A 63,925-nucleotide genomic window follows, 5' to 3' on the forward strand; every position below is an offset into this window, starting at 1 on the left:
TTCTCCAGGTAAGGGCTCATTGAAAGAACAGTAAAATTTTGTGTAGATGTGTTTTTCTTGGAAAGAAAATCCACAGTTTAACAGATTATCATGGGGGCCAGCGATGTTCCTGAAAAAGAATTGTAGATTCTTCTGCCTGTAACCGCCAAAGGGTAAATCTCTTTCTCAGGGGATCAGATTTTTTGTGAATATTTTTGTTCTCTGGGTACTCTTTCTTGTAGCCTGATAACAGAAAAGGATAAGCAGGTGACGGCTTTCTTTCTCAGGGCAGGGTCCCTTTGAACTCCCTGAGGGATCTGTGACTCCCGTTTGTGTTCCCTCCCATATGAGGGGGAGTGCGCCATCCGCAACTGGGAAGCAGGTTTAAGGTCGCTCAGCCTTCGAGGGTCGCTTCTTCCTCGAAAAACCAACTTTTGTAGGTTTCCTCAAGCTAAACGGCCTCTCTTCAGCTCCAGCTGTTAGTCAAAACCTCGTGGTGCAACCCTGGCCGCCAATCCCACCCTCCTAGGCCCCAATCCCGAGGCGGTGGGGGCGGGGAGGCCGCGCGCGCCGCTTCCGCTCCTCCACACGACCAGAGGGCGCTGCGGTCCCGCCTCTGCCTTCCCGGGGTGCTTCGCGCCGGGCCCCTTCCGCGTGGGTGAGTGACTGTGAGAGTCAGCGTCGCGCCGCGCGCGCCGACCGCCTCCGCCGCCCGGCGCTCTTATTTCGGCTGCGAGGGGCGAGCGCGCGCGTAAAGGCATAGAGACGGGCGTTGAGCTCTCGGGCTAGAGCGTCGCCGAGTCGGAGCCGGAGCCCGAGCCGCGCGCTGTGTCTCCGCTGCGTCCGCCGAGGCCCCCGAGTGTCAGGGACAAAGCCGCCACCGCGCCGCCTGCTCTCGTCGCCGGGGCTCATCCGCTGCCGCCGCCGCCCTGAGGAGAGTCTGCCGCCGTCTTCACCCGTGAGGATCCGAGAGTCATGTCGGCCAGCAGCCTCTTGGAGCAGGTACAGGCCCGGCCCGCATGCCTCGGCCATTGTGTGAGGCGAGAGGGAGCCTGACTAGGCCCGGACCCGCCGCCCCCAGTCGGGCCAAGGCGAGGCGGCGCTTCTCGCGGGCCAGGTTTCGAGCCTCTCAGGCCGGCCGCGCCCAGCGCCTCGCCCTCGGCCCGTTCTCCCCGCTCTTCCCCGGGCCTCGGACCCGCCGGCCGCGCCGCGTCCCTTCCTCTCAGCGGGCCTCGTTTTTTCTCCTGTTTCCTTCCCCTTCCTTGAAGCCCTGGCCCCCTCGCGTTGTTTGTGGCGCTGCCCCGGCTCCTCTCCGCGGCCCCCTCCGGCTTCGCACTTCCCCCGCCTCCCATCTTCAGCCTCCTCCTCCACCCCCGTTCCTGACGCCGCTCCTCAGGCCTGCGCCTTTATTCCCTTCTCGGGCCCGGCTTTAATTTGTTTTTCCTTTTCCGTTTCTTCCTCGGACGACTTGCCGCTCGGCGACGTTTCCTTCGCCTGCAGAGACCAAAAGGTCAAGGAAACAAAGGTGAGCACCGCTCCGCCGGTGGCCCCGGGCGGGCGAGGGGACCCGGAGTGGGGGGGCGGGGTCTCCGGGAAGCGCCCCGGGGAGAGGACCGTTCGGAAGCCGCTTAGTTTGCAGGTGCCTCACACACTTAAGTGTTTGACCCCTTCGGTGTGTTCCTGCAGCTGACGAACAGCTTTTTCGTGAACAAGGAGTAATTCATTAGAAGTGGGGGGTGGAATCGGTCTTGAAATGTTCCAGGTCCTTAGTTTCCTGTAGGTCTTAGAAGGCCTTTGTTTTTCATCCTCGTGGATCACACTCTGGAAGTACTCACATGTGGTGGGGGAGGGGAAGCGGGAGGGAATTGAAATCTAGAGGAGCCAATAAAATGACCTTTTTAGATCAACTTTCTCTGGGTGGAGGGAGACATTTTCACTGACAAATTGTTGCTCAGCATTCACTCTCATCTTCACCGTTTTGAAATTCAAACTTAACTTGCTCTGTTTAGTAAGGTTTTTCTCTTGTTAGGAGGTAATTTGATTAATTTGGGAGGTAGATTGTACGATTGAGACACTCCTAATTGGAATTTTTTTCCTCTAGTACAAAATGGATCTGTACATCAAAAGGATGGATTAAACGATGATGATTTTGAACCTTACTTGAGTCCACAGGCAAGGCCCGTGAGTAGTTAACCATTTACATGCTTGATCTTAGGATGTAGTATACGTTTATTCTTTGCTCTATCAATAAATCTAAGTTTCCCTGGAGGACTTTCTTAATACCAGTCAGCATGTTATAAAAAAAAAATGTTGCTACAGATGTTGTAGGCTGTTAAGATTCTCATCTTTATTGTGAGCAAACAATTCTCTGAGGCTAGTACTGATAACATTTTATAGTGTACTAACAGCAACACTTGTTTGAGTAGTTCTTCTCCTTACCAAGAATATAACAGTGCGAAACTTAAGAGTACTTTTCTGTGTTAAATATTTTCACCCCCAAAACATTTTTCACATTGGCTTCTTTGGGGATCTATAGAATTTACAAAATGGATTTAAAGTAATATAAGATAGTGTTTAGCACAAAGATAGATCAAGAAAAATGGAATTCAGTTTTTGCAATGTAATTATCTTCTAATATGAAGATGAGTTGCATGTAGGTTCATGTATGAACATGACCTGTGCACACAAAAACTTTTGACTTGGCAGTTCTTTGTATTAGTATTTTGAATCCCAAAGACACAGCCTCAAAGTTGTAGCTAATAAATATAACTCCCCAGACTAATTAGCCAAAAGGAAAATTGACAGTAACTCATTTGGAATATCCTAGAAGATAGAGAAGCTTATGGAACATTTATATAAATTCTGAACAGATGCTCTGTGATATATATAATAGTCTTGAATAACTTGACATATTAGTGAGAGTGCATGTTCGGGCCTAATTGTTACGTAAAACTCTTTGATTCCTTATGTAAAAGTTTCTGCATTGAAAGTGTAGAAACCACTTAAGCAAGTGATTGGGGAAAAGTTTTTACAGAAGACAACCAGTTAATCAGGAAAAGTAGGGAAGAAGGTAGAGGAATGAACTATCACTGGGTTCCTGCTATTGAAGTAGTTTGCTTACATAATCATAACAGGGAGAGTGAGAGCATTTGGAAACATAATTCTAGGTAGTTCTTGTGAAACATTGTGTAATTCAGAGTTTTGAGCTCAGGGGCATGTGGGAACCTGCCAGATGAGGTGTAGGTATTCAGCTGTTATAATAGCAAAACCTGTGATAATGAGTGCATTTGTTTTATTAAAAAGAAAGCTAAAACTTAAATGTCTTGAAAAACTTGGAGGGGTATATAAATTTTGGTTGAGAAGACATAATTTGAGAATCTTTGTAGTTTGTCAAGAGAGTTTGATCTATTTTTTAACCAGTTTTTATCACATTATTTGGAATACTTCAGGCTTAATCTATTAAGTGTAGACTGAATTTCTTATTTATAATGAATTTGGGGCTGTTAAAATTATAACACTATCTTTGAGACGTAGGTTTTTCATAAACTTGAGGGTATATGTCACTTAGTTTTTTAAAAGGAAGTTTTAAATTGGTAGAGAAAAGCACCACTATTTAATTAAACTGCAGTAGTTGAAAAATTTAATCTTCAAGAGATGTGTTTTAGTGGCCAGGGAGAAGTACTCTTGGCTTTGATAATACGAACTAATACAGACGTAGCATATTAATAGTTATGATAATCCAAGTCTCTCAAGAACAACATTCCCTATTGACTAGTTAGTGGGTTCTTAGATACCAGAGCTCTTTGGAAGTTAGGGTAAAGCACTCTTATTTTTGAGTTGAGCTGACTCTGCATGTATAGAAACCAATTGTATGTGTCTGTTACTTTGATTTAAGGGACTGCTTTGTGAGTTACAGGGTTTATTTTAAAAAAAGTTAAAATACTGTCAGCACTGATGAAAGAATGTTTTTACAATGTAATGTTTTCTAATGTGAAGACTAGTTGAGTGAAACTTTTTCTGGTTGTTATTCTCAAGGATGACTCCTTTTTTTTAATTTTTTTTTTAAATTTTAAAATCTTTAATTCTTGCATGCGTTCCCAAACATGAACCCCCCTCCCACCTCCCTCCCCATAACATCTCTCTGGGTCATCCCCATGCACCAGCCCCAAGCATGCTGTATCCTGCGTCAGGCAAAATATGGACTGTACCATGCCTTTAGAAATTAATTCCTATTTTTAATGGAAAAGTTAAGTGTACATTTTAGCTACACCCTTTACTTTTATAGATGAAACAGAACAAATAGCAATACTTGTTTAGTTTTGAATCCTCTGGAAGCCACTGTGCACTTTCTTTCCAGGTTATAATTTTTTTTTTCATTTTTAAAAATTTTAGGTTATAATTAAATAGTGGCATCTACTGATGTTCTCAGATGGTCTGCCAGAAAGCTATATTATAAACTAGATGTATTGAACTTTTCTTTTTGGTTTATGGTTGGGCAATGGCTGCACAGATTTTGGGGATAGAAATTGAAATTTCTAGTTCTTTTTGTTTTACTTATTATACAATGCAGTTTTAATAGGAAACTCTTTTGAATATTCTTCTGTTCTGCCAGTATTCCCATTCCTTCAGTCCAGAGATAGTGGTTTTAATAAAGGCATCCTCAGAGAGTGGGCTTCCTGGGTAACTCAGATGGTAAAGAATTCGCCTGCAATGCAGGAGACCCTGGTTCTATTCCTGGGTTGGGAAGATCCCCTGGAGAAGGGATAGGCTACCCACTCCAGTATTCTTGGGCTTCCCTGGTGGCTCAGCTGGTAAAGAAAGAATCCACCTGCAATGTGGGAGACCTGGGTTCTCCCTGGGTTGGGAAGATACCCTGGAGGAGGGTATGGCAACCTACTCCAGTATTCTTGCTTGGAGAATCACCATGGACAGACAAGCCTGGTGGGCTACAGTCCCTGGGGTCTCAAAGAGTCAGACATGACTGAGTGGCTAAGTACACATTCTTTCTCACAGAACAGGACTTATACTTGGTGAGATGCTGCGTTTTCCTTTTTCTGAATTGAAGCACTAAAAGCTAAGGCCTGTGTTCAGTGTATGTCAGTTTAGTTTTAAATGTTTAAACACTTCAATGATTAAACCAAAATATCTCAGTCTATAAAAATACCAGCAAGTTTATGGGAAGAGACCATCTGAAAAAAAACACTCATTTTTTATGGTAATGGCTGAAATGTTCGTACTATATGAATAATTCGGAGAGGAAATGTCCTGGTTGTTTTATTTATTTTTGTGTTTAGTTCTAATTTGCCTTTTTTTTTCTTCCACAGAATAATGCATATACTGCCATGTCAGATTCCTACTTACCCAGTTACTACAGTCCCTCCATTGGCTTCTCCTATTCTTTGGGTGAAGCTGCTTGGTCTACTGGGGGTGACACAGCCATGCCCTATCTAACTTCTTATGGACAGCTGAGCAACGGAGAGCCTCACTTTCTACCAGATGCAATGTTTGGACAACCAGGAGCCCTGGGTAGCACTCCATTTCTTGGTCAGCATGGTTTTAATTTCTTTCCCAGTGGGATTGACTTCTCAGCTTGGGGAAATAACAGTTCTCAGGGACAGTCTACTCAGAGCTCTGGATATAGTAGCAATTATGCTTATGCACCTAGCTCCTTAGGTGGAGCCATGATTGATGGACAGTCAGCTTTTGCCAGTGAGACCCTCAATAAGGCTCCTGGCATGAATACTATAGACCAAGGGATGGCAGCACTGAAGTTGGGTAGCACAGAAGTTGCAAGCAATGTTCCAAAAGTTGTAGGCTCTGCTGTTGGTAGTGGGTCCATTACTAGTAACATCGTGGCTTCCAATAGTTTGCCTCCAGCTACCATTGCTCCTCCAAAACCAGCATCTTGGGCTGATATTGCTAGCAAGCCTGCAAAACAGCAACCCAAGTTGAAGACCAAGAATGGCATTGCAGGGTCAAGTCTTCCACCACCCCCAATAAAGCATAACATGGATATTGGAACTTGGGATAACAAAGGTCCTGTGGCAAAAGCCCCCTCACAGGCTTTGGTTCAGAATATAGGTCAGCAGCCAACCCAAGGGTCTCCGCAGCCTGTAGGTCAGCAGGCTAACAATAGCCCACCAGTGGCACAGGCATCAGTAGGGCAACAGACGCAGCCATTGCCTCCACCTCCACCACAGCCTGCTCAACTGTCAGTGCAGCAGCAGGCAGCTCAGCCAACCCGCTGGGTAGCACCTCGGAACCGTGGCAGTGGGTTCGGTCATAATGGGGTGGATGGTAATGGAGTAGGACAGACTCAGGCTGGATCTGGATCTACTCCTTCAGAACCTCATCCGGTCTTGGAGAAGTTGCGGTCCATTAATAACTATAACCCCAAGGATTTTGACTGGAATCTGAAACATGGCCGGGTTTTCATCATTAAGAGCTACTCCGAGGACGATATCCACCGTTCCATTAAGTATAATATCTGGTGCAGCACAGAGCATGGTAACAAGAGACTGGATGCTGCTTACCGCTCCATGAACGGGAAAGGCCCCGTTTACTTACTTTTCAGTGTCAACGGCAGTGGACACTTCTGTGGCGTTGCAGAAATGAAATCTGCTGTGGACTACAACACATGTGCAGGTGTGTGGTCCCAGGACAAATGGAAGGGCCGTTTTGATGTCAGGTGGATTTTTGTGAAGGACGTTCCCAATAGCCAGCTGCGACACATTCGCCTAGAGAACAACGAGAATAAACCAGTGACCAACTCCAGGGACACTCAAGAAGTGCCTCTGGAAAAAGCTAAGCAGGTGTTGAAAATCATAGCCAGCTACAAGCACACCACTTCCATTTTTGATGACTTCTCACACTATGAGAAACGCCAAGAGGAAGAAGAAAGTGTTAAAAAGGTAACCAGCTTACCCTTCTTAAAACTTTAAGGGAAGGAGAGGGAACCCTTTTTTAAGACTTTAAGGGAAGGAGAAGGAACTAGAGAGAACGGAAGTATAATACTCAACCGTTAATAAAGCTTTGTAAATAACACAAGTATCATTTAACAGTTCAAGTCTTTATGGGAGGATAATTGGTCTTACTATTTGAACCTTAGTGTGAAAGAGTGTGGGAATATTAATAGGGGGCAGAGATGTGGGTTTAAGTTAAAGGAAAGCAGAAACCATAGAGAAACTGACTTTATGTGATGCAGGAACAGGTGAAGAGTGAGTCTGGAAAGTACACAAAGGGAGTATTAAAGTAAAAGAAACAGAACTGAAAGTAGGAAAAGATTGAGGCCGTATGTGGCAGAGAAAAAGATAAAAATTCTGTTGCAGGTTTTGGCCTAGCTGGGTATTTGGTTATTTTCAAGAGTCACCAAGCCCTAACATTTCTGCCTGCCTGGTGACAACTGACTGTTAAGGAGGATGTTTTTCAGAACTTTCTTCCTTGTTCCTATCTTTTTTAGTGTTCTGCTTAATCATTTTTTTTTTTCCAAGATCTTTTTCCCATTAGAAAGGTTTATTTTATAAAACTTGAAAAACAGATGGTCAGATAAAGCTGGCCTCTTGCTCTTAACATTTTGCTGTATTCCTAAAGATCCACTTTCTTGTTTCCTCTGTAACAGGTGGGTTATCTTGGACAGAGTGATGGGGAATAGATCTATACCAAAAGGTTGAATTTATTTGAAAGAGTTGGTCCTGTGCATTGACTGTGTAAGGACCATAAGCAAATGATAAAATACTGGTCAGAGCAGTCATGTATTATCCAGAACTTAAACATATTTAAATGTAGAAAGTAGGTGAGAAGATAATGGCGAGGAGGTAATACTTAAAAATTTTTTTCATTAATGATAGAATCCTGAGTGGTTAGTTTCAAACGTAAAATAAACAAAACCTAACAGAGTTATGTGGAGAAGGCAATGGCACCCCACTCCAGTACTCTTGCCTGGAAAATCCCATGGATGGAGGAGCCTGGTGGGCTGCCGTCTGCGGGGTCACACAGAGTCGGACACGACTGAAGCGACTTAGCAGCAGCACCAGTTATGTAAATATATTCTCCTTGAATTGGTCATTAATTCATAGGGATCTTCTGTACTTGATCTAGGACCTGAGGCACTTGTTTTCCCTCTGTGAATGACTGCTCAAAGAAATAACTTTGCTCAGGTAGATTCTCCACCTCCATAACACAGAATCAGAGGTCTGTAGTTGCCTAAAACAGGATGGTTGACTTTTATCTTCCAGTATGTACGGACAAATAAGAAATAAAGATAATACTTGTCAGTAATGCTGAAAGTATTGGGGAGATAGAGCCAGATTACTGGAAAGTTGGCTGTCAAAAAAACTTGCTCCTTTCCTAGAGTTTTAATAATTTAACTTAAAATTCTCCATAATCTTGTAGAAAAAAGATAGTTGATTATTTTTGCCAAACTTGTGAAAGGGTCTAAGTATGTCATAGCACAGGCTTCTCTTTCTGGAGGAACAAGAGAGGAGACTGGCTTTTTGGGCATCATGTAATGGCAGAGCAGATTATTAATGTGTGTGAGGGGCATCCAGGTGCTTGGTGTAATCACTTGCAACATGCATAGTGTCATATATTAAGAACCTGCTTGCTTTCATCTGCAAAGTTCTGTTCTACATCTTGTGGTTTTAAAAGTAAGAAGGCAAAGACAGGACTATTTTTTGGAATGTACAGCATAACTGTTAAGATCATTCTGTATATATTAGAACTGGTGGGGAAGCTGTTTAAAAATGAAGTAGCAAGTTTGAGGATTGTTAACTTATGTTCAGTCTTTATCAGGTATTAAATTCACTTGAGTGGTTCAGTGAATGATAAAACTTCATAAGAAGGTGTAAGATACATTGACCAGCATTGTATTTTCAAAGAGTGAGTGTATTAATCAAGCTAGGGTCTTTGTTAAGGTAACTGATGGATCTTCCATAAAGACTTTTGATGAGTGAGTACCCCAGTTGTTCTCAGGTGAACTAATCACTAAAAATAAAAATAAAAGCTATTATACTTGTGTCAGATTACTTTTTAGTTTACTTTCTGTAAGAAAAACTTGCTGAGGTTTCAGGAAGGTCCCTACGATTGCTTCTAAATCCAGTTACCCTTTCAGTCAGTATTGCCTTACTCCTGTGTTGCCCATTGTTATTCTTTAACATGCTTACATAACTGACTATAAACTACTTTTTAGTCTTTATTAGGCTTCCAAGATAAAACAAGTTTCATGAGAATGGAACTGATAGCTCATTGAAGCAGTTAACTCCCTCAAGTGGGGTGTTTGTGTGTCTGCCTTGGTATTATTTACAAGATTGCAAAAGATCTTTTGACCAAATGGTAACTCAGTCAGTAGGGAAATACTTAATACTTCATCCTGAAAATGATGTCACAGCTGTTCTAAAGTTCCGTGATTGGGCATGTTTCTTGGCAGAACACAGTGAAGCAGAACTGCGGCCATTTTTGCCTTGTTCTGTCACATGATCTAATTCAATATCAAAACCTTATCAAGATCTGTCTGGCTTGAATATCTTAGCTGTCTGGCTTGACACTTCCAGCAAATTTCAGTGACTTGGATATGTGGTTTACTTTGTTGTATACCTCGGATACTGTTTTGTAAACTCTTTGTGCATTTGTTTAGAACTTGCCCCTAATTGTTAAATATTTCTTCTGTGACATCACTTTTGAAGGCTTCATAGTGTTCTATCAAAGATTTACTGTAATTCGCCAGTCCCTGTTGAGTATGTCAGCTTCTTTATACATTTTTCCCGGCTAAAGTAACACTGTTGTAAACATTCTAAGGGGCTTCCCTGATAGCTCAGTTGGTAAAGAATCCGCCTGCAATGCCGGAGACCCTGGTTCAATTCCTGGGTCTGGAAGATCCTCTGGAGAAGGGATAGGCTACCCACTCCAGTATTCTTGGGCTTCCCTTGTGGCTCAGCTGGTGAAGAATCCGCCTGCAGTATGGGAGACCTGGGTTTGAGCCCTGGGTTGGGAAGATCCCCTGGAGAAGGGAAAGGCTACCTACCACTTCAATATTCTGAGCTGGAGAGTTCCATGGACTGTATAGTCCATGGAGTCTCAGAGTCGGACATGACTGAGTGGCTTTCACTCACTCACTCTTAACATTCTAAGATATAAATATTGATTCACACCTATCCTTAAGTGCTGGGTCAAAGGATATGCTTTTTGAAGATCTTGGCTGTGCTATACATTGCCATGAGCCTTTTTCTTAAAATTTTTTTTGAGAGAGCTCTGTCAGATATTCAAAAGGCAGTGACAAAAAAAAAAAAAGGCAGCAACAGTCAATTTTTCCTTCTATCTCAACTTGGGAGTAGTCTGGGATAGAGGGAGAGTTGCTCCTTGCATTCAGTTCAGATCAGTTGCTCAGTCGTGTCCGACTCTGCCATCCCATTAATCGCAGCACGCCAGGCCTCCCTGTTCATCACCATCTCCCAGAGTTCACTCAGACTCACGACCATCAAGTCAGTGATGCCATCCAGCCATCTCATCCTCTGTTGTTCCCTTCTCCTCCTGCCCCCAATCCCTCCCAGCATCAGAGTCTTTTCCAATGAGTCAACTCTTCGCATGAGGTGGCCAGAGTACTGGAGCTTCAGCTTTAGCATCATTCCTTCCAAAGAAATCCCAGGGCTGATCTCCTTCAGAATGGACTGGTTGGATCTCCTTGCAGTCCAAAGGACTCTCAAGAGTCTTCTCCAACACTACAGTTCAAAACCATCAATTCTTTGGTGCTCAGCCTTCTTCACAGTCCAACTCTCACATCCATACATGACTACTGGAAAAACCATAGCCTTGACTAGATGGACCTTAGTCGGCAAAGTAATGTCTCTGATTTTGAATATGCTACCTAGGTTGGTCATAACTTTTCTTCCAAGGAGTAAGCGTCTTTTAATTTCATGGCTGTAGTCACCATCTGCAGTGATTTTGGAGCCCCCAAAAATAGTCTGACACTGTTTCTACTGTTTCCCCATCTAATTCCCATGAAGTGATGGGACCGGATGCCATGATCTTCGTTTTCTGAATGTTGAGCTTTAAGCCAACTTTTTCGCTCTCCTCGTTCACTTTCATCAAGAGGCTTTTTAGTTCCTCTTCACTTTCTGCCATAAGGGTGGTATCATCTGCATATCTGAGGTTATTGATATTTCTCCCGCAATCTTGATTCCAGCTTGTGTTTCTTCCAGTCCAGTGTGTCTTATGATGTACTCTGCATATAAGTTAAATAAGCAGGTGACAATATACAGCCTTGATGTACTCCTTTTCCTATTTGGAACCAGTCTGTTGTTCCATGTCCAGTTCTAACTGTTGCTTCCTGACCTGCATACAGATTTCTCAAGAGGCAGGTCAGGTGGTCTGGTATTCCCATCTCTTTCAGAATTTTCTACAGTTTATTGTGATCCACACAGTCAAAGGCTTTGGCATAGTCAATAAAGCAGAAATAGATGTTTTTTCTGGAACTCTCTTGCTTTTTCCATCATCCAGCAGATGTTGGCAATTTGATCTCTGGTTCCTCTGCCTTTTCTAAAACCAGCTTGAACGTCAGGGAGTTCACAGTTCACGTATTGCTGAAGCCTGGCTTGGAGAATTTTGAGCATTACTTTACTAGCGTGTGAGATAAGTGCAATTGTGCGGTAGTTTGAGCATTCTTTGGCATTGCCTTTCTTTGGAATTAGAATGAAAACTGACCTTTTTCAGTCCTGTGGCCACTGCTGAGTTTTCCAAATTTGCTGGCATATTGAGGGCAGCACTTTCACAGCATCATCTTTGAGGATTTGAAACAGCTCAACTGAATTCCATCACCTCCACTAGCTTTGTTCGTAGTGATGCTTTCTAAGGCCCACTTGACTTCACATTCCAAGATGTCTGTCTCTAGATTAGTGATCACATCATCATGATTATCTGGGTTGTGAAGATCTTTTTTGTAATTTTGTTTATAAACCTCATAAAATAGTTGGCTTGGTTTTATCTTTCTAGCCTTTTAACTCTAGGCAAAAATAAGATAGGCTTTTTTGGTGGCTCAGTGGTAAAGAATCCGCCTGTCAGTGCAGGCGACATGGGTTTGAACCCTGGGTTGAGAAGATTCCCTTGTAGAAGGGAATGGCAGCTCACTCCAGCATTCTTGCCTAGGAAATCCCATGGACAGAAAATCCTGGTGGGCTACAGTCCATGGGGTCACAAAGAGTCAGATATGATTTAGCGACTAAACAATAACAACAAATAGGATAGTCTAGTAGAGGGGACTAAGGGCTGTGTAATTCTAGCCCAACATTAGACTGAGTCAGATATCTGGGTAAGATTTATCCAGTTGTTTAACTGGAAAGCTCAGGGGATTTTAGGAGAGACAGATCTAGAGAAAATGTGATTATAATGACAACAGCTTAAGGTTTAAAAAAAATTTTTTTTAATATTTAAAAAAATTCCATTACTAGTGAGTGAGAATAGTAGGATTTCTTTATTTCTAGGATTCTAATTTTCAAGCAGAGGACTTAAAAATGGAGACTTAATTGTGTTTGGATGTAATGAAAATTTATTATGGTGTGTAAGAATTGAGATGGAAGTTATTTATCTTTTCTTTGAACAATTTTACAATGTGCTAGACTTTATAGAAAAATCAGAGGAGTCTTGTCAGGGAGCCTTACATTAGTGATACATAACAGTACAAAATGGAAAGTGTTTTCTCAAGGTATGCACAGGGCGCCAGTTTGAAAGCGTGCAGATTGCCTAACCCAGTTCGGGGTGTGGGTTGATGATCATGGAAGAATCGTTGAAGAAGTGATCTCTGAGCTGCGCCTCGGAAGATAAGTAGAGGATAGCCAGAGATGTTTTGAAAAGAGTGAACATAGTTTCAGAACAGCTCAAATCTGTCTAGATAATAACATTATATAGATAATTTGGAATAGGAATTCTTGTATAGTTCAAGAAGAAGTCTAAATGGAGATTGTCAGATGTGTTTCTCTTAAGGAAGTTTGGAGATCAGATGAGGAAAAGGGAGTTGATTTGCATTTAGTTGGATGTAGAAAGAATCTACTGAGATAGATACAAAGTTGGCTTGAAAAAACAGGTGTGTAGGGTAGGGTCTAATTTGAATCAGGTTGGAGGAGGTCCCTGATGTAACCTTCACATGAAAGGCAGTGGGAAACTTGTAGAAGTAAAGGTGGGCCTATACTATTACCTTGTATACAGCTCACTTCTCAGCTCACTTCTTCCCGCAGTGTGTTTTAGACATGTTATCTTATATCCTATTTCTCATCATAGTGTTTAGCTTAGTAGAGATGATTTAGAAGGGGAATATAACTTTTTAAAAACTCTGGTAGGTTTATTCTTCATGTCAGTGACAGCACTAGAATCAATGGGTAGAGGATATAGGGAGGAAAATTTTTGTAAATAAAAGGGAGAACTTTTCTAAAAATGGAGTCTTAGTCACAGGAAGATTTGAAGAAGAGACCCAAAGGACTTTTATTAGATAAATTTTAAAGAAGATTCACATACAGGGTAGTTTCGATCAGAGAAATTGAGGGTTAAGAGAGGGTTTTTTCTCTCTCCCCAGTGGCTTACTCCTGTCAGACTCTTGTGATCCCATGGACTGTAGCTTGCCAGGCTCCTCCCCTCCAGGCAAGAATACTGGAGTGGGTTGCCATTTCCTTCTCCAGGAAGAGAGGGTTAGGTGGCTTGATAACATTTGAGGTTCATGGAGAGGAACTGATGATACAAAAGAGATCTTTTTTGGAAAACCTTATTTTTGTTTGTGTTCTATAATTTCTGACTTAAATACTTACTACATATAAAATATAAAAAAGGGCTTGAGGCTAGAAGAAGATAGATGACAGAAAGGATTTGTGAATTCTCAGTGGATCTTGGTATAGATTAGGTGTCTGGGTAGTTATTAATATATTTATTGTGTGTTAATGAAAAGCTTATCTAAAATGTAATAAAGACTGAGCAAAGAAACACAAAGTGATTACCACATAATTGTTTCCTTTTTAAAGAAAAAAAAAATCTAAGTTTACTGTAGTGTTAGCACAAGTAATATTTTTCTTTATAAGGAAGTTGTTCTTGTGTTTTTTTCTTGCAGCTCTCTTTTTCCCCCCTCACCCTTTAACTTGGACATTCAGTTCCTTGTTTACAAATATTTGCTCCATTTTCAACTTCAGAAAAATATTTAAAATATCAAAGTTTTGGTGATAGCAAAAATCAGAAAGGAAAAAGCCATAACTTTAGCTACATGTATTGCTTTATTAATTCTTTAAGAATTAAATGACCAGGGAGTATTGTTCTTTCCATTTAACAATATCCCACTCCTGTTTTTTTAAATTACTTCTTCAGAACTAGTGAGTGGGCATCCTGTTTTAATCAGGATGGCAAACTTGAATGTTTTGTAAAATTCTAAGGCATTCTTTGTTTTCTGTCTTGCAGATAAATTTACTTGTCTTTTTGCTAATAGGATTGAGGGAATTCTATTTGTATTACTCATCTTCCTTGCTTTGTGAATAGATGAAATGCCTCTCTGTAGCTTTCTTAAAGGAGGACCAAAAAAGGATAGGTGACCCTGAATTTGGAACTTTTTGAAGCATGCCCTTTGTTTGTATCCATCTTTCAACAAGTGTGTTTGTGTTAATTGCTGGGATAGAGCAGATAAACAAGGCACCATCTTTGTCTAAGGACCAAACAGTGTTGTTAAGCGTACAACAAAATGGATAAAATATGAGATAAGAGCTGTAATAGAGAGATGAAGAAATAGTTTGGCTTTCTGGAGAAGTGATAAGTTTGGTGAAATTAAGAAAAGCTTCATGGAGGAAACAGCATTTGGTTTGTATCAAATAGAATGAGTAAGGGGGTAATAAGCATTACATGCTTATTACATTACAAGCACGTAATGCTTGGCACTTGTTGCATATAAAAGTTAACTACCCATCTAGTATAATAACTTTCCCGTCTAGTATATCATTCTCATATTTTAGATGAGGAAGCGGGCTTAAAGAGGTTCTGTATAAAGGTCTCATAGGTACAAGTGGTGGAGTTAGTATTTCAGTGTCCAGGTCCAATAATGTGCTTGCGCTTGGTCATTGTGAGCCAGCTGTTCAGGTTTCAAGAATTTTAGCAAGCTAGTTAAACACAATCATTAAAAAAATTATATGAATTAAAAAATTAAATACATTGTATTAATAGGTGTTTTAGATTTCTATTTACATTTAATTACATTATAAACTACAGTTTGAAATGTAAATTAAAGTTAAGCTACATAAATTTAGAATACTGTTGTTATTACCATTAAACCATAATATTTAATCTTGAAGTTATGTCTGTATCAATATAATACACTGCAATTGCATATCTCTTAGCCCTGCAGATAGCCCGTTTTTAGTTTGAGCTCAGCTATGTTATTGACACTACAGAAATTGGCAAATGCTGTATACAAATCAGGACTTGATTTTTGTTGATTGTCTAGACTTAAAAGTGATAGAGAAAATATTAATGCAGATTTGCCGTGAGGCATTCGGGATCGAACCCATGTTCCCTGCAGTGAAAGTGTGGAGTCCTGACCACTGGACCGCTGGGGAGCTCCCTTAATGCAGATTAAACACACTTATGTCTTTATCCTAACGTATTTTGAATAACACAAAATTTGAGGAATTAGTCTTCCACAGTTGGAAAATCATTATCCAGTTTAGCAAGGGTTGTTCAGATTGATGAGCCAGTGAAGTCTTGACATACGTCTTCATTTCAGTTGTCTTAAGTCAGTAATGGGCACTAACTTTGTTAGGCACTTTCATAGTTTTGCTTTAATAGGAAAATGGAAACTCAGGTTAGCAATGCAACTAAAATCATCTGTTAAATGGAGAGAGAGAGGTATAGGTGACTCAGGCCAAATGAGAGTTTTTTTACAATAATTGGGAGAAAGACATTGAGAGCCTGGATCAAGATAGTGGGAATGGGGAAATGTGATAGAAACATTTGCTGATAGTTATTTAAAAAAAAACCAAAAACTTAGAAAATACTGTGAGCAGCAGGTTAGGGTTTGGAGATATGTTGGCTTTTGGAAATAGTATTAGGGGTACCCGTGGTACAATCAGTTGATGGTAGGATCTTGGGCTCACGAGAGAGGTCTGTTGATAGAAATTTGGAGTTTCAGCCCTCAGTGTAAGGTAAAGGCATGGATGAGTTTAAGATTCTTTAAGAATATTGGTAATAAAAATAATGGCTGAAATTATATGTTCTGTAGTGTCTGTAGTATGCAGGTGTCCTGAATACATATTTTTATGTATGTTTTCATTTAATTCTATCATTGTGGTATAGGTACAAGTTACCTCAGTTTTACAGATGAAGACTTCAGAGAACTCTAAAGAGTAAATACTTCTGCACAGTTACCCAAACTAAGAAAGCAGAGCTGATGTTCTACTTACTGTGGTTCCAGAGCCAACGTGCAGTGAGAGAAGAGGGCCAAAGAAAGAACCCCCAGCAGTAACACAGTTTAAAGGATGAATTAAAGAGGGAGCAAGTGAGAGAGATTGACAGGGAGTAGTTTGAATTTTAAAGAGAACCAGGAAAGGGCTATATCTTGAGTCGAATTTCAAACAGTGGGGTATAATCAACTTATTCAGAGACTGCAGAGAGGTAGCAGATGACTGCAAATGCCAACAACTATCTGAATAAAAGTAACATGAGAGTGCTTTGTTAAGGGTTTGAAGGTTTTGTCCTCCACACATTATTCAACAGACTCTGCATTTGTTTTTTCTGTAGTTTTCTAACCCTTCCCAACCTGCGAAGTTTTCCAAGCTGTCTATTCCAACCAAGTCTTAAAGAGTAATTTAAGGAAGTAAGACCAGCTTCTGTTTAGTCAGTATTGGCTGTTTTGGTGAATTAGACCATATAACAGTTTCTGAAATACAGTTGAGTATTGAAAATGTCAGTATTCTGGTTCTTTTTTCTTTTTTAAATTTATTTATGCACTGGGTCTTGGTTGGTTGCGTGGTGGTCTTTTTCTAGTTGCAGTGAGCGGGGGCTGCTCCCTAGTTGCGGTGCGATGGCCTCTCATTGCAGTGGCTTCTCCTGTTGCAGAGCGCAGGCTCTAGGTGCGCGGGCTTCAGTAGCTGCTGCCCTAGGCCCTATGGTTGTGGCACACAAGGCTTAGTTGCTCTGAGGCACGTGGAATCTTCCTGGACCACGGATGGAACCTGTGTCCCCTGCATTGGCAGGTGGATTCCTCTCAACTGTACCACTAGGGAAGTCCAGTATTCTGCTTTTGATAGGGGTAAAGATTGATCTAGAGGGCGCCATTTTTCCAGACCTGAATAGTTTGGGACAAGGAGTGGTTAACAGTTTTAGAATCATTTACTATTTGTATTTACTCTGTGTAGTATAAACCAAGAATTACTGAGATGTGAACTATTTTGCTTATCTACCAGAAGTAAAGATTAGTCCTATAAGTTTTCAGACTTTTTAACATCACAGTGTTTTTTTTTTCCTGCTCCAAACACTTGCTCAGAACCCCATGAATGGCTGATTTCACATGTGTGCTGTGCTAAGTTGCTTCAGTTGTGTTCGACTCTTTGCAATCCTATGGACTGTAGCCTACCAGGCTCATCTGTCCATGGGCATTCTCCAGGCAAGAATCTTGGAGGGGGTTGTCATGCCCCCCTCCAGGGGTCTTCCCAACCCAGGGATTGAACCCAGGTCGCCTGTTTTACAGGAGGATTCTTACATGCTCAATGTTTTTTTTCCCCTCTGGGTGATCTTCAGAGTACCTCCTCTGTGAAGCAGAATTGGGAACCCACTGTGTGACAGGAATTTTTTTTAATGGAACGAATGGTGCAAGGAGGTGGAATTAGGAGTTGGGGTGATCTGTTCTGAAACTGAAGAACTGAAAGGAATCTGCTGCTTCAACATCTCATCTAGATGTATTGGTTATTTAGCCTTGGAGGAAGGGAGGGATTAAGAAAACATCTCACAGAAGCTGGGGATGCTACAGCACTGGCTTTGACTGCCTTAAAGAACTGTATGATAAGGACTGACACCTGCACTGGTTAGGAATTTCATGTAGAGGAGAAAAAGCTCTGTTAGAATTAGGGAAAGCAAATGTGATCTCTTCACCATTGAATTCTGCAAGCCTGCAGGAGCTGACAGCTAGCTCAGTAAATAGTGCCCTAATACTTTTCATCCCTTGCTGAATAAACAATCCCTAATTGAACTAACTTACTCCATTTAACCCTAGGGAGGAGATATAGATAAAATAGTATAAGATAGTGTGTATTGGAGGAGGTGTCTTAGATGAAACAGTATAGGATAGTGTGATTAAAGTGCTAATTTTACAGTATGAAACTAAGTACAGAAGAAAAGAATAGGAAGACCAGGGTCGTCATTTTTATGGAAGACTGGAGTTGAGTTGGGTCTAGAAGGACATGTATATAGAAAAAGAGTGTGGAAAGAAAGATGAGGGAAGAAAATGGCTAAGTCTTCAAGATTCAGCTGTTGAATGTTGGTGGGGGGCGGGGAGGGAAGAAGCAGGCAGTTGCTCTTTCCAACTCTTGGGTTTACTGCTGTTGTAATACCTGTTGGTTCTTATGAAACAAGATATTTAATACTCTGCTACATGTGTCAAAGCTGAAAATTTTGGACAGATAACTTGTGTAATATATGAAGTCATTTATAAAGGGTAGACATATATAAGCTTTTGTCTTCATGTGGACCTTTTTGGCAGTTGGTGTGGATAGCATACTGAGTTTTTAATTTATGTTAACTTTGCTGTGTGCCAATTTTATATTAACATTTGCACATTTCCCATTGCATTTGTTTTTTCACTGGAAAATATAACCTAATTATAAAAAACTGTAGCAAATGAAAGCTGACCCATAGTTCCTCTGCTCTGACAAAACCACTCATCATTTTGACTGATTTTCCTACACAGTTCAGTGGTTTATGTAGTTATCATATTCTATATAGTATTTAATCCTGCTTTTTCCCCCTTGACACTTCAGGTATTTACTCATATTTAGCCATTTTTTTGCACGTTTATATAAGGCACTTTGTATATGTTTTTGCAGACGCCTTATAACAATCCTATAGAATAGTTAAGATTATGTTTGGCTTTTTTTTTAATCCCCACTGTGAAGCTCAAGGAGGGGAGGGGATCCTGACTGGGGATCCAACCACCAGGGATGGAACCTGGGTGCCGAGCAGTGGAAGCAGAGTCCTCCTAACCATTGGATGCTGGGGAATCCCCAAGATTGTTTTCATTTTACAATTAGGGAATTGAGATTCAAAAAGGAATAACTTTCTTAAGAGACTGGCTGGGTCGTAAAAGAGCTGGAATTTGTTTTGCCCCAAAGCTTTTTGTTCTTTGGTCTTGTGAATCTTCACATTTGTCATTTAAAGTAAAGTAGCTAACAGCAATGATCTATTATCTATTGATGCCTATAGCCAGTCACCTCTTTGTTGCCTATATGAGGAGAGCATAATTAATTGAAACTTAAACCTTTATTTAAGCACTTAGGTTTAAAACTTCCCTCATCACAAGCATCAAAAGGGAGCAAATTTTATCTACCTAACCTTGTGAGAGTTGCTGCTAATGACAGCAGGAGTAAGGGAGAACATAAATGGTTCTTTGGGTTTTTGTTTTAGCTTTTAGAAATTTTATTTACTGTTTATCGTTGGCTGTGCTGGGTCTTTGTTGCTGTGTGTAGCCTTTCTCTAGTTGTACACAGGTTTCCTGCAGAGCATTGGCTCTAGAGCGCCAGTTCAATAGTTGTGGCACACAGGCTTAGTTGCTCTGGGATCAAACCCACCTCCGCTGCATTGGCAGGCAGACTCTTAACCACTGGACCACCAACTAGGAAGTCCTACAAGTTACCATTTACATGACAGATTCTTGTCCTTCCTCTCCTACTGTGTGAGCACCTTTGAAGCTGAGGCTTTGGAATCTGCATTTTCTCAGCTCCATAGTTGATTCCTTGTATTTAAATTATGAATGTCATTAGGTAGTTTTGTGTGTGTCCCCCACCTCAGATTCCTCATGCTTATTTTTCCTGAAAGTTTCTTCCTTTGGCCTAAAGTTTTCCCAGTCTCTGCCTGCTAGTCTCAAGACTTGATGTTTGGAAACAGTGTTAGAAGTCATATTTGTCTGGTAAGCCTGGCTGTATACCTTTTTATACTGTGGCCTACCTTGAGGCTGAAAGGGTCTTTTGAGTAGTATTTTTCATCAGCTATCAATATTACAAGCCTCCAGTGAATTGCCTGTAATTGTTCATTAAAAGGTGGCAGTGTAACTGAATATCCTGCATGTAACTTTATGCTATAATCTACTCCTCAGAGACATTATGGCTACTTCTAAGAGGCTTTAATGTTTTTAAGTTTTAGCTTACTTTATTGTATCTTCCTTTTTATGAGCACCTTAATTGTTCAGAGTTGTTAGATAATTTAAAGGAATAAGATTTAGTGACCACTATCCATCCTGAAGTTGTCCAAAGATGTTAACTGATTTTTAAAGGTAATTAGTTTTGGGGGATTGTGGGAAGGGATTCTGTGAAGTATATTATGTATGACGGGCCTTTTAAAAAACTTAGGTATTTATATATTGTTCATTAGGTTGGTATTATTGATGACCATGAATCATAGAGTCTGTGGTTTTGTTAACATAGTAGTGAAAAGCCTAGGACCCTTCTCTGACTCTTAGTGATTTGAGCAAGTAAACCTTTTGAGCCTTAGTATTTTATGAAAATAGGGGGAAAATCTTACTGAGTTGTTAGGATTCAGTTCAGTTCAGTTCAGTCGCTCAGTCATGTCCAACTCTTTGCAACCCCATGAATTGCAGCACGCCAGGCCTCCCTGTCCATCACCAACTCCCGGAGTTCACTCAGACTCAGCGTCCATCAAGTCAGTGATGCCATCCAGCCATCTCATCCTCGGTCTTCCCCTTCTCCTCCTGCCCCCAATCACTCCCAGCATCAGAGTCTTTTCCAGTGAGTCAACTCTTCGCATGAGGTGGCCAAAGTACTGGAGTTTCAGCTTTAGCATCATTCCCTCCAAAGAAATCCCAGGGCTGATCTCCTTCAGAATGGACTGGTTGGATCTCCTTGCAGTCCAAGGGACTCTCAAGAGTCTTCTCCAACACCACAGTTCAAAAGCATCAATTCTTCGGCGCTCAGCCTTCTTCACAGTCCAATTCTCACATCCATACATGACTATAGGAAAAACCATAGCCTTGACTAGATGGACCTTAGTCGGCAAAGTAATGTCTCTGCTTTTGAATATGCTATCTAGGTTGGTCATAACTTTTCTTCCAAGGAATAAGCGTTTAATTTCATGGTTGCAATCACCATCTGCAGTGATTTTGGAACTCCCAAAAATAAAGTCTGACACTGTTTCCACTGTTTCCCCATCTATTTCCCATGAAGTGATGGGACCGGATGCCATGATCTTAGTTTTCTGCATGTTGAGCTTTAGGCCAACTTTTTCACTCTCTTCTTTCACTTTCATCAAGAGGCGTTTTAGTTCCTCTTCACTTTCTGCCATAAGGGTGGTGTCATCTGCGTATCTGAGGTTATTGATATTTCTCCTGGCAGTCTTGATTCCAGCTTGTGTTTCTTCCAGTCCAACGTTTCTCTTGTTAGGATTAAATATATATATATGACTGAAGTATTTGCATACAGGTCTTTTATTAATATTATCCATAATCTCAGGCATATATACATAAATATACCTATATTTGTGTTTATTTTGGGTCAAACATCAAATTCTTCAGTAACTTTTGATACAGTACTTAATAATGCCGCTGGGTCCCCATTTTTGGAACAGACTGAGGAGGACGCAATACTGAAAGACATCAGTTAAAAGGAGTCTGTAGCAAAGTTCTTTTGAGAGATCACAGTGGCTTGGGCTAGAGAGGTATTCATGGAGGTGTCTAGGATGGTTCCACTGGAAATTTTTGAAGGTCGAACTGGAGGCTATATCATTTATCAAATAGCTGGGAAGCATATTCAGTGATTGCTTCATTTTCTGAACTTACTGTCAAATGCTGGGAGCTGGGGGGGTTTGACTGACAAGCTATTAAAAAACCTTATTTGTTAAATTGTATTCTGAAGTGTTTTCAGAAATTGGTTTTATTGTAAAATTAGTTTTTGTTCAAATATATTTCTTATTGGAGAATCAGTTATTTTTGAAGAATAACTGAAAAAATGTAATCTGTCTTACCCTTTGTTCTGTTACCAGTTAGACTTACTATTCAGTGCTTGAAAACAGTAGATTATACAGGCTTTTACTTCTAACCCTTTTGGTGAAATGTATATAGGAGTTCAGCTACTAACTCGTTATAAATGTGATGGTAGGAAAAGTTAATAGTTAAATGCATTTACTTCATCCTGGTGCTCCTATGTCACTTCCTAGAAGTTTATTTCAACTAAATGTCCATTTCTGCACCTAGAAAATCTTCAAAAGGGAGAAGATAGAAGATACTTTAAATAAAATACTATAGCTCTGCTTTAAATTAAAGAATTGATGGAAGATATTTTTGTTCCTTCTTTATGGGGAAGGCAGAATATTAATTTATATACAGCTTGTGATCTTTCTGCCCTTAGACTCAGGTAATGCATATATTAACAGCATCAGGGATTATTAAGATTGTTTTCAGGGAGTTCCTTGGCAGTCTGGTGATTAGGACTCCACACTTTCACTGCCGAGGGCAGGAGTTCAATCCCTGGTCATCAGGGAAATAAAATCCCACAAACCTCAAAGTGGGACCAAAAAAAAGATTTATTCCGTAAACCATATAAAACAGTGGAAGTTATTTTAGTATAATCCTACTTTTTCATGTTAAGCTGTCTACCATTTTCTTATTTTCAGCCAGAGGTTGTGAAGTGTGTGTTCTTATCTACCAAGGACCATGGGGTCATAAGAAGATTTAGTTGAGGGCTGTTAAGTAAATTTTATTTCAGAGGATAGACATCAAATTTTAAAGTTAATAAAATTATATCTGATGAATAGATGTATGTGTGCCTGTTGTGTTTGTGGCCCACTTAAAAGTGGGGAGAGGAGTGGTAGTAGAGATGAGAAAGGATATTGAGCTAAATAGAGGGAAAATTAAGCAGATTTAAAGAATCTCAGAGATTTAAAATGTGCAGACCTTAAGTAACATTGCCACTTTGTGGCCTTTAGGATATTTCCTCTAGAGATGGATTTTTGCATTTTATAGTCATAGATGTAAGGTGAGAAGAGACTAAAATGTGATGGATAGATGGTGTATTAACCTCTAGTTGTTTAAGTGACAGACCAGATATTGAGGCCTAGAAACTTCTTCCCCTGGCTTATATATTCTTAGTTAATATCTTTACATTTATCTTATTTAATTTCATAAGATTTTTTCCTTTATTGAACAATGAACAATGGAATTGTGAACTGATTTAAAGATTAGGTGAATGTTCTAGTGGGAATTTTGTAATGCAGTGTGAATTCAGTAAAATCTTGCTCTGCTATTTTCCTTTATTCCTTATTATATCACAGTATATTGTAAAGCTCTGGGAGTGTATCTTCCTTCCTTTTAGCATTTGGTCTGTTTTCTGTTTAACTAGGACTTCATGATTAATTTTGTGTTTGTACTTGGGGATCTTATACAGGGGTTTAACCTAGACTGGCCACTCCAGCCTGTTCCTACCACTGATCACACTATAGCTGCCTTGCACATGGCACTAGGTTTAAAAAATGTGGTAGATATAGGCTGCAAGAGGACACCACGGTGGGGAAAGCCAATATGCCTTACCACTTCCCCTGCTTCGGTGGATCAGTAGCATCTCCATGGATAAAAGCTGGAGTGTCCAGCAAGACTCAAGTACATTTTGTGCTTCTGGCAATTCCAGCTGGGACCTGCACCCATTGGAGGTCTCAGCTTGCTTTTATGTGTTCTGCTCTTCCCTTTTATTGTCTGTCTATCATCATTCTTCTGTCTCACCCCCAGGTTTTTCTTTATTAAATATTACCACGGTAGCACTGGTTGATTAGAAATGTTATAAATGCATCTGACAAATGAAGTCTTGACCATAGATTGTCAAAGCAATCAATTTATTGGGATTCCTGCAGTAATAGGAAATAGTCAAACAAGTAAAACAAAAGGCCTGTTGTAAGAGAAGTATTTTACAGAAACCTAAAAGGTTTCAATGTCTCAAAATGGTTAAAATAATGGTCCTTGTGTTAGAATCTTTTCTGTCATTTTTTCTCATTTTAAAAGACTTGTAAAAAGCTGATAGGCATATGTTTCTTTTTCTTCTGCTAAAATACTCTCATGTTTGATTATTTTAGTATAGATATGAGGAAATAAACACATTTCAAAGTTTTATGAGTTGTTAAACATAAACTTCTTTTTTCTTGGCTACAGCTGCAAGTGGGGTCTTAGTTCCCTGCCCAGAGATCGAACTAACACCCTCTGCATTGGAAGTGCAGAGTCTTAACCACTGGACTGCCAGGGAAGTCCCCAAACATAGCTTTTTAATGCAGCCAATTTTTGCAGAATTAAATGAATTGTCCCACATTTTATTAGCTTTTTATCTTGAAATAATTTCAAATTTGGAGAAATTTAAAGAACAGTGCAAAAAAAAAAAAAGAACAGTGCAAAGAACTCCCAAATAGTCTTCACCCAGATTACCAGTGTAATATTCTGCTACATTTGTTTTGTCATTTTCTTTGGAGATGTGTGTGAAATTTTTTTGTGGACCATTTGAAAGTAAATTCCAAGGCATCGTGCCCTTTTCTCTTCAATACTTTGCTGTGTAGTTCCTAAAAAGAAGAGCATGCATTTATGACCACAGTGCAGTTTTTCAGAATCAAGAAATTTAACATTGATGCAGTACTGTTGTCTAATCTACAGATGGTATTCATATTATTACCAGTTGTCTTAATGTCCTTCGTAGCAGTTTTTTTGTGGTCCAAGGCCCAGTACAGGACCTTTCAGTTTTATGTCTTTTTAGTCTCTTAATCTGCAGTTATACGCACATAATCACACACCAGCATCCCACCCATTTGCCCTTTTTGTTTATTACATGATATTTCTGAAGAGTATATGAATTCTGCTTTTGTAGATGTTGCTCTCGGTTTGTCTAAAGTTTCTTTTCCTCATAGTGTACAATCAGATTATGCTTTTCTGACAGGAATACTGCGTAAGTGACTGTCCTCAGCGCATCACATTAGGAGGCATAAAATGTCTGTTTGTTATTATTGGTAGTGTTTACTTTGATCACTTAAGGTATTCATGTGGTTCTTCATTGCAGAGGTACTGTTTTCCTTTCAATAAGTGGGAAAATAGTTTGAGACTATAAATAAATCTTGCTCCTCATCAAATATTCACCTTTTAGATTTAGCATCCATTCTTGCCCAGTTAAGATATTACTAAGATAGTTGTTCACTTATCATTAAGGCTATGTAATGCTCACATCATCATAGATTTGGGCAGTCATGGGCCCTTCAAGCAGGGTCATCTGATTCATTTCTGTTTCTAGCCAAGTTGTGGATCTTTGTTGTTGTGTTGTGTTTTGATTTTCTTTTTTGGCTGTGCTATATGGTTTGCCGGATCTTAGTTCCCTGACCAGGGATCAAACTTGATCAGGGATCAAACTCATGTCCCCTGCAGTGGAAGTGTGAAGTCCTAACCATTGGACTGCTGGGGAATTCCCCTTAGTTTTTTTTTCTTTTTCTTTTTTTAATGTTTAAAATATCTAGCAATATTAAAAATCTTGTCAATCATTTACAGTTTATTATTTATATTTACAGTTTTATTATTGGTGCCAAATTCATTTTACTTTTCAAGTTTGAATGCTTAAGTATCTTTACAATTTCCGAGAAGATGGATATTTATTTGTTAATATGTAAACTTATTTGTGTACACATCAAAATTAGTATTTGGAAGTAGAAGAGCAGTTTAATCAGCTTGCAGAATTGGATCAATGTGATATTTTCTTGATGTTGATTAGGAGATTAAGGCAGCTAATGCCATTTGTTGTTTGCATGAAATTTCCATAATTTAAAGCAGTGGTCCCCAACCTTTTTGGCACCAGAGATCAGTTTTGTGGAAAACAATTTTTCCATAGTGTGGGAGTGGGAGTGGTTTCGGTTTTGCCCCCACCCTGGCCCCTGCCCTACCACAGCTGCTCACCTCCTGCTGTATAGTATGGTTCCTGACAGACTGTGGGGTGGGGTGGTGTTTTAGGACCCTTGATTTAAAGTAAACCTTCTGTCACACAGGTTTACATTAGGACACAGGTGGTATTTGCCCTCTTGGTATAATTGTGTGGTTAAATTCAGGAATAGTTTTGTTGGAGGCAAAGTTGAACACAGGTGTTTGTGGATTTAGTATCATATTATATAAGGAGAAACAAACTTTGTTTATAATAAGTGCAGTTTTACAGTGCTGTTTTGAATTTCTTTTCACTAAATATTTTAAACGTTGTAATTGCCAAGGCGCTGGGCACATGGAGATTTTAGTTCCTCAACCAGGGATTGAACCCGTGCCCATTGCAGTGGAAGCATGGAGCGCTAACCTTTGGACCACCAGGGAATTTCCTATAAATGTATTTCTTAGGGGAAAACAGATTTGGCAGAGTCTAGGTTTTCTAATTTAGCAGTACAATTTGGAGCATATAGGTTTATTTGTATTCTTGGGGCCACATTATATTAAAATAAGAAATAGTAGGCAGAATTTTTCCCCCAGTATTTTTTTTTTGTCTTTCTACCAGTCCATTTTATTTTTTGATGCATTACAAAGAAGTTGTCATTATCAGTACAGTTCACCCCTAAACATTTCAGCATACATGTCATTATTAGAGCTCAGTATTTGTTTTATGTACTTTTTGAGTTTAACTTACATGAAATGCGCAAGTGTATATTTATGGAATGCTGACAAAGGTACCTACCTGTGTAACTCAAACTCCTATGAAGGTATAGAATGAGGACTTCCTGGTGATCTAGAGGTTAAGACTTTGTCTCCCAACGTAAGAGCTGCAGGTTCAATCCCTGGTGGGGAGCCAAGATCCCACCTACCTCTCACTAAAAATCCAAAACGTAACACAGAAGCAACAAATTCAATAAGGACTTTAAAAATGATCTACATCAAAAATAATAATTAAAAAAAGATACAAAAAACATTCTAGAAGTTTCCCTCATGCCCCTTCTTAGTCAGTCCCACCCCTGCTTCACCAAAGACAACTACTTTTCTAATTTTGTCCCCATTGATTTGTTTTCCCTGTTATAAAACTTCTCATAATTGGAGTCATGCATTATGTGTTCATTCTTTTTGTTTAAGGCTTCTTTGATTCAGCATGTCTTTGAGAACTACTTTTCTTTTGAAATGCTTTTCTTTTAGATCTTCAGTACTTACATTCAGAGCTAGGAGGGTGCTCCCAGATCCATAAAAAAGCAGATCTATATGTGCTGAAATTGAACAGTCTGCAGGACGTATTAAGTCAGGGGGGAGAAAGCAAAGTGAAGGGAGTGTTATATGCTACTTGTGAAAAGCAAAAAACAATATCAGCTTTTATGTGCGTAACATAACTCAGGAAGGACAGGAGGAACTGGTAATAGAAATTGCCTCTAGCGATTTTTCCCAGTTTTTTGAGATATAATTGATACAGCATTGTTAAATGTGTACTACAGCATAGTTATTTGATAAAAGTGTATGTTGAGAAATGCTTACCACAATAAGTTAATTAACATCCATTACCATTTTTTTTCTTGTGATAAGAACCAGAATTTTATTTAAAAGTCAATTGTAGCCTGTTATCCTCTGCCAAACTTGTAAGTAAGTGTGTGAGTGTAATTGAAGACCTTTTCTTTGCTTTCTAGGAGGTTTTGGTTGAGTTGGGACTAATTTTCTATGAAACAAAACAATTAAATTTTCAATTGTGGTTGCAGATTTAGAAGGACCTTTAAAACTGCAGTGGTTAAGGAGGTCTCAAGGAAGGAGTTTTGAACTGTACCCTAAAGGTCAGAAAGCTAGGTATTCTAAGCATTCTTGGCTTAAAACTATAAGAATGAGATTTAATCAAGAAACATGAAAAAAAGTCCATATTTCCTGAAAGGAAAGATAGATTTTGATTAGCAACAGAAGAGAGGTTAGATAAATAGTATTCATCCAAATTAAGAAAGACTGAACTAGGTAGATAAGTTTAAGATTGATAGGAGAAAAATTCTGTAAAGCAATTATACTTCAGTAAAAAAAAAAAGGAAAAAGAAACAATTGATAGAACCTACTGTTATAGCATAGGATGCATTCAGTATTTCGTAATAACCCATGATGAAAAAGAATATATGTAACTGAATCACTTTACTGTATGCTTGAAACTAGCACAACATTGTAAATCAGCTATGTTTCAATTTAAAAAAAAGACTGATATGAGAATTGATGTGCTGTTGAAAGTTTCATTTTGGTCAGTGCCAGAGGTTTTTTTAGTTGGAATTTTCCTATTATAAATATTATATCCATCATCAAAACTTTGGGACAGTTATATAGAAAGTGTGTGTAGGGGTCAATATTGCAGCTCAGGAACATCAGAATTTTTGAGGTCCCTTATTTATGTTGGATTTAATTTCTTTTTTCTTTTTCCTTTTTCAAATTGTTGAGTTTGAATTCCAGAAATAGCATGTGGGTGAATTTTGTTAATTTTATTGTTTGAAATTTCCAAATGACTTATTTTGAAAATAATATTCCACTTCTTTGTATGTTGGTGAGTTTATCTCTGAATTCCAGACACGTCCAATAGGACATCACAAAAAGATAACTGCTCCTTCTGAATAGTTTACTGTTTTTCATATCCATGGAGTAATTTAGTGGTAGGGTAGTCAGTTCACCACAAAGCCTCACTTCACTTTGTTGACTTTTGGATAAATATTCCTGCATGTTGTAGACAAAGAACCACATAGCCATGGGTTTGGAATCTTGGTTCTTGGGAAACCTTGGTCAAGTAACTATTTTGAGTTTTAGTTTTTTATCACTAAAGCGGGAGTAGTTCAGTCGTTGCAGGTTGGTTATGAAGATCATTATGTACAGCGCCTGGAATGTGGTAGCCCATAAGTGGTAGTTGGCTTTTTTGGTTGTTTAAATAGGAATATTTAACTTCAGAACCATAGTTACCATAAGGTGAATAGGAGCAAATGACTACTTACGTAGCTTGATGAATTGAGTCTTAAGTTCAGGTATGTGCGCTTGCTTCTAATCACTTAATGCTTTTGCTTTTGTTTTTTGCTTTTAAAAGGCATGTGGATTTAGTTGTATGTTTCAAAATTCCTTTGTGAGGTAGTGTGTGAAATGGAATGATGTTTAGGGTAAATTTATGAAAAGCTCATAAAAGGATGATTCTTAGTAAGAAAGGAGCATTTAGATTTATTTCAGGAAAAACATAAGTATTGCATTCAGTTTTCAAAATCCATTTCTGAGTGGATTTTAAATTCTCCCTTGGGGAAAAGGATGATTTTCTTGCCTGCTGTGGAGTAAGAGCTTTCTGTATGTCAGCTCATTAATTCTCCCACGGCCTGGATACATATCCTCACTTTACCAAAAACAAGAAGGAAATTGACGCCTGTGAATATGTTTAATGCCTTGGGACTAATATAGGAGGACTCCAGTATTGTTTAGGGCTTACATAAGAAAAATAATTTCATATTAATTAGGGTTCGTGAGTGTTAGTACTTCAATTTAAAATATTAGAAGTAGAGCTTCCCTGGTGGCTCAGTGGTAAAGAACTCACCTGTCAATGCAGGAGACACAGGGTTGATCCTCTGATCTGGGAAGATCCCATATGCTGTGGAGCAGCTAAGCCCGTGGGCCACAACTACTGAGCCTGTGCTCTAGAGCCCGGGAGGTGCACCTACTGAAGCCCACACCCCGAGCCCATGCTCTGCAACAAGAGAAGCTGCTGAAGTGAGAAGCCCTCACACCGCAACTAGACAGTAGCCATGGCAGCAGCAAAGACCCAGTACAGCCAAAAATAAATAAAATTTTAAAATAAAATAAAATATTAGAAGTAAAAAGTCTTTACCTGTGGGGAGTCTTCTGTTTAGCTCAAATAATTAATTTTCTGTAGTGTTATTCTATGAAGCTTTAATTCTTGCTCAGTTAAGTTTTAACTAACCATTTCAATTTTTTTTTTAACTTCTATAGGAACGTCAAGGTCGTGGGAAATAAGAGGCAGTTCTGCACAGACTGCAGCAACGGTTGCATCTGCATATCCTAAGAGGAAAAAAATGACCTTCAAGAGAATTAGGACTTTTTTCTTAATTTCATTGACTTCAGAGACGATTGCAGACTTGCAGTTTAAGTATTGGAATTTCACAAAAGACATAGGACTTAACTGGAAAATGAAAAAAAAAAGAAAAAGGAAAAACTAAACAAAAAATCCCTCTAGGTAGTTTAGGTGAAAAATGTCCCTTTTATTTTGGCTTTGGTTGTGATTTCAGAGCATAATGCTTTGTTTTTTTGTCTTTTTACTATGTTTTTCGGATTTTAAAGTCCGTAAGTACATACAGTTTTCTCTAATTTTTAAACCCTTTCCTCCCCCCGTTTTGACATTTGCACTTGGAGAACACTTGAGTTTTGAAGGTTTTGGGCATCCACCCCAGAAAGTGGGAATTTGGTTTTTTCCTTCCGAACTGGAAGAACATTTTTATGAAGAATTTCTGTCTTGGAGAATTTAACAGTGTTACCCAAGGTTGTGTCTTTAAGGGTGGTTCATTTTCTCTGACCCTTTGTTACTCAAAGTAAAGTACTAGGAGTCCTAAGAAATGTTCTGTTCTTGTACATTATACTGATTAAGTCAGGATTAATTTGATTTCAAAGCTAAGAACAGTGGTAAAAACTTGTTTACAGAAATGCATTTTGGAAGAGAAAAATATTGTAAAAACGTGTAGTGAATGTTTCTTCAGTTTCTTGTTCAGCCAATGAGGAAAGGGCATTGCCTTTCTTTTTACCATTAATCACTTCTCAATAAACGTGAGATCCTGTTGAGCATCACTTCTAGTACCATTTATTAGTATTATTTGATTTGCTATGTTTTGTGAGAGCTTTGGTGTACAAGGAGTTTCATGAGGTGAGACAGCAACCATTTTTAGAAAGTTCACTGAGATGGAATAGTTCAGGAATTGTTTTGTACCCAGAGTTGGATAACCATGACCACTGCAAAGCAGGGTAGGCCAATATTCATAATGCTTTATTTCTGGATACTTCTGAGAAGGTAGTGCCCCTGCTATGCTAAATTGTTCAACAAATATTTGATTGTGTACCTTTACTAGTTGCCAGGCAGGCACTGTGCTAATAACCCTATAGTAACCTGGCCACATATCTTCTGTGCAAAATAGGTAGAGCCCAGTATCAAGGATATACAGTTTAATCTGAAATATGACTGACTGAGGCAGGATTCCATGTGTCCCAAGAATAAGAAATTCTAATAGGCTTGGATCTTTGTGAACCATGTAACCATAAGGGTAATTGATTCATCATTATTTATTTTCTAAGGTTTGGAGATTCTCTTTTTCTTACTTATTTTTAGCCCTTAAGGTGTCTCAGTTAAATGTAAAAACTTCCGTAATAAGAAAGGATTCAGGAAATAGATTATAATACTGTTGGATCGTGTTTTGCCCTCAAATGACTTATTCATCCCATTCTACACAACCCAGGCTACTAACTCATAAATTGCTGATAATAATAATTAGCATTATTGTTAACACTTAGAGTTGAGAACTTTGCTCTGCCTGAGACACGGTCCAGTATATCTAGATATTCCTATTTGCTAAGCTTTCTGAAATACATTCCCCCCAAATCAGGGAGTCCTTTGTGCTTTTATCAGTTTGAGGATGCCCAGTTTCGAATTGGAAATGTAACATTTATTGCATTCAAGTTAAGCTGAGACTTCTGTGACTTCTAGAGGACTCCCATGGGCTTAATGGAGGTTTAGTATTTCACTTTTGAAAGGGAAAAAACATCCTGAGAAAAGCAAATTCAAAATCAGTTTCAGCTAGATTTTCCTACATTGTATTCAAGTTGGATATGAGATCATTTAAGATGCCTTTCTGCAATTCGAAATGTTACTGCCTCAGTATTTAAGCCAGTCTTTATTTTTACATCACATAAAAAATACTGGTATGGCTTTGAGGACAAGCTGAAAGGAATTTGGAGCCTTTAAAAAGGCTGCTCACTTGAGTATTGAGGGAGTCAGGATGTTAGATTTGTGTTATTTTTTTTTAAAAAAAACATATTGGACTTTTAATATATAAGTAGTATAAAAATTAGATTATATTCGCTCTTAAAAAGTTTGTCCAAAAGTTGGTTTGGTGAAGATCCCCAAATGCAGCTAAACTAGTTCTCTCATTTGCTAATGACAACTTTGCCAGTGGAAATTGTTGACTTTTGACTATTTGCTCTTGTTGACTTTTGACGGTTTGCCCTTAATGCTTTGTTTGTCATTTGTGAATGTAAGACTCCAGCAGCCATGCTTGTTTACCTTTCTCCTTTGTTGAATATGAAGGGAAACTGAACAGTCTCACAGCGTGCCATCAGTGTTAACTCAGAGCATTTTAAATCTTTAATGTGAACAAACTGTGTGTCTCACATTCACTTGATTTAATACTTAATTGGCTACCTTTCTCCAACCATGTTCCATTTTTTAAAAACTTTGCAAAAATGATGTGAAGAGTTCTCATATACCCTTCACTCAGCTTCCCCTAAATGCTAACATTTTATATAAGCCACTGAACCATTTTCAAAAGCAGTGAATATCAATACAGTACTATTAACTAATCTGTAGACCTTATTTGACTTGTGCCATCTGTTCAAGGAATGTCTTTTTTTTCCAGCTCAGCATTCAGTCCAGGATCCCATGGTGTGTTTAGTTGTCTTTAGTTTGTAGGCTGCAAGTTCTTCCGCCTTTATCTTTTATGATTTTGACACTTGGAAAGAGTACCGGCCAGTTGTTTATATTGTGCCCCTTGAATTGACTTTGTCTAATACTGTCTCACTACTAGATTGAAGTTATATTTTGGTAAGAATACTGCAAAAATCATATGCCCTTCTTGGTGCATTATATCTGGACACATGATGTCCATATGTATTATGGTGGTGTTAACTTTGATCACATTAAGGTAGTATTTGCCGTGTTTCTCCATTCTAAAGTTATTGTTTCCCTTTGTAGTGAATAAGTAACTTGTGGAGGGATATAATTTTAAACAATCTTTGTTCACCAATTTTGACACCTTAGATTGTTATTCACTGGCTATCAAGTATGTGACATTTACCAAGTGTTAATTCATTGTGTCTATTCTTTCTTCTACATTTGTACTATTAGAATTCTATAAGGAGACACTGTCCCTTCTCCCCATTTTATTTATTTAGTGACATCAGTATGGACTCAGAAGTATTTTATTCTATGGGTCAGTGCTATCATTTGTTGCTCAAATTGTCCCAGCTTTGGCTGTTGGGAGCTCCTTCAAGTTGGCTCCTGTGTCCTTTTGCCATGCCCCTAGTGTTCTTTCCTTAACATTCTGGTATGTACTATAAGATGTTCTTGGCTAGTCTTGTATTTTTAGTCTCTCAGCCCCATTTTTCCAAAGAACAGAAGTTCTTTTTATTGGAGAATATTTAGAAACCAACCCTTGATTTTTTTCTAAAGCAGCACTTTGAATTGCAATAGATTATTAAAGTGGAGGCTTTATTTTTTGTATAAGTGAAGAATTATTTAGCCTAATCAAAACAGTAACCACTCCTCTCTTCCACTTTTGTAGAGCTGTGTACCAGTCTTCTGGAGTTGTGGAGAGGGCTTTTCACTCGGCTTAATACTTCATCTAGAGTGGGGGCCGATGAGCATGGGTTGGTGTGCACCCTACATTCATTTCTGTCTTTTTAGTGTTGTAAATTAGAGACCCAAAATGTTGAAAATCCTGGCTTCCACCCCACCTAAACTAGTTTAGGGGTTCAGAGCTTTTTCTGCCTGTGGAAAAGTAAGTGGTCATATGCTGACATTTTTCATTAGGGAGCAGATGGCACTTGAGTATTCCCACTCTTATTTGAAAAATGATTTTTTTTCCTCCTGGAAATGTAGTCTTGTGTCATGAATGTAGGAGCCTTCCCTCTGAAAATGAAAATGCGTTCAAGTGTCCTGAGGATTCAGGTTTCATAAAGCCAGTTTACAATCATCCTGTTTTTTGCCTGTGATAGTACCCCCACTTTCTCACGACTGTATCACTCACTGCTAGCCCTGTTTCTGGCAGCAGGTGAAACTCCTTACCCCTGAGACAAGCCTTTCTTTGAAACTAATACTTGTTGAAACTGCTGGGTTTGCACGTGGAAAGCTGACATGGCTGTAGGATAATCAGCCACAGGGAGATTAAGTGGGTTGGAAGATGTCCCACAAACCTGCAGGGCTCTGCTTGCAGGTTCCCTGGACTGGCTCTAGCCTCGCCTGCAGGGGAGTGGGCGTAGGGCACCCGCCCGCCCTCGTTCCGGTCGCTGGGCTCCGTGACTGGACAGCGCAGCGCGCGCAGGTTGGTGCTGCGCCTGGTGGCCACGGCATCGTGACCCGCAGGGAGGCAGAAACTTGTGCCCTGCTAACCTGATTCTCCGTACTCCCACGACCCCGCTAACTAGCCCGCTGCAGCCTGGGGGGCCGCTGTGCATACCCTACCATTTGGTCTGATTTTCCCCTGACTTTGACCGTGAGAAATGTGGGTTCAAGATGGTGTAGATACTGCTTTTGCACTGGTGCAAAAGCCTCTCTTGGTGCCAAGCCTCACAGGTGAGCTAGGTCTCTGCTGCCTAAAGGACAGGGAACTGGGGTTTCACACTATCCTGCTCGCTGGACAGAGATGACATTAGGGCCATGCATGGCTTGCTGCTTGCTTCTTTTAAAATAATGCTCAACCGCGTGCCTGGCTGAAGGTTGTGAAACTGTTACTGTGGCCCCACCTGCTGGCGATGGGCAGTGTTCACGTGCTCGAAAAATAAAGTTACCGTGGAGTTTCCCTTTAAGGGGAAGCTCCCGAAAGAAACTCCCAATTTTGCTGCGTTATCCAGTTTTTCCTGAGAGTGTGTTCATCTGCTTTTCCCATCTATTCAGTCATTCAGTCTGTATTTTGTGAGCCTCTGTTGGTGCTACTGGGCACTGGGGGAGAGGGAATGATTAAGATTCTCGTCCTCAATTTAGTTACAAGGATTGCAATGTAGAGTAGGTTTACAGTTGTGGGAGGTACACAGAGTAGGAAGAACAGAGGGGCTATACCTAGCGGATTTCCCTTTCAGTATTGGATCTTCCTAGATTTTTCTTACTCGGTGGGAACCACCTGAGCTCCTTGCCTCTTCATCTTCCTGTTGGCAGTTTGAGCTCACCCCGAGGTACTCTGCTCCATCAATGAGATGTCTGATTGGGAAAGTCAGGGAATTACTCTGCACGTATTTCCTCACTGGAAAGAGGAATTGACTTCTGAAACCACTTGATGTATGGTTTTGCCGGAATTTAGATTCATTTTAACTACTAGAGCTTTTCTGATCAAAACAACCTGTCCAGACAGTTACATATATAGACTAAAGTATATCTTGGTATAACACTTTGCTATCTATCCTTCTAAACCATTAAACAAATTGCTTTATATGTAAATTCAGTATATAGTATATAGCATGTGTGTATTCCTGAATATAATGCATATAATTTTAAGTTATTTTACAAAGATGGAATAATACTAAACTATCTACAGTGTGTGCCTCCCTGCCCCTCCCCCATCACAATTTCAGCGATTTTTCTATTTTGGTCTGCCTGAGAAGGACCCAGGTCTTCTAGAATAATATGGTTGACCTTCTAGGATCCTGGAGTGAGTAGTGCCCCAAGGACCTAGGTTTCTGTCATCAAAAGCTACCTGGCAGAACCTTGAACTTGTCATCTTGTTCTTAAGCACTGGGACCCAAGTTTTCCAGACTAACATTTCCCCAAAGTGCACTGTGTTTTTAGATGAACGTCATTCCAAATCAGGGTACTTGGATGCAGAAGTCTAGGACATGCCCTGGATGTGGTTGAAGAGTAAGCTGGCCAGGATTGGGATAAGGAGGATAATGTTGGGGGGGCACTACTAAATGCCAAGCAGAATTCTAGGCACTGGGGCCACAGCGGAAAACTGAAAGCCCTTCCTTCGGTGGGACTTCAATTCTGGGATGAGTGCTATAGAGAAAAGAACACAAATGTTTGAGGCTGGAAGAGTCATGCTAACAAATTCAGAGAGGTGAGTGATGAAGACAAGCTGGGTAAGGCTTTGAGAAGAAAGCACTCACTTTTGAGAAAAGTGTATCATTTCACCTCACTGCACCTCCTCTCTATTTCCTAGACTAAACTTCATGGTCCTCATAATCTCCCTCCCACCTTGTATTCACTGTCAGCTCTCATGCCCCTTTCTCTTCATCTGTTTTAGCTGACAAACCGCAGTCTTGGTTACATAAAATTCTTCACCTACCCACACCTGTGCAGTTGACAGTGGTTGTATAAAATCATTCAGCCAGCATCTTGTCTGAGATTCATGATTATCAACCTCAGGAAGGGGATCATTTCAACATTTCCCCCATCTATTATCTTTTCCTACTCACAAGACAACCATTTCCTACTATTTCCTCCCAACACCTCATATCCCATCTTCACTCTCAATGACTTCACGTGACTGAGAAAAAGGAAGCAATCAGAATGAAAATCACCGACTTCTGCCGCTTCATCTACTTACCTCATAACTGTGGATTGATGTTTATTAAAGCCTGGTCTCCAGGCCAGCAGTATCAGCACCACTAAGGAACTTGTCGGAAATGAAAATGATTGGATTCCACTTTAAACCTATTGAATCAAATTCAGAGGGTGGGGCCCAGCAATCTGTGCTTTAGTAAGTGCTCAGGTGATTCTGATGAAGTTTAAGAGTTTGTGAACCAATGTGTCTGGGACTAAGTATGTTTCTATGAAGAGTCCCTTTGCACACCAGACTTTAGTCTCAGCATCTCAGGAACACCACTCCATCAAATCTTCCACATCCCAATTTTACCTTTGTTGGATCATTCCCATCAGCATAAAAATGTGCTGCCTTTTTTCCCATTTCTTTGGTCAGTTACAACTCATTTCTCTCTTTCTCTTTGCATCAAGACCCCAAAGAGGAAGCTGTTACTCCCTGGCTCCATTTCCCCCTCATTTTCTCTAACCCACTCCAATCAGGCTTTCATCCTCTTCATTTCAGTGGCACTGAACCTGTCAAGGTCACCAGTGACCTTGCATTGTTAATTCTCAGCCCCTATTTGACCTATAAATGGCAAGTGATTTCCTTGATACACTTTGTTCACTTGGATTCCAGCATGGCACACACACTTCCTGGTTTTCCTCCTGTTTTACTGGTTGTTCCTATTTAGTCTCCTTGGTTGGTTCTTCCTCTGCTTTTTGCCCTCTTGATGCCAGAGTGATCTAGGGGCTTAGTCCTTGACCTACACTCACTAGATTTCATCCAGTCCAAGGGCTTTAAACACCATCCATGTGCCAACTACTTCCAAATGTCGAGTCAGTTCAGGTCTGTCCCTGGCAATCTGGTATATTCAGTTGCCAGTGCAGTCTCTCCACTAAAGTCTCACCAATATCTCAAACCTAACACTTATATAAACCTACACACCCCCTGCCTCCTAATCTGCCCCATCTCATATAGTAAGTTCATCTCTCTCATTTCTCAGGCCAAATCCTGAGAGTAATGTTAGACTCTCTTCCTTATATCCTACGTCATAATTGTCCATAAGTCTGACTGGTTGTCCACTTACCATATCTATGGTCAAGTTATCATCCTCTCTCACCTAGATGACTGCACCAGTCTTTTAGCTGATTTCCCTAATGGCTCAGTGGGTAAAGAATCCGCCTGCAATGCAGGAGACACCAGTTTGATTCCTGGGTCAGGAAGATCCGCTGGAGAAGGGATAGGTTACCCACTCCAGTATGCTTGGGCTTCCCTGGTGGTTCAGGTGGTAAAGAACCTGCCTGCAATGCAGGAGACCTGGCTTCGATCGGGGTTGCAAAGTCGGACATGACTGAGCGACTTTCACTTTCTGTCCTCCACACAGCAATAAAGGGATCCTGTGGAAAAGTTCATCAGATCATGCCACTTCGGAGCTCAGACTTTGTCTCGGCTCCCATCTCACTCTAGAGTAGAGGCCAAAGCCTTCAGCAGCTCACAGATTCTTACGCCATCTTGAGCATCACAATTCCATTTTCATCTCACTGTTCTTGTCTTTTTCCTCACGTTGTCCTCCCCGCTTCTCTTCAGACCCGCCGGGTTCCTATCACAGGGCCTGCACCCTGGTCGGGTCTTCCGCCTGGAATACCTTCCCGCGTTTATCTGCAAGTCCCGCTCACCCCTTTTCCAGCAAGGATTCCCTCGCCAGCGAGATCTCTCCAGACGATCCTATTTACATTCGCTCTTCCATCTCCCATGCTGCCTGCTTCCCTTGCTCTGGGCTTATAGGCAGCAGTAAACCCGAGATTGCATTCACCGCAGATCTGCTTCTCTAAGGTGGAGAGTCAGGAAAGCTAATAAAAAGGTGACACAAATTAAAATAATTGATTATCAATTACTGGTTACCAGAATTTTAAAAATATAGTTTCTATCCTCCAATTCCAGATTTCTTGGGGAGATAGAACACTGACCTGGAAGTCAGAAGCCTTGAATTCTAGCCCTGGATCTATCATAAAGGCACTTTGTGACCTGTGGAAGCAAGTCATCAGGCTTGGTCAGCCCAGGAAGTGAGGGAACTAGGCTAAATGATCTATGAGGTTGACCTTCCAATCATGTCAACCCTGCTACCAAAATAAATTTGCACACTGTCGGTGTTTCTCATCTGCACTGCACCACCTCTCCATGCTGTTTCTATTTCCTGCCTGGGGTACTGCATCTGCCTCCTTTCTTATCTCCTGTCACTCTTGTCCTTTCATCCTCCTTCCACACAGCTGCCTGAATGAATGTACATGTATAAATCGGAGCATGCCCACTTCTCTCTTGAGCCCTCTAACAGCTGCCCGCTGCACTTAGAATTGCCCCTGTGCTCCTTCTGGCCTGCAGGGCCCATCACCGTCTGGCCCTGGTTTCAGCCACAGTGGTCTCCAGCCTCTCCAGTATGCCAAGCTCATTTCCACCATGGCAGTCCTTTGTCTTGCTTGCACGTTCTTCCTCGTGTGTTCTCCTGGTGATTTCCTCTCTCTTTTTATTTTTTTTCCTCAAACTCAGCTTCAACATCATTTCCTGAGTGTGAGCATTCTTTCCTGATCACTGTAGGTAAAGCCAGTTCTCCTTTTTTTAAATTCACCTCCCTACTTATTTTCTGTTTGCATGCTAACATTTATTTTAAACCGTGCAACATTCGCACAATGGAATACCATACAATTATACACAAGATAGCTATGTATTGATATAGAGTGACTTCTTAAGATATATTGTTAAGTGAAAAAATTCCCAAGGTGCAGGCTAGAGTGTGTAGAATACCACCGTTTGTATAAAAGGTTGGGGTCGGGGGGAGAATATATTTGCTTGTATATTCATATGTTTTCTCTGGACGGGTACAGAAGAAACTGATAACATTGCTGGCCTCTATGGAGGGGGCTAGGTGGCTAGGGGCAGGAATGGGAGGCTTCACTGTGTACCTTTTTGTATTTTGAATCATACAGTGTACCACCTGTTACAAATAAATACATAAATATTACAAGTTGTGTGCTTGCTTTGTTTCCTGTCTCCCCAAAGAGAACACAAACATCATGAAAGTGTATGCCATGTCCTTATTCCCTACTATGCCCTCAGCACTCAACACAGCGCCTGGCACCTAACAGTGCTCAATAAGGAACTACAGGATGAATGAATGAGGGGATGAAGGTCATTCCTGCTCCATAACTGATTTCAAGACTGGAAGACATGGACTCAAGGACCAGCCGTCTAGAGGCACCGAATGTGAACTCTTGTTGTGTGTACAGTTTTTATTGTTATCAATAAACTTTGAAAAACAAAAGGGTTGGGGGGGTGGTGTATGGTGGGTGAAACGTGGAGGACCTCCTTCCCAATTGAGAGCCCAAGTGCCACAAAAGGACAGTGTCCTGCTTAGACCATGTCGCAGTCATGGCCTCGGCACATGGCAGCCTGAGGGACAGGCAAAGCAGCCCCCTTTCCTGAGGTCTCAGAACGTTCAGGATCACACCGCACTCCAGTTCTGAGACTGTCTTCTTCCCTAGATGGTAAACTTTGTTGAGGTCAGGAACTACATTTGTCTTGTTCACCAGTATACTTAGAGCCTGGCATAGACGTCATGAATCATTCAAAGAATAATTTGTGTGGAAAGCCCACCATCAGGAGCTGTCATTCCCCATCTAGCCAGGAGGTGGCATCAGAGGAGCATTTTCTGAGTTGTCGGTTCCCTCCAAGCCTACAGTCTGGGGTGTAGAGCTGTATTTTGACCAGGGACGCGGCGGAGGGGACAGGTACCTGGCTTTTTGACAAACTTACTAAGCAGCTCTACTAGGCATTGAGGGTTGTAAGAAGAGATATAGATGGAAGACAGAAGCCTCACACAGAAATCAACACTATGCAGGAAGAGAAGAGCTATTTCTGGCCCTTAGGAATTCTGAGAGGGGAGGATTAAGTTTGAGGCATTTGGGGAAAGTTCAGAGGAAGTGACCTCTGAACTGGGCCTTGAAAAGGAAGATTTAGGCAGTTGGAGGACATTATGGGTAGAAGGAATGGTTTCATGAGAAACTGTGAGACTGGTGAATTGCCAAGAATAGCTGTTATCCCAATTTGGTGGGAGACATTCTGCTCTGAGAATTTACCCTTTTGTTGAAAGGACAAAAGACTCGTGGAATTAGTGCGATGCATGCACTAGTAACTCAAGAAATAGCCAGTGCACTGAGGTCTTTGTGTCAGGCAAGTAGTGGAGACTCCATACATGTGTTGTTGAATGAGTGAATCATGGGGCTCTGGTTTTTTTTCGCACTACGTCACATGCCCTTGCTGATGCCTTATGAGCATGTTTTCCAAGGCTCTTTCCTCCTGTGTCTGAAGCTCCTCACGGACAGCTTTTCTTTCTCTCAAAGACAGAAAGCCTGGCCCCAAAGGGGAAAGGATTACAATTAACCTGTGAGGCTCCCAGTGTCCAGAGCCTCCTTTATTAGAGGGTTCCCAAGGCCTGTTTCTGAAACATAGTCTCCTTCCGCGCGCGCGCGTGTTAGTCGCTTAGTCGTATCCAACTCTTTGGACTGTAGCCATGTAGATCCCACGGACTGTAGCCCACCAGACTTCTCTGTCCATGGAATTCTCCAGGCTAGAAACTGGAGTGGGTTGCCATTTCCTTCTGTGGGTCTCCTTCATTAGGACTGAGATAAAAGTAATCATCACTTATATTTTTATAGAAACTGATGTCTTCCATAGCTTTCCTATTGATAAACCCACTGGAAACATTTCAATCCTCATTCTTAATTCAGAAGACTGCTCCTTTCTTAAAACATTCTCCTTCCGACTTGTATGACCCCTTGCTCTCTAGTTTACCGCCTGCCTCTCTCCCCTTTTCATCTGCTGACTTCTCTTCCTCTCTGGAGCCACTTTAGGCTGAGTTCTAGGTCCTAGCCTCCTCTTGCTTTATTCTCTGCCTGGGTGATATTCTTCCCTGTGGTTTCAGCTATCATCTAGATGTCAGCCATCCTCTGGGCACCAGCCCACACATCCCACAGCCTACTTGGCTTTTTTGTTTGGATGTTTCTTGGGCATCTTAATTTCAATATGTATAAAAACTCCTCATCTTCTCTACCTATTCCCCTACCAGGGTGAATGGCCGCATCACCCAGCCTGTTGAGCCAGCCAGAAGCATGTGTGTGTGTGTGTGTGAGTCATCCTTGTCTCAAGTCCCGATCATTCCACCCCCTCACTCTCCTGAATCTTCCACTTTCTTCCCTTCCCATCATCACTACTGTCACCTCCAGCTACCTGCTCTGCTAGGCCATTCTCTCCTCAGTAGCCAATGTGACTTTTTAAAAATGCCATTAAGATCATGCCACAACTCAGCATCATTCCTATCCCTTCCCATTTTTTTGAGGTCATTATTGTTGTTCTTCCATTTCCCTTCTATAAAGTCCTAGCCCTTTAACCATGACCTTCAAGACCCTGCGTGATCTGGCTGATGCCCACCTCTCAGACTCCTTCTCCTTCTCAGACTCCTCCTCCACTCTACTTCAGCTAGGAGAAATTTCATATAAGCATTCATTCAATCATTCATTCAGGCAACCAGGTATTTATAGAGCGCCTCATTGGTGCCAGGTGTGGTACTAGGTGTTTGGATGTGAACAAGGGGAATATCTCTGCCCTCGTGACCCCTCCCGAGGTTCCTCTTCCTGCTTCAGGCTGTTTTCATACACTGCTCCCTCCACCTCAACTGCCTCCTCCAACATACGCACTCTACTTCCCTCAACTACTAACGCCGGCTTATCACTCAGGTCAAAATTGAACATCACTTCCTCTCTGAAGCTCTCCTGGGGCTGCCAGGCTCCTTTAGAACTCGTGTCACAGATCCCAGGGGTCCTGACCTTGCCTTCGTTGCGCATTCTGTTTCCCCTGCTGGACCAGAGGCTCCATGAGAATGAAAACCAGACCTCCGGTGATCACCGGTGCCTGGCACGATGCCTGGCTCGCGTCATGATTTCAGTACAGATGAATGAAAGGACACAGGCATTTCCTTTGGGTCTGCTCTTTTATAATATTTGAGGATGACACCTTAAAGGCTCATAGACAGGGCCACCCTCGTGGCAGCCTTGCACAGTCCAGTCTACCAGGTGCCAATGCTGTGCTTTAAACGAGGCCTCGGACTGCGATATCACCTTGGTTCAAGGAAGCAAACACCCAGGCTGCACATAGATTAGCTGCTAAAGCCTTTCATGCAGTCAGCCTGTCCTGCAGAAAGGCAGTCAGAGGTGTCAGACAAAGGACCGGGGCTTTCCAGGGGAGGGATTCTAGCTTCCAGTCTTGGCCACTTGTTAGTTGTGTGAACACGTCATTCAGCGTTTCTGCCCCACAGCCTTCCTGCCTGTGGGAAAGACAGGTATAATCATATGTGTGTTGCTGGGCTGGTGGGAGGAGTTCATGAGCTGTCACAGAGGACTTGGGAGCCATTAGAGTCAGTCTCCTTCATGACTTCAAGGCAGTGCAGGTTATTTGTTAGCAGTCTTGGTTCTGGGTCAGACAGACCAGAGTCTGAGACCTGGCTTTGTCACTTCCTAGTGATCTGACCTTGGGGAAGTCATGTGACATCTCTGAATCTTAGTCTGCATGAGTGGAAAATGCAGACAAAGTTGTACCTGCATCCAGTGAGTGCTTATGTGAAGAGCATGTATATAAAGAGCTCAGCCCAGAGCCTGGTAGTGCTCCATAGATGCATGTAGCATCAAGATGGTGACAGTCAAGGAGACAGAAAATGCGCCTGAAGTTCTGATCCTCACTGGTGAGTTCATTTCAGACCTGTTTATCAAGCGTCTAACTTGTGGAGCATCTTATGGAAGGGTATCATTCAATATGGACCCCCTCTCTCCCAAGTCTAGGATGGGAGAGAGGACATAAATAAGAAAGTGTGTGCCAAGTGATAAATGTTATTTTATCAAAGGTTATTAAGGGAGTTCCCTGGTGGTCCAGTGGTCAGGACTCTGATTGGATACCTGGTCAGGGAACTGAGTGAGATGCCACAAGCTGTATAGTGTGGCAAAAAAAAAAAAAAAAAAAACCAAACCAAGAGACTCAAAAACTTGTTGAATGAAAGAAGCTAGAAGCAAAGGAGTCCGTACATGATTCCACTTTTATGAAGTTCTAGATCTGGTGATGGAGAGAAGTGTGATTCCCACTGGGGCACTGGCTGGGAGAAGCATGAGGGAGCTTTCTGGAAATGTTCTGTCTTGATCTGGGTAGTGGACCCCTGGTTGTATGCAAAATATGCAAAATTCCACAATTCAGATTTGTGGAAATCTTACAGTAAACTGTATGTAAATTATATTTTTAAAAATTGCACCAGAGGAGTTTAGAGAAGGGAGCGTCTTCCAGCCATATGGACAAGGAAGGCTGTATGGACTGGAGAGGGAATAGAGAGGAAATGACCCCTTTGTCTCTCTTGGTGGCTCAGTAACAAAGCATCTAAACAAAGCACTTAAATGGAGTCAGAAATCATCAGTAAGTGGTTTTGGAGATTATTTGCTCTCTGTTTACATTGAAAAAAAAGTTTGAGATTATGTAATTGCCAAAGTTAAAGTCAGGGAGGTAATTATCAAGTGTAACATGAGTGCTCTATTTTTGGCCTCGCGGCTAGCTCTTCTGGCCCTTCATTCCCTTCAGCTAATGTGATTGCAAGTTGTTTTGCTGGTTCTCTTCTGTCGGAGGCGGCTGATGATGGGAGGCAGTGGACGGGGAAACACAGAGTGGAATGATAAATCACATCTCTGCTGGGCTTCACTGTTCACAGAGCACCTGTGTGCACAGCGTCTCACCTGATGATAGCAATCTAGGAGTGGGGCGGGGGTATCAGTCAGGGTTATCGATTGCAAGCAACAGAAACCAATTCTGGGTAGCTTAAGCAGAGAACGAGTGTATTGGGAGGTCATCAAATAGCTCACAGAATCACAGGAAAACTGGAGAACTAGGGTCAGAAAATAGGCAGGAGTCAAAGGAAGCTTACTTAAGTCTGGGTATTTGAGGCTGTCTTTGCTTCAGCAGCTTCGCTATCATGGTTACATTTGGAAATCATCGAGACAGATTTTCATGTAAGTGGTAGCATGGACATCGCTGATGGAAAGTAATTTGACCAGCAAAGAAGGGAGTTTCCAGGATGGACTCATTGGATGAGCAGAGGCAGGGAGGTAGGAAGAACTTTGAAGGTGTGCTTGGGGAACTGAGTTTGTTGCAAGGTAGCAGAGAGCTAAAGCTGGGAAGGGAAGTGGAGGCTGTACCGTGAAGAGCCTTGTGTGTCTGGGTGATGAGTTGGTACTTGAGCCAGAGGGCAGTAAGGATGCTTGGAGGTTTTTATTTACTTATTTATTGGACTGCATCAGGATTTATTTGGGGCTTCCCCAGTAGCTTGACTTCCCTGGTGGCTTAGACGGTAAAGCATTTGCCTACAATGCAGGAGACCTGGGTTCAATCCCTGGGTCAGGAAGATCCCCTGGAGAAGGCAATGGCAACCCACTCCAGTGCTCTTGCCTGGAAAATCCCATGACAGAGGAGCCTGGTAGGCTACAGTCCATGGGGTCACAAAGAGTCAGACACCACTGAGTGACTTCCCTTTCCCTTTCCCCATTGGCTCAGCTGGTAAAGAACCCACCTGGCAGTGCAGGACGGAGAAGGCAATGGCACCCCGCTCCAGTACTCTTGCCTGGAAAATCCCATGGATGGAGGAGCCTGGCAGGCTGCAGTCCAAGGGGTTGCTGAGGGTTGGACACGACTGAGCAACTTTACTTTCACTTTTCACTTTCACGCATTGGAGAAGGAAATGGCAACCCACTCCAGTGTTCTTGCCTGGAGAATCCCAGGGACAGCAGAGCCTGGTGGGCTGCCGTCTATGGGGTTGCACAGGGTCGGACACGACTGAAGTGACTTAGCAGCAGCAGCAGCCAATGTAGGAGGTGTGGGTTTGATCTCTAGGAAGATCCCCTGGAGGAGGAAATGGCACCCCACTCCAGCATTCTTGCCTGGAAAATCCCATGGACAGAGGACTCTGGTGGGCTATACTTCCTGGGGTCATGAAAAGTCAGACACGACTGAGCATGCATGCACGCACACAGGGGTCTTATCTGCAGTGTGTGGGCTTGGTTGCCCCGTGGCATGTGGGATCTGAGTTCCCCAATCAGGGATCGAACCCACATCCCCTGCATTAGAAGGTGGATTCGTAACCACTGGACCACCCGGGAAGTTCTCCCTTGGAGGTTTTTGAACAAGGGAATAAGATTTTGTATTCCACTTTAGGCGGAATAACCTGGTACCCACAAGAGGACTGTGTGAAGCAGGAAGAGTCTGGACCTGGGCCTGCTGACATAGGAAGTGACACTCTCACCTCCTCCTGAGATGCTGAGGCTGAGGACCCTAGAGGGCTTTGGTGCCTGGGTCACTGGAACCACGAGAAAGCAGTTTCAGGAGTGCGCTGAGGCCAGTGTGCAATGTTAGAGGCTGAGTTGGGGTGAGGATTCGGGGTTTCAGGCAGATGAGAACACAGGCCCTAAGTCCAAGCTTTCCACCAACTACCCCCCCAGCCCACCACTGTCTTCAGCTCCTTCTGGGCTCCCTGTATCTCCCCCGACCCCACACTCTTCCCCTGCCTCAGGGCTGAGTCCTTCTGGATTTTGCTCTTTCATCCTGTTTCCCCAGCTTTATGGAGAATCTTAGCATCTGGGCCATCTAAAGACCTTAGATGAACCAGCGGAGGCTTGGGGAAGGGACAGGACTAGCCAAGGACACAGCCAGGGAAAGGCAGAGCCAAGAGTGAAGCTTCATCTCTTCTGCCCCGTTCAGGGCCCTGACTAGACACGTTTCTTCTGAGACACTGTCCCCAACTGAGCCCTGTCACTGGGTTGTATTATAGTGTCGTGGTGGCATCCATTCAGTTTGATTGCATATTCCGTGGGCGACTTAAAATTCCTGATTTGATGTGTCTTCCAGTGAGACGTGGCAGAGGCCTATTTCTTCGTCCTTGATGTTCCCTCTAGAACTAGAGTCCAGGGCTCTTCACGGGGAGCTCTTGGGCCTGGTGTTGAGGCCGGCTTTCCATCTCAACCTGGGGAGATTTCTTAGCACAGACCCTGCAGCCTTCAGACTGATTCCCAAAGGCAGTGCCCCATGAGAGAACACGAAGCTAGGAGGTACCCTGGTAGAAGGCTTGAGCCAGCCTTCTGCTCCTTGGAAATCCCTCTAGAGACCGCTTCACCTTCCAGGGAATAGTCTAGCACCACCCCCAGGCTGTACAGGCCTGGTATGCTATGTCTTGCTAGAGTATCCTTAGGGGCCCAGGACACATTTTATGTTCATCCCTCAGCTTGTGCTTCCAAGATCATGTGAGGAGTGTCAAGTCAAGCTACACACCTGACCCTGAGGAGTTTCCTGGTGGTCCAGTGGTTAGGACTTGTCACTTTCACTGCCAAGGGCCTGGGTTCAATTCCTAGCTGGGGAACGAAGATCCCACAAGCCACAGTTCAGTTCAGTTCAGTTCAGTCGCTCAGTCGTGTCCGACTCTTTGCGACCCCATGAATCGCAGCACGCCAGGCCTCCCTGTCCATCACCATCTCCTGGAGTTCACTCAGACTCATGACCATCGAGTCCGTGATGCCATCCAGCCATCTCATCCTCGGTCGTCCCCTTCTCCTCCTGCCCCCAATCCCTCCCAGCATCAGAGTCTTTTCCAATGAGTCAACTCTTCTCATAAGGTGTCCAAAGTACTGGAGTTTCAGCTTTAGCATCATTCCTTCCAAAGAAATCCCAGGGTTGATCTCCTTCAGAATGGACTGGTTGGATCTCCTTGCAGTCCAAGGGACCCTCAAGAGTCTTCTCCAACACCACAGTTCAAACGCATCAATTCTTTGGCGCTCAGCCTTCTTCACAGTCCAACTCTCACATCCATACATGACCACAGGAAAAACCATAGCCTTGACTAGACAGACCTTAGTCGGCAAAGTAATGTCTCTGCTTTTGAATATGCTATCTAGGTTGGTCCTAACTTTTCTTCCAAGGAGTAAGCGTCTTTTAATTTCATGGCTGCAGTCACCATCTGCAGTGATTTTGGAGCCCAAAAAGATAAAGTCTGACACTGTTTCTACTGTTTCCCCATCTATTTCCCCTGAAGTGATGGGACCAGATGCCATGATCTTCGTTTTCTGAATGTTGAGCTTTAAGCCAACTTTTTCACTCTCCTCTTTCACTTTCATCAAGAGGCTTTTGAGTTCCTCTTCACTTTCTGCCATAAGGGTGGTGTCATCTGCATATCTGAGGTTATTGATATTTCTCCCAGCAATCTTGATTCCAGCTTGTGTTTCTTCCAGTCCAGCCACAGGTGTGTCCAAAAAACAAACAAACAAACAAAAGACCAAAAAACAAGCCTGAGCTTGGATTAGAGATTCCCAGGGAAATACCCACCCTCCACTCTAACTCAGGCCAACACATACACATTTCCTTGTTTTTCCCTGTGCCAGACGAGAGATTTTTTTCTTAATCTCCTCTTCTGCCAAGAATGTAGTCCTGGGAGGGTCCTGTCTCAGTTCTAACTCCTCGTCCTGTATCATTAGAACCTGGGCTCAGCTACCCCTTGTTATCTCTCCACTCAATTCCCTACCCTGAGAATCTTCCCCTGCGTCTCCTCAACTTCACCCTGGAGGAATCTCAGCATGGCTGTGATCATGCTCAAGAACCTTCAGCGGCTCCCCATGGATTAGAAACGTAGCACATCGTTAGCTAAGTAGCGTTTCAGACCTCTCATCACCAGCGACTCCCAGCAGAGAGGCCACCGGGCAGGCAGAGCAGTAGCCCAGCAGGTATCAGGGAGAAGTGCCTGCCACCTGCTGGCCCTTGCCTGGCACAACGATGCCCCCTTCTCTGTCACTCACATTCTCCTCGGACTTCTTGTGCCTGTTTTATTCATAACAGAGAAGGGATGAGAAAAAAAATGCTATTTTAAAAAAGCTGCCCCAAATGGTAAATTTTATGTTATGTATATTCAACAAGGGAAATAGTGGGGGAAATAGAAAGGGGAAAAGTGGAAGCAGTGACAGATTTTCTTTTCTTCGGCTCCAAAATCATTGTGGATGGCAACTGCAGCCATGAAATTAGAAGATGCTTGCTTCTTCGAAGAAAAGCTTATGACAAACCTAGACAGCATGTTAAAAAGCAAAGACAGCACTTTGCCAACAAAGGTCCATCTAGTCAAAAGCTATGGTCTTTCCAGTAGTCATGTATGGATATGAGAGTTGGACCATAAAGAAGGCTGGGCACCAAAGAATGGATGCTTTCGAACTGTGGTGCCGGAGAAGACTCTTGAGAGTCCCTTGGACTGCAAGGAGATCAAACCAGTCAATCCTAAAGGAAATCAATCCTGAGTATTCATTGGAAGGACTGGTGCTGAAGCTGAAACTCCAATACTTTGGCCACATGATGCAAGAGCCAACTCATTGGAAAAGACCTTGATGCTGGGAAAGACTGTGGGCAGGAGGAGAAGGGGTCAACAGAGGATAAGATGGTTGGATGGTATCACCGACTCAATGGACATGAACATTGGCAAACTCTGGGAGATAGTGAGGGCCAGGGAGGCCTGGCCTTCTGCAGTCCATGGGGTTGCAAAGAGTTGGACACAACTTAGCGACTGAACAACTATAACAGTATTCAACAAGAAAAAAATCTGCCAGGTTTCATTTCATCTTGGTGTAAGACTACCTTAAAAAAATTTTTTTTAATGTTTTATTCACATTTGCTTTTTCACTTTTAGTGTACTCACAGAAAATTGGGACACCTTAAGCAGTTTAACAGCAATTTTTGTAAGCAAAGTTACATTCCATCTTTATGTCAAATTAGTCAAAGCTTCTCCAGTATTTACAAAACATGATAGACAAGATGCTATACAAAACCACTGCATCTGAAGATCTTTTCCTTTGTTCTGAAAGATCACTGGAAAAGAAAGCATTGTCTGCCGAAGACTGCCTTTTGGGGGACAATATTCCTACTCCGCCTCCCTTGATGCCAAGGATGAAAGTGCAGAAAGAAGCTGAGACCAAAATAGCAAAACACATCCCACCAGGAGATAAACGGTCAGCCTCTGGCTGATTGTTTCGTTGTTACTGTTGTTTGTTTTTGTTTGATTATAGATGCTGTTCTGGTTCTTTCTCTGGAGGACCCAAGAAATGGGTGTGCGGCGCAGATTGGACACCGTAATGTAGGGGCAGGAAGCGAAGAAGGTCTTGAGTCAAGCAGGGAAGTCCCCTCTCCTGTGGCAGAGGCTGGAGGGGGTGGGCTGAAGGACCAGAGGGGCATGGCCCAGGGGCCTGGTGATGGCCATTTATCTAGTAGGGCATCGGTTTCCAGCTTTCATTAACTGAATTGCAGTTTCCTCACGAGGTACCCAAGCTGTCAGCAGGGCTTGTGAGCGCCACAACTAGCCTGGGGCTGGCGCTGTCTTGGGGAATGAAAGGAAGAACTGAGGCTCTCTCTGGGTGAAGGTGATTGGGAGGGCGGCAGCAGCCTGAAAAAGTGATTACAAGGCAGCCTGGAGTGATCGGGAAGCAGCGAGAGCAGCTTTGCAGGTTACACGGCAACAAGACATAACTATAATCTATGAGTGTTTTTCTGCCATACCGCATGTCTTGTGGGATCTTAGTTCCCCAACGAGGGCTCGAACCTGGGGTCCCCCTCTCACAGTGAGAGCACCGAGTCCTAACCACTGGGCCGCCAGGGAATTCCCAACCTATGACTTTTGGATTCAGGCAGCTGGTTTTGATTCATGGTTGTACCTTACAAGCTGTGTGACCTTGAGCAAGTTAACTAACCTCCCCGAGCCTCCACTGTACCCTCTGTTAAATGGGAATAACAATCCCGACCTCACAGGGCTGTCATGAGGCTGATATGAGATACAGCAGTCCCCACCTCATCCCTGGTTTTGCTTTCTGAAATTTCAGTTACCCATGGTCAGTCACAGTCTGAAAATATTAAATGGAAAGTTCCAGAAATAAACAGTACAGACGTTGTAAATTGTGCCATGTTTTGAGATTGAGATGAGATCTCATGCGGTCTAGCTCAGCCTATCCAGTTGTGAATCATCCCTTTGTCCAGCATATCCTCCCTGTTTCTCGCTCAGTAACTGCCTCCATTATCAGACTGACTGTCGAGGCATCTCAGTGCTTGTGTTAAGTAACCTTTGGCCCCAAAGCCCAAGAGTAGCAATGCTGGCAATTCAGATATGCCAAAGAGAAGCCATGACGCTCTGCTTTTAAGTGAAAGTTCTAAACTTATTAAGGAAAATGATCATATGCTGAGGTGGCTAAGACCTACAGGAGGAACAAGTCTTCTGTCTAGGAAGCTGTGAAGAAGGAAGAAGAAATCTGTCACAGCTCAAATAGCCAAGGCTGTGGCCGCAGTGTGTGATAAGTACTTAAGTAAGATGAGAAAAGTGTTAAATTTGTACGGTAAGATATTTTGAGAGCGAGAGTTATGTGCATTCACGTAACTTTTATTATAGTATATCATATGCCTCATTTATTTATATTTACTATGCATAATTTATAAATTAAAATTATCATAGGTAAGTATATATAAGGGAAAAAAATATCATAGCGTATATCTGGTTTGTACTATCCTGTTTCAGAAATCCACTGAGTGTCTTGGAACATATTCCTCCGAGGACAAGGTGGGGACTGCTATGCTGTATGTATAATTCATGTCACGTAGACCTCAATTCAACCGTATGAAATCCCTTTTTTTGTGTTCAAATGGGGTTAAGAGGCAAGTTCATATTGTTAGGTCTCACAAGGACCTGAGGGGCATCCCAGGTGGGTCAGTGGTAAAGAATCCGCCTGCAGTGCAGCAGACGAAGTTTCAACCCCTGGTTTGGGAAGATCCCCTGGAGAAGGAAATGGCAACCCACTCCAGTATTCTTGCCTGGAGAATCCCATGGACAGAGGAGCCTGGTGGGTCCATTGGGTCCATGGGGGTCACAAAGAGTCAGGCATGGCAGAGCAACTACACAATAAGGACCCAAAAAGCACAGGACATTATTTTTATTGTTGTTGATATTATTAAGTATCTCCTCTCCAGGAACCCTCAGAAATATTGGCAAGAAGACTGGACTCCCTGCAGTTGTTCAGAGGGGAACTGGAGTGGTTTGGTTCTGGTAGTAAAGGGAAGGGGGAGCCAGGGAACTCAGAAAACAGGGGACTCTCAGGTGACAATTGTTACCCTCTTGAAAAGAACTTCTCTTACTTGGCCCATATACTAAATGTACCTTGACCTTTAATTCTAGGTATTTCCCTTTCATGGCCCCTCTAACTCCCTCACCCAGTCCCACCCTCATGCAGATTTTACCTGGCCCATAGTTATTTTTTAAAGTAATTTATTATTTCTTTTCTTTTTGGATGTGCTAGGTCTTTGTTGCTGCACTTGGGCTTTCTCTAGTCGTGATCAGCAGGGGCTACTCTTTGTTGAGGTGCACGGGCTTCTCCTTGCTGTGGCTTCTCTTGTTCCGGCCTGTGGGCTCTAGATCTTGGGGTCAGTAGTTGTGGCACCGGGCTTAGCTGCTCTGAGGCATGTGGGATCTTCCTGGACCAGGGACTGAAGACATGTCCCCTGCACTTGCAGGTGTATGTCAGGAGGTCCCTGGGCCATAACTGGAGGGGGAGGCTGGTCCTATGGAAGCAGGCGAGGCAGAGCCTGGGCTGCAGAGAGGAAGCGGGGGTTGGGGGGGATAGGAGGGCAGGGTTGGTGAGGGGGGTCTCCAGGAGGAGGGACGTGGGGGAGGCCTGGCTCCCTCTGGGCAGCATGTTCTGACAGCAGGGTCTGCGGGCAGGAAGGGCTGGGGCCTTCAGGAGGGCGCTGGAAGCTGCAGAGAAAGGGGGCCTTCTCCAGAACACAGACCTGGGTATGAAGCTGGGAGGGGACAAGATGGAAATGAATACCCCCGCCCCCAGCCTGGCCTCGAGGGCGGGTGGGAGGTGTCTCTGGGGCTGGTGGGCAAAGGGCCAGGAGCTGGTTCTCTGGGGAGAGCCGGACACTTGGGTTCCCCTCACTATCCCTGTGGAAGGAGACAAGGGAGAGATGGCCAACTTGTGAGTCCTTGGGATCTCTGTGCTTATTTCACAGATGCTTGAAGAGCAGTCTGAATCACGTTGCCAAGTGCAGTGAAGGCAGGACACCCAGCCTCTGTCTCCAGGCCCCTCCTCACGTGCCCCCCCTACCCCGCCTGCTGTCTCTGCCCCTTCAGCCAGACTGGCAGCAGGAGGAGATTTACTGATTTCTAAGAAGAGGAAAATAGCTTTGTTGGATTTTTTTTTCTGTTTATTATAAAAGATTTAGACAGTGACATAAAGATATCTTTCTTTCTGCATTCCCTCCTTCCTTCCTTTCTACCTACCTATTTATCCATCTATCTATAAGTGAGCAAAATCACGTGGTCCCTCCAGCCTCCAGACTTAGCTCCCATTAGCGTTTTGGTGGCAAGCTTTCCACACTTTGTTTTCTTATGCATTCATATGCAGGTCACCCAGAAGTCTGTTGGGGTCTTAAGATGAAGAAAAGGCGGGCTTGAACCCTTCATCCCATGCCCACTGGAAATCGGATTCCCTCCTCGAAGCAGAGTTTCCCCAGGGAGAAACATGAGCTCAGTCACCTCTGTCTCTATCTTCCCAGCTCCCCCAAATGGCTTCCTTGGTGGTTTAGTGGTAAAGAATCTGCCTATAATGCAGAAGACACAGGAGACCCAGGTTTGATCCCTGGGTCAGAAAGATCCCCCGGAGGAGGGCATGGCAACCCACTCCAGTATTCTTGCCTGGAGAATCCCATGGACAGGGGAGGCTGGCAGGCTACAGTCTATGAGATCGCAAAGAATCAGACATGCTGAAGCGATTGAGCACACACAGCGCATGTGTAACACATCCAGGTGGCAGCTGAGACTTGGAATCTAGCTCCTTTACTCCATTTCCAGAAAAGTTCCCTTCACAAGAAGCCATGTGTATACATGTTGCAAACATTTCTAAGGTGGGAGGGATAATGGTGGGGAGTAGAAGCCATTGAAGATTGAAGGTTGACATGCTGTTAAGGCCTTGGTGCCCATTCCGCCCTCCTTCCTTTTCTTGTTCCTTCCGCCCCAGTTCATGTTCTTCTTAATGCATCTCTCTCCTAGGCTGGCCTGAGAGTGAATGCACCTGGGTGCACGCTTCCTCCTCAAGTGGTTTATCAAAGTGTTATCTTATAGAGCGACAGTTCTCTTTCCAAGGAGCCCACTGCCATCTGTTAAGATGACAGTTCTTTCCATCCTGCTAGACATATCATTTTTTCTCAAATGAGCTCATTCTACTCATCCTCTATGACAACGAAACTGATATTTCCCCCCCTCCATTTTACAAAAGAGGAAACTGAAATGAATCTTGGCTCTTGCCTAAAGGCTGCTCTGCCCAGCTCTTCACGTGCCCAGGACTCTGGGTCAGGCAGCTCTATCCCTGGGGTTGCACACACTTCTGAAAACATCTCTCATTAGTGTGTTTAATATTGTGTTTCTTTTTCCTCCTTCCACCAGAAGGTAAACTCACTGAGGCCGCAGACTGTCCATTCTGTTCACTGCTCTGTCTTCAGAATTAATCACATAGTAGATTGTTTCTTCAGAGAAATGGAGTCAATAGGATGTATATATGTAGAGAGACTCAGTTATTTTACGGAATTCGCTCAGGTAATTATGAAAGCTGGCAAGTTGAAACCGGTAGGGTGGGCTGGCAGACTGGAGGCCCAGGGAAGAGCAATTCAAGTCTGAACTGGGGAATTCAAGCTGGGGAATTTCTTCTTGCTTGAGGGAGTTTAGACTTTGTTCAATTCAGTCCTTCAGCTGATTGGATGAGACCCTCCCTCCTCCCCCCCCACCGCCCACCGCCCCCAGCATTATAGTGCTTCCAGGTGGCACAGTGGTAAAAAATCTCCCTGCCAATGCAGGAGATGCAAGAGATAGTCTCGATCCCTGGATCAGGAAGATCCCTTGGAGTAGTTAATGGCAACCTACTCCAGTATTCTTGCTTGGAAAGTCCCATGGACAGAGGAGCCTGGTGGGCTACAGTCCATGGGGTGGCAAAGAGTCAGACACAACTGAGCGACTAAGCATGCATGCATACTCACATTATGGAGGGCAATCGACTTTACGCGAAGTCTGCCAACTTACATGTTAATATCATCCAAAAACGCCCTCAGAGAAACATTCAGAATACTGTTTGACCAAATATCTTTGCACAGTGCCCAGCCAAGCTGACACACATTTTATGTGTCACAATAGGCACATGACAACTATTTGTTGAATGAGTGACAATGAATGAATGAATGAACTTAAGGAGAGTGCGAGTCTTCCCAGGTTCACACAGCTGGTAAAAAAGAAGGCCCAGGTTTTCAGAACTCAGTGCAGGCAGCTGTTCTTTCCATCCTACCACAGGGCGTCTAGGAATGCTGACCAGAGCCAGCCTTGTGTGGTTCCCAGGACTGCTTGTCAGGGCATACAAGACTTTCTCTCCTCTCCAGTCAAAATAAGCTACTTCCTGTGTGAGGTACACGCCCTGCAGTTAATTCTCTCTGCTGTTGTGTTTCACCTGGTGCTGTTATCGCACCTGGAATGTATCTTCCCCTCCTCTATATTTTATCCATTTATTTATTCATTCAACAAAAATTTCTTTAGCATCTACAACAAGGTGGGTAGTAAGACTTAGCACTGGTAACACAGAGATGAATAGAGAGATAAAGTGCCTGCCTTTCTGGAGCACTTACATGCTAGTACTGGGAAAACAGACACAACTCAATTGAGGAAGCGAACAAGATAATTTCAGGTGGTCATCAGTGCTGGGAAGAAAACCGGGAAGTAATAACAGGTGACGAACAGGCTGATGTGAAAGATGGTGCTAGGAATGTAATTTAGATGGAGCTTAGGGCTGGTGTTTGAGGTGAGACCCCAACCACGTGTGGAGCGGGGGAAGAACACTCTAAGTGGAAGGAACAGGATGTGCCAAGGTATAAGGCAGAACAAATTTGATGTGTTAGAAGAGAAGAGAGAAAAAACTCATACCTATTACACAGTTTCTGTTAGACATGTGCTAGGCTCTGGAATACAAAGATAAATAGGGCATGGTCACCGGGGGCGGAGGAGGGGACTTCCTGGTGGTCTAGTGGTTAAGACTCTGAGCTCTCAATGCAGGAAACACAGGTTCAATCCCTGGTTGGGGAACTAAGATCCCCTACGGCAGGGCCAAAAAAAAAAAAAAAAAAAAAAACAAAAAGGCAGGGCATAGTCCTTTCCCCTAAAGAGTTCATTATTGGGGGAAAGACAAACATGACAGCTACCACCCTTTGAGTGATCTACCCACGCCATGAACCAATGACCACATCCCTGGCAGCCATATGTGTACTCTGTGGCCACAGCTCATTGGTTGTGAAGGGCATTCACCTGACTTAAGCAGGACCAATCAGCTTTCTTTCCCTCAGGATCACTGAATGGGGGAGTCAGGCACTACCCTTGCTTGCAGGGTAGTGCCAGCTGGCATTTGTTATGTCTTGAGCAGGTATTGCCAGGGTGACTCAGCCTCCTGACTTTCCCAAGACTGAGAGGTTGCTGTGGAAAAACTAAGAGAGTCCCAAGATGGTCCGTCATCCCATCTTCAGTGTGCCGGGTTGACTGTTAAACCTAAGAATTTAGGAGCTGGTGAGGGGGGGTGGTGTCAGACCCGTCACTGTGGCTGGAGCAGAGAGGATGCTCGTCTGTAGAGAGAGGAGAACGGAGGAGCGATGAGAAGCAGAGATCGAGTTCCTGGGATTCTATTCTTGGTACCAGGGTCTTTCCAGGGGCCATCTACTTCCCTGACTATGGATTCTCAGACACCCTTGTTCCCCTACAGAAAATCTCCAATGTCTGCTTGAGTCAGTTGCAGTGGGTTTCTGTTCCTTGCATCCGCAGACTTCTAACTGATAGAGACAATGACTATAAATAACTATAACCCAGGAGGTGTATGCTTGATAGAGGTGTCCGCAGTCTGGGGTGCACTGAGGATGCGGCCTGCCTGCTTGGCTGCATCCCCAGGGAAGCCTTCCCCAACTCAATCTATGGTCTCTCTCACCTCCCAACAGCCTCATCTGACCCTCACTCATAACACTCATTCCTCCCTTATATCGTCTGTCACCTTCTAGCCTGTAAAGACTCATGTGTGAAAAATCTTTGTACTTTCTTCCAAACATAGTGTCTTATGTGGCTAATATCTTGTACTTTTGCAATGCTGCATATGTAAAGCATTTGTTGTTGTTGTTGTTGTTTTGGCCAAGCAGTATGGCTTGTGGGATCTTTGTTTCTCCACCAGGGATTGAATCTGGGCTCTCAGCAGTGAGGGCACAGAGTCTTAGCTGCTGGACTGCAAGGGGATTCCCTACAAAGCATTTTCAAGTTCATTATCTGATGTGCATCCAACTCTTCAAAAATTTGAATATTAGCATTAATAATAGCAGCTGCTGTTTATTTTGTGCATACTCTATGTGCTAGGTGTGGTGGGGGGGAACTTGAGACTTAGAGAGGATACGTGATTTGCCCAAGATCTCTGAATTTATGTGTCACAGATCTGGCCATAGAACATTATTTTCAGGCTATAAACCCATGCTCTCTCTGCCCCGCTAGGATCCTGGGGCAGAGTGCAGGCTGCTGATCCCTTCCCTGGACCCTCTGACTCAAATCCTTTGGGCTGGCCCCGGCTCTGCCTTGACATTTTCCAGAAGAGCAGGTCTCAGGTCACTCAGCTTGACAGGCTGGCCAAGTCAGGCGAATTCGGCTCCCTGGAGCCGCTATGGTTGCCATGGCACCTTCCCTGGGCTCCTCTCAGTGTAAACCTGGGGGCGAGCTGTTTTGCAGCAAATAGGGGTGAAAACAGAAATTCTCCCATGAATGTGGGCAACTAGCAAACAGCCTGCCTCTCCTTGGAATTCCATTTGATGCCTTGCAGGTGGGTTTTTAGGGCCATGAAATCCAATTCCTCCATTTCACAGGTGAGGAAACTGAGGCCCAGGGGCTTAGTGTTTCACAGAGATTTTGTGCCATGGCCAGGAGGTCTCTGGAGTCAGAGAGACCTGGGTTCCAATCTAGCCTCTGCCTGACACTGGGCAAGCTCCTGAACGATTCTGAGCCCTGCACTCCTCATCCGTAAACTGGGGCTCATGACACTCCTTCTCTGAATGAGTTAGGGGAAGGGCTAAATCATATTTTTTCATATCTACATAAAAGTGCTTCCCAAGGGCCTGGTATGTGAATAGATGCAATTGCCCAAGGTCAGCCTGCCAGGAGTGGGGGAAGGTATGTTGTTACATGATTCAGGAGATATAGATTCTGGTCTTGACTTTGCTGCTAACTTGCTGTGTGTAAGTCCCTTCACCACCTTGAACCTCAGCTACTTTTTCTGTAAGTGAAAGATGGGTTGGATGAGATGATGCCTCAGTTTTCATTTCCCCTGCCTTACAGGTGTGTGCATCTGGTGACAGAATGCTAGTTCCCAGGGCTCCTAAAGCTGTGCTTGTTCACCACACCACCCTGCCTCACCAGCAAAGTGGCCCAGGGATCCAGTCAAGAGCCCCAGAGTCTTTGGCGGGAGAGGAAGGGATGCTCCTAAAGGTAGGAACTCTCCATGAGGGCCAAGGCTGCACTCATTCTGACTCCAGCATCCTCCTCCAGTTCAGAGTCCTGCCCAGGCTTTATGGGGAGGACAGGGCTGAGTGGAAGGGAGAAGAAGGAGGTTGGGGACTTGCTGGTGAGGGAAACCCATCTGATGAGGTCAGCTGAAAGCAGTTTTAAATACTGTCAGCGTTAGTGGGTGGAGATGAGAGGTGGGCAGTGTCGAAGCTCCACTCAGATAGCAACAAGGACTGAGGAAAGAGAAGGAGAGACGGGAGGGGGTGGCATCAGGGATCCAGCGAGGAAACAGGAATCCAAATTCGGGGGAGGAGGAGGTGAGCAGTGGGATGGGGAGCTGGAGGCAATGGATGGAGAAGAAGTAGAGACAGGAAAGGGAAGAACTGCTTTTTGTCGAAGGAAAATGATAGCTTGATAGGAAAAACTGGAGATAGAGCATGTTCACTCCCAACACAGTGTTTGTTCACTGCCGCCAGGAGGCAGGCGGGGAGGCATTGAGCACTGTCCTCGGAGGGGGAAGTCCGATGGCCCTTCTTCCCCTCTGGGCTGCCCTTGATGGGCTGGCCTGCTGGGGCCCCGGGCCTCTGAGGGTCCTCACCTTCTGCATGTAGCACCAGGCTTCTAATCACAGATGAGCTGGGGGCCTCTGAGCCTGTCTTGCACTCTCTTCCCAGCCACCATCCCACCCCTGCTCCTGCTGCTGCCCAGGGGACGTCCCTGAGCGGGACTTGGAAGTCCCTTCTAATCCCTTCCTCTCCTCCACCCTAAACAACCACATCCTACAGTTTGACACTTGGGAATGAACTCAGCACATGTATCCAGCACTGGCTACTTGTGGGGGTGGGCCCATCTAGATCTGGGATCACTTTGCCTCACAAGATTGAGAAAGGAAGCTTGATATAAACATGGTCTTCTTGTTATTAGTATTGGGTATGATTATTGTAACAATAGTACTAGTTAAGAACTTATTGAATGTTTTCTGTCAGACACACAAGTTTTGTATTTGTATTACCTCGTTTATCTCCTTCATAATCCTATCAAATATGTATCATTATCATTTCCTCTTCTTAGATGAGGACGTTGAGACTTGGTGAAGTTGAGAAACTTATCCAAAATCATATAATTAGCATGTGACCAACCCAGTGTTCAAACCCAGAGTCCATACTCTTCGAGAATTCTACCTCCCCCAGTCTCCAAACAAAGCTGTAGTCATGCCAGGAAGCCATGTCTACTTATTCTGGTGTCATTCTTCTTGGATGTTACCCTTGGATGTTATCCTAATGCTTTAAGCTACAAGTAAACAAAAAACCATCATTAAGAATGTCTTAAACAAAAGATCTTGAAGTCCAGAGCCAGTATACTTAGAGTTCAACAACATCATCAACTATCCAGGCTTATCCTTTTTTTCGATTGACAACCTCATCATTTTGGCTTTTTATCCTCATGCTTATTGCTTTGCTTATTTGCAAGATGGCTGCTATAGCTCCAGGCATCACACCAGCATCCCAAGGGGTCTGGGCAAACAGATTTCTTCTGATGCAGCTTTGCTTTTTATCCTGAAAAAAAGATGTCAGTGGATTTCTCTACACATCTCATTGGTTTCATATCCATCCTTAGACCAATCACTGATGTAGGAAGGTATGTATGTACCTATACATCATGATGGTTCCTGCTTAACAGATCATCCCAAAACTTAACAAGCATTCACTAGTGCTATGAATCTGTGGATAGCTGAATGGTTCTGCTGATTTGAGCCAGGCCAGCCTCATCTTAGTTGGGTTTCCTTCTGTGCCTGTGAAAGTTGATAGGTCAGCTGGGAATTGCCTGGTCTAGCTCACCCTTACTTACTCACATGTCTGGTGCTGGCTGTTTGCCAGCTGGGGTGATGGAGTGACTAGGTCTTTCATCCAGAAGGTTGGCCCAAGCTTGTTTCCATGGCAGCGGGAGGGTTCCAAGAGATTGAGTAGAAGAAGGCCAGGTCTCCTGTGGCCTGGACTCTGGACTGGCATGCTCATTTCCATCGCATTCTTTTGGGCAAAGCAAGTCACAAGCCAGGTCAGGTGCGGGGGTGGGGAAATGGATTCCACTGTTTGATGGGCGAGCTGCAAGGTCACGTGGTAAAGGGCTCAAATGCAGAGAGTGATGAAGAACTGTGACTGTTCTGCAGCCTACCACAGATTTGTTGTTTCATTTAGTTGCTCAAGTCCAACTCTTTTGCGACCCCCTGGACTGTAGCCCACCAGGCTCCTCTGTCCATGGGATTTCCCAGGCAAGAATACTGGCATGGGCTGCCATTTCTTTCTCCAGGGGATCTTCCCAATCCAGGGATCGAACTGCTGTCTCCTGCATTGACTGGCGGATTCTTTACTGTTGAGCCACCAGGTTCATTTAGGCCAGTTCATCCCCTAAGGGTGGGAAGGGCTCCTTTCCCCCAAATCAAGGGAATACCCCTACCTCCTGATCAGGGCACAGGTGCAGGAAATAAAGGGAGGACATGGCTTGTGGGTAGACTGCATCTAGACAGGGGTCAATCCCAAGCACAAGGTGGGGAAGGGAGATTTTGCAGCTTCAGTTTCTCCAGGTCACCTTCCTTCTTCTGAAGAGGGTAATTTTCATCTGTCTTTTGCTGATGCTTGGTCTCGGCCTCATGATGCTTCCACTAACAGGCATATGCATTTCCTCGACACTCAGATGCAAAAAACAATTTACAAAACTAAATAAAATGAACTCTGCCGCCATCCACTAGTTGTGGGAAAATCCAGTGTCCGTCACTGAGGACAGGCCAGGGGGTTGTCTAGTTCTTCTCCCTGAGGTTTGCATGAATTAGGAAACATGAGGCAAAGCCTTTGGTATTTGGTCCATTAAAGTTTCTTGTGAGGTGCTTTTGTCCACACCCCACCCAAGTGTCCATTCAAAAGCAAGAGACTCTATCTCTGCTTCCTTGATCTTGTTGTAGAAAATTTCCAGGTTTGTGAAAGTTCCCTGGCAGTCCAGGGGTTGTGACCCCACAATTCCATTGCCAGGGGCCTAGGTTTGACCCTTTGTTGGGGAACAAAGATTCCCCCAAACCTCACAGTGTGACCAAAAAAAAAAAAAGACCTCCAGGCTCTTAACTGTCCATCCAAAGCTTCACAAAAGGAACTTACAAACCTCCTCTGCCCTCCTTTTCTCAAAGAATGCAGCTCTCTCCTGCCTCCCTATTCAACTCCACTCCTTCTTTTTCCTAACAGACCCAGCCCTCCCCGACAATGTCTGGGTGGGGTTGTTTTCCAGGAACCCAAGACCTGACTGTGCTTCCTGGAAGAAAAAGCACCCCGAGAGAGCAGACAGTACGTGATAGAAACGAGGCTGAGGGATCAGGGAAGGAAGACACATCTCAGCTGAGATGGGCAGGAGGGTAGGAGAGGGTTAGGTGACCAAGGGTCTGGGAAGCCCGCAGTAGAGTGTTCCAGGCAGAGGTGCCATCCTTACTGCAAAAGCCAACATACTGAGCACTGCCTACATGCCAGGTTCCGTGAAGCAGATGCTTCTGTTGTCCCCACTTCACGCAACTTACCAAAGAAGTTAAGGAACTGGCCCAAGGACGTGCAGCTAGTAAGGTGCTGAGCTGGGATTTTCAATCCAACCAGTTTGATGCTGAAGCCCTACTCTTAATTACTTAGATGAACCCAGACATGAGAGGAGAAGATTGTTTGGAGAACCAAAGGGAGTTTATTTTGGCTGGAACATAGTGTATGAAGGGGAAGGTGGTACAAGAGGTTATGGAGGTAGACAGAGATGCCAGTGTGGTGACTCCTGCTGCCACATCACCACTCGGAGGCACCCAGCCTAGAAGCATTTCAGAGGCTATTTCAATAACTTTAGCAGGAAATGATGGTGGGTCAGTCTAAGCAGATGGTAATAAAAATAGTTTAAAAAAAAAAAAAGTAAAGGACTTCCCTGGTGGTCCAGTGGTTCACTGCGTGCTCCCAATGCAGGGGGCATGGCTTTGATCCCTGGTCAGGGAACTAAGATCCCACATGCTGCCAGGCATGGCCCAAAAGTTCCAAAATTAAAAAGAAATGGCAGGGGTTATTAGGAAGAATGGACAGCCCTTGGTGATTACGTAGTGGAAGGGGATTTGGGGTGGGGGAAGAGGCAGGAGTCAAGAGTGACCCTCAGATTTCTGGGTTGGGAAACTAAATGGATGTCCTGATCCTATTCACTGGCTTGCTTTGAAAGCATCTCTCCCAGGCTCTCTAGCTGTCTGTCTTCCTAGCTCTAAAATGAAGATAATGAAACCTGACCTCCCCATTATCCAGATGGTGTCAAGATAACATGAAGTCATCAATTTGGAAGTGCTTCAGGAAAGTCAGAAGTACTTTGCAAATGCAAGTGGTTATTATTTTATGGTTATCGCTAAGCTCCTGCCTCTCCTGGGGCTTGCAGATGGAGCCAGACTCAAGGCAACCCAGGGGAACTGCCCGCTGGCTCTCTCACTCACTCTCTCTCTCACTTGGAGGCAGTCTCAGCATTCCTAGCAGGCAGTGCCTCTTTGGCAGGTGGGAGCAACAGTCCTACGTACTAAATTGTTAATAGCTTCCCTGGGGAGTTCCTTTCTGCTCTGACTCCTTCAGTAATTTCTGTTTCTCTACTCCTGACGCCTTCTGATGCCCTGGGTTGGCCCAGGATTCCCCATCCATTTTGGTTTGTGTCTTGGTTCTGACCTGAAGTCAAGGATGGGGTCAAGCAAAATTGAATTGTTTGGCTGTCCAGGCATGGAGGGCTGTGTATTCTGTGCTCCACCAAGAGCAGGGACGGACTTAAGAATCCCCGATGTTCAATGACTCATCGCCCTTCACAGCCGCGGAAAGTCTGCTGAACAGAGACAGCAGCCACCGGTTCTTGTGCTTTGGGGGGACTGACTTTCTAGGTTTCGCTCTGAGCGCAGGAGTGAGGGGCAGCAGGAGCGAGGTCCGTTAGGAGTGGCTTTTGGGGTCACACAGACCTGGCTTGACGTCCCTGCTCTGGCATCAGCATATCACCTAAGCTCTGCCAGATGGAACCACAGTAGAAAGCTCTCACATTTCTAGGGCTGCCGAGAATTAAATGAGATAATCCACAGAGCACTTGGCCCCGGCGCCTGGCACACAGCAGACTCTCTCTAAATGGGAGCCAATGGGATCATTTATGAGTTGTGACCACAAAAATGAGACTGTCTTTTAAAGATAAGTAGACTAGAATGCTCACATCCGAGTAAAAATTGATCTCTTCAAAGTGTTCACTTTGGGAGTTCATTGGGGAAACTTCTTTTAGATGTCATTCAGGTTTCCATGTGTCCTTCCAGTGTCCTTGGGGTGGGGGGGTGCCAGTTCACATGCCCTGGCATTGAGCCTTAGTCATCTGAGGCTGCTGTAACAAAGTACCATAACGCAGTGGCCTATCAGCAACAGACATTCATGTCTCATAGTTCTGGAGGTTGAAAGTCTTGGTGCAAACAGGATTGAGTTCTGATGAGAAACCTCTTCCAGCTTGCAGACTGTTGCCGTCTCATCATATCCTCCCATGAGAAAACAGAGATGG

General features: G+C 43.2%; 1 protein-coding gene and 1 non-coding gene across 2 annotated transcripts; both read left to right on the top strand.

Annotated features, from left to right (window-relative positions):
* On the top strand, positions 451–30,961 carry YTHDF2 (YTH N6-methyladenosine RNA binding protein 2). Its single transcript, XM_018057048.1, has 5 exons — positions 451–981; positions 1,480–1,504; positions 2,081–2,160; positions 5,304–6,890; positions 30,113–30,961. Exons 1-5 carry the CDS (start codon positions 955–957, stop codon positions 30,134–30,136), a joined length of 1,743 nt encoding a protein of 580 aa, XP_017912537.1. The 5' UTR covers positions 451–954; the 3' UTR covers positions 30,137–30,961.
* TRNAE-UUC lies at positions 47,086–47,158 on the top strand. The gene has a single exon. It is a non-coding gene; the product is annotated as a tRNA-Glu (tRNA).

This window comes from Capra hircus, chromosome 2 (genome assembly GCF_001704415.2).
Source record: "Capra hircus breed San Clemente chromosome 2, ASM170441v1, whole genome shotgun sequence".
NCBI classification, from domain to species: Eukaryota; Metazoa; Chordata; class Mammalia; order Artiodactyla; family Bovidae; genus Capra; species Capra hircus.

Coding starts and splice junctions, on each gene's coding strand:
- YTHDF2 (XM_018057048.1), top strand. CDS start 955: ATGTCGGCCAGCAGCCTCTTGGAGCAG. Junction 982..1,479: donor CCAGCAGCCTCTTGGAGCAG/GTACAGGCCCGG, acceptor CTTCGCCTGCAG/AGACCAAAAGGTCAAGGAAA. Junction 1,505..2,080: donor AAAAGGTCAAGGAAACAAAG/GTGAGCACCGCT, acceptor TTTTTCCTCTAG/TACAAAATGGATCTGTACAT.